The sequence below is a fragment of the Mustela lutreola genome, chromosome 18 (genome assembly GCF_030435805.1).
Source record: "Mustela lutreola isolate mMusLut2 chromosome 18, mMusLut2.pri, whole genome shotgun sequence".
Classification (NCBI taxonomy): domain Eukaryota; kingdom Metazoa; phylum Chordata; class Mammalia; order Carnivora; family Mustelidae; genus Mustela; species Mustela lutreola.
The window spans coordinates 16791383-16863471 of NC_081307.1; the positions used below are offsets into that span (position 1 = coordinate 16791383).

Sequence of the window (72089 nt, forward strand, 5' to 3'; positions counted from 1 at the left end):
GGACCAACTCAAATTTATCTCAGTTTTCTTCTCTATCTATAGAAAGTAGTTGGACTATATAATTCTTGGTTTCCAGCTAGATAAAAGACTGTGATTCTATAAGAATATGTTCCTATATTTTTTTCATTTACAACTTATTTACAAAGAATTTGAGCCCTTGCTATATACAAAGAATTCTTCTAGTTACTGATGAGTAGGATACGTTCATTGTGTTAAGGAGTTTATGAAAAGTTTGCTTGACAGAGGGACATAGGGTGGAACAGATCAGTGTGACTTGAACTTAGAACATCCCAGTTTCCTCATTCCAAATTGGAATATAGGATCTGTGATGCCCCATATTTCTATTGTATTCTAATCCTGGCCAGTGTTAAAGTCTCCTTCTAGGTTTGTAGGGGAATAACACACTGAATGTAGGTGGTAGTTCATAAATCCTTTTTTTCAGTGAAAGTGGTTAGTATTGTTACAGGTTTTTTGGTTTTGTTTGTTTGTTTGTTGCTAGACCCTTACTTAAGACTAACTCCCAAACAATATTGTGAAGCTGTACCTCAGTTACTAGGCTAGAAGGAGTCTAAGGAGTAGAGGCTTAATGACCTCAAACTGGGGCTATCTCTCTTTCTATCTAAATTAGTATAACTTTGTTGCATTTTGCTGCTGTTGTTGGTTTTTGTAAATTCTCATCTCAGTAATTTACAAATGCTACACAAAGGACATATGATTAAAACACTGGGATTAATAACTTCAGAAAGATGAGTTTTGACTAAGAGAAAGGAACATGGAGAAAAAACATTTCAGTCCAGAAAACTTCTTTTTACAAAAGCTCAAGATATGAAAACACCCAACATCCTGTTGGAGATAAGAGGGAAAGAAGAATCAGTGGGACCCATGAAAGTCAAAAAGAAATCAACAAAAAAGTATGAGTGATGGAGACCCATGGGTGGTTGTCAGTGCTGGAGTGTGACAGGCTAAGAACAGAAATAAAGTATGAGGAACTTAGTGGGAGGGTGAAATGGGCTAGACTTCAAGGAAGAGTTTTTGAGTTTTGCACTGTCTGGCAGAGAGTGAGCAGTGGTAGGCCATGACAAGTACTGCCTCAGATCCATATGGCAATGGAAATGTGTAGTAATAATCTCAGTGGTCATTGTAAATAATCTCTATACTATACATTTTTTTCCCTAGGTCTAAAAATATCTGAGCATTGGATTTCTTTTCAGTAAGAATTGATAGGGCGTTTAAGAAGGCCTATTTTCAAAGAGTGAAAATAAGTGAACAAAATTATATTTACACTATAGTACAATTTTTTTTTTTCCATCAACTCCACAGTGTTGTGGACTCTTGAAGTAACTCCCAACAAGAATGATGTTTTACATGCTGCTTATGGTGGTGGAGAGGTGAGTATCATGGTCTGTAGGACAGAGCAATAAATATAACTCTGGTAATCCTTTGTACATTTAAAGTTAGGGAATATTTCAATAGATTCATTCTCATTTTGTTGGGTTGAATAAAATTAAATAAAAGCACACAGTACCTGATTAAGGAGCAAAAAGATTTTAGGCTTTGGTCAAGCACATAAAAAGGGCCTAATGAGAGGAGGAATATATGTTACAATTTTCTGCCTTCAGTTGCTCAACTAGATTCTATTAGTGGAGTTTTCTAAAAGATTTGGATCATATTTCCAATTTAGATATTATTAGAGTTCATCGTAACTTAAATCTCTGTACTGGCTTACACCAAATTACCTAACCTTCCAGCCTAAAATCAATGTACCTAGATGCTTTCCTGGTGCTATATATTTATACACACACATACACACGCTGTAGCCCACTCTTGAAAGCAGAACTTTGTTCAAAGCAAGTACCCTCAGTATCCAGCATAAAGCTTGCACAGTGAAATATTCCTTGAAAATTTGGGGTTGATTATGAACCCAGTGTACAAGGGTTCCACATTAAGTCATAATTGGCTTTGTGTTGGGACAGTATGTGCCAACTGGTGAAATCAGGCACAGAGGAGAGTAAGAGTTTCTTGTATCAACAGCGTAACAACTGATCATCCACCTGTTATTCAAAACAGTAGAACGCCAGGGAGGACTTTTCTAATGCTGGAATAGAGGCGTGCCCTTGCCTTGATGTCTTTATTGGAGAAAATGTCTACAGCAGATCTGATGGAGAATCTGAGGGAAGAACTGACCTGTTTCATCTGCTTGGACTATTTCACCAGCCCCGTGACTACTGAGTGTGGACACAGTTTTTGTCTAGTGTGTCTCTTGAGGAGCTGGGAGGAACACAACACTCCTTTATCCTGTCCTGAATGCTGGAGGTCCTTGGAGAGCCCACACTTCCAGCCCAATGAGCGTTTGGGGAGGTTGGCTGGCATCGGCAAGCAGCTCCGATCCCAAGTGCTGCAGAGTGAGGGTGAACAAGACATCAATGGGAGAATGCTGGCAGGCACTAAGGTGTTCTCTGAGGATGGGCAGTGTGTAAACATTTTCTCAACTCAGTGTCATGGAATAAACAGATCACATCCTTTGAGTGAGGCTGAAGAGCGTCACAAAGTAAGATTGGCTGCTCAGTATACATCTCAGAATACAAATCCTGTTCCATCATTTATTCCCATAATATTCTCTATTGGTGATGATTACGGTGCTGGTCTCCAGGCACCAGACCACAAACTTGGTGTGGATCCTGCCTCACCCTTTGTGCTAGATCCCGCTCATCTTGTGTTCCCTGGTTCTTGAGGTTTCTTCACAAGCTGGTGCTCTGCTCATTTGCCACAGAGAATTTGTTTCTATTGCAGGAGAAACTCCAGGAAATCCTAAATCTTTTGCATAAGAAGAGAAAGGAAACCCAGGTTGTATTAACCCATGAGAAGGAGAGAGTAATACTGTGCAAGGTCAGTATCTGTCTTACTTTTGGGTCTTGCAGATGATTCTATGAGGGAGACTGGAGGGGTACTTAGTGAAATACCAGGGGAAAAAGACACAATTTTCTAATCACAGTCCTACAGTATGCAGTGTCCTTAGTTTGGGCAGTCTGCTTCTGCTTGTCCACCTGGGAATCCCAAGACTCAGTTCAAGCAATTCCCCCATCCCCAGGCCTGCTTATTTATTTATTTTTTCCTTTTTGGTCCACCCATACAACTTGATGGCTACCTCTATTATGGCTCTGATTATAATTACTTAAAATTATAAGTTATAGATAACATAGGATGAAAATCCATGTTATCTCAAATGCTTTTAGGAAAACAAAAGTGCAAATTAAAAAAAAATAATAAAGACAAAGGGAAATAAAGGCCAAATAATAGTTTGGATTAATACACCTGAACAAATGCTTGACTTTGTCACAGATTTGAAGTTGAGGTGTTTAATAAAGACTTAACTGTTTAGTTAAATACTTAAAAAATATGTGTATCTGATTCTCCCAATCACTGAGTTCTTAAATGGGAGTGTTTGTGATGTGCATCTCTATTTCTAGGATGTGATCCAATGTCTACTTTCATTGGATATTTAGTAAATATCCACTAGAATGACAGCCTTCTGGGAATAGAAGATTTGGTTTTGTTTACTACGGTGTATTTTGTACCAAAATATCACGCTATCTACCCCATTACTTAATACTTATGTGTTACTTAATTACTTAATACTTAATATATGTTGTGTGTCGGGCTTCAAAACTTGTCACAGCAGAACTCTAGGACTTTGTAAGGATTGAAAATCTACATAGGCATTTCTGCTGCTAACTTTATTATATCATTCCTGTGTGTGTGTGTTGATGGCAGGAAGAGACAAAGGCCTGTAAACAGGTTGTTGTGTCAGAATATGCAAAAATGCACCAGTTGTTGAAGGAGGAGGAGCAGCTGCAGCTCCAGTTACTGGAAAAGGAGGAAAGAGAGAACATGAAGAAACTAAGGGACAACGAGATCAAGCTGACCCAACAAACAAGAAGCCTGAGCAAAATGATTGAACAGATAGAGTCCACGTGTCTGAACTCCATTATAGAATCTTTTGAGGTAAGAATGTTGGGAAAAATCAATGGAATAACAACAACACTGAAGTAACCCATAATTTTTCAAGCCATGCAAAATAAGTTTTTATTTACCTGAGAAACTAAGTTCTGGCCCCCAAACAGTGTTTCTTGAGAATTAATTTTTTTTTTTTTTTAAGATTTATGTATTTATTTGACAGAGAGAGGGGACAGACAGCGAGAGAGGGAACACAAGCTGGGGGAGTGGGAGAGGGAGAAGCAGGCTTCCCGCTGAGCAGGGAGCCCGATGTGGGGCTCGATCCCCAGACCCCAGGATCATGACCTGAACTGAAGGCAGTCACTTAATGACTTAGCCAGCCAGGCACCCCAAGAATTAATATTCTATAGTATAAATAAAGTCTTGAAGAGAAAGAGAAAAAAACAAAAACAAGACAGTGGAATACCTATCCAAACCAAGTCTGATCAAGAGTCCAATTTCTGCTCTGCTTGCTTGTCTGCAACTTCAGCTTCATCCATTATTTTAAGTTTAATGAACATTTCCTAGGTGCTGCTGGCCCATTAAATTCTATCGTCACAAAGACCTGATGAAGTTAATTATTGTTATATGCACTACAGGTGATTGTTGTCTATGATGTGGGTTTATAGCAGCATGCCTTCATTAATTCAGACCCACAGCAGTTAGGAAATTTGCCCGTCAGATAGCTAATCGGTGATTGAAATGAGGTATTCGGTATGGAGCCTGGATTCTTCATCTTTGCTCGGCGGCCTTCCTGGGCTCCTGCTTTATTCTCCGGGGCCTCTGTAAACACAAGCTGTGGGACGCAGCTGCAACTGTAGTTCTCCTTCCTAGACTCGCTGGTGATTTTCCAGCAACCCACTCCACCTGCACACAGGCTTAGCCTCAGCGCTCAGAGGGCCCCTTGTTTTTGCCCATCTTTGACTCCCTGAGGCAACGGAGACTCCCCCGGGCTCCTACGTCAGCATGTCAGCATCAGGTTCTCTTGACAAAGTGATGGTATGAGGGAAAAAAAGGACAAAGTAGTCTAGTCATTGTGAGAACCATCCCCTGTTCGTAGGAGACCCCTGCCCCCCAGCCCGGGAAGGAGCTGGGGATGTTTTCCTACCACATGCTCGCCCACTCAGGGTGTTCTAAAGCCACGGAAAGTGGTTTCTGTGAGATTACCAAGGATTAGATTCTGTCTCTGGATTCTGGCTTTGCTAGAGATTGAAGTGCACAGATACTAACCCTCTTTCTTTTATTCCCTTAGGATGTGAAAGGCATCCTGGAAAGGTAGGTGTGCATTCCATGTCCAGTGGACCTGTGGGTATAAGTGATAGGGCTGCACTGCTGTGGAGATCAGGTTGTGAGAGTGGGGATGAGAGTGTCCAGCTGTTGGGGCAAAACGAGCGGGACCCTCATGTTGGAGCAGGTCACACGGTCCGTGCAGGGGACATAGAGTGACGGTCTCTGCCCTCTTGCAGGACTGAGCCACTCTTGCTTCAGTGTCCAGAGGCCACCACCACGGAACTGACTCTCTGCCGCATCACTGGAATGAGGGAGATGCTAAAAAAATTCAGCAGTAAGTCTGTCTGATTTGCCAAACCTCCAGGGATTTGTGGAGTTAACTTCAGGGTGTACTAAGGAATGCAAAATCAAGCTTTAAGGCAGTTTCCTCTGACATAGACTGTTCACCATCTGCGTGCCAGGCTCTCTCACAAAGGCACCCTGAGTCAGCAGGAATCATCAGGGAGGGCTGGGGCCATAGACCCTCTCTGTTCTGGAGCAGACAGAAGCACACTCGATTGATGTCTCAACTGCCTTTGTTTTCTGTCTAAGAAGTCCTGGCACTTCCTTTGTTTGTTTTTATGGTTCTGTTTTGTCCATTTCTTCCTCTTGCCTATACACACACACCTCCTCAGGGGTTTCTGCATTTCTACCTCTGTTCTTGTCAGCATAAAAGCTACTTAAACTTGAAAGTTCTCATGAGGCCACATTCAAACAATCCTTTTATTTAACAAAAAAAAAAAAAAAAAAATTAAAGGTTTATTTATTTGAGAGACACAGAGACAGAAGTGAGGTGGAGGGGGCAGAGGGAGAGAGAGAGTCTCAAGCTGCCTCTAGGCCCAGTGCAGAGCCAGACTCGGGGCTTGATCTCAACACCCTTGAGATCATGACCCAAGCCTAAAACAAGAGTCAGACGCTTAGCTGACTATGCCACCCAGGTGTCCCTCAAACTATTCTTTTAGAATGCTCTAGATATTTAGACTGGCTAAGACCAAGAGAGGTTAGCCTTAGTTTTCAACTTTTACCTGCAGAGGTAAGACAATCTGGCCTTCAGGGGAAGGTCTGATGGACTTTGGAATTGGTAGAAATTTGATAAGTGTGTACTATATGCCTCACACCATGCTCTTCAGTTTTCTCACAGTGATGAGTAACAAGCTTGCCTTTGCTTTTATAGAACTTCCAGTGGAACTCAGGAGAGAGATGTTCATCCCAAATAATGAGTGATGAGTAGGATTTGATCTATAAGTAAGAGTATGAAATTGTGTGGTAGGGGCACTTAGTCTTGTCTTGGGGTCAGTGATGGTTGGAGGCCTCTTCTGAGACCTCCTCTCAGAAGATAGGAGAGGGGAGTCTCTCACTGGTTCACAATGTACTTACCGACTGGTCTTGGCGGGGGGAGGGTCTCACTAACTCGGTAGAGCCTGCATTGAAGCCTGACATAATGAAACCTGCCGACTGGAACCTGCTGTGCAAACACTCAGTGATCTTGTAATCTTGGTCAAGTTTCCTAACCTCTGTGAGCTTCAGTTTCCACTTTTATAAAGATGGGAGTGGGAGGAAATGGCATGATTAAGTGAGATACGGTACAGAAAATGCTTGGCAGGTAAGCAGATGTTCAGAGGAGAAGTGTCCCTGTCTCTGTCTCCCCACCCCCCCGCAGGTGGAGAACCACAGCCAACCTTGGCTCAAGTGACTACAAATGACAGAGTGTGCCCCGTGTGGATAAATAGCTCTGAGTTTTAAACCTGTGCTCGGAACAGAACTACTTCCACTCCATTATATCAGAGACCCCTCTCTTCCCTCTCAGACATGCTAAACGTCACCATCCCCACGACTTACATCTGTCTTTTTTTTTTTTAACGATTTTATTTATTTATTTATTTGACACAGAGAGAGAGAGAGAGAAAGAGAGAGAGAGATCACAAGTAGGCAGAGAAGCAGGCAGAGAGAGAGGGGGAAGCAGGCTCCCCACCGAGCTGAGAGCCAGGTGCAGGGCTCGATCCCAGGACCCTGAGATCATGACCTGAGCCGAAGGCAGAGGCTTAACCGACTGAGCCACCCTGGCGCCCCACATCTGTGTCTTTTGAGGAATTTACCGTTGGTGTTCATGAAATCGTGCGAGAAGGCTTCAGAGATTCTGCTCTGAGCAAAACAAAACTCTATACCACGCCCACCTCAATCCTACATATTTTAAAAGTAGGATTGGAAACTAAGAATTTAATTTAAATTCCACATGTATAGGAGGGTTTTCCAGAATGGAAGGGAGCCTTCACTCTCTTCTCCTCTTGCAGCAGATATAACTCTGGATCCAGCCACAGCCAATGCCTATCTGGTCCTGTCTGAGGATCTGAAGAGTGTGAGGCACGGAGGAGTCCGACAGCACTTACCAGACAATCCGGAACGATTTGACCAGTCAGCAACGGTGCTGGGCGCTCAGATCTTCACCTGTGGGAGACATTATTGGGAGGTGGAAGTGGGCAACAAGACTGAATGGGAAGTGGGCATCTGCAAGGACTCAGTGAGCAGAAAGGGCAATCTCCCAAAGCCACCGGGGGACCTCTTCTCACTTATAGGCTTAAAAATTGGAGATGATTATAGTCTTTGGGTCTCATCACCTTTAAAAGGTCAACATGTCAGAGAGCCTGTGCATAAGGTTGGTGTTTTCTTAGACTATGAGTCTGGACATATAGCATTCTACAATGTGACAGATGAGTCCCTTATCTACAGCTTTCCTTCGGCCTCTTTCCAGGAGGCGCTCAGGCCTATCTTCTCCCCTTGCCTCCCAAATGAGGGGACGAACACAGGTCCTCTTACCATCTGCTCACTGAACAGTTATGTCTGAGGAAGATACCCTGGAGCCTTCACTAAGGATGAGGTCTAAGAACAACAGATGATTAGTAATTAAGATGATTAATGCAATGGCACTATTAACATCAGGTGATCTGAAAGGAAAGCCCCACCCCCCCCACCCCACCGAAGAGTTTCCATTAACTTGAGCCACAATCAACAGCCAAATTGGACAGCCAACTTTCAACACCAGAGAAGGCCGATCATATCCCGTCTTTAACCAAACTCATTATTTAGACTGCCCCACATATATGCTGGTCACTAAAACTGTAGAGATAGAACTCGCCCTCATTATCCCCGACCCCACTGTCATAGGCCAGTTTTATAAATATATGTCGTGTTTATGAGTGTATTTATTTATTTGACTCTAAAGGAGAACTCTGCTATTTGACTGTGTCTTTGTTCTATGTGCAGAGCTCTGAGTGCTGGGGCAATCCTAACTCCTCTGGGGCTGGGATGCGGGGGGGCGGACAGAAGCAAGGGTCTTCTCTTCAGGGTTGATGAGAGGGACTCATGACCCAGCCTCCACTAAAAAGTTGCCTTTCTTCCCATCCCATGAGGCCTGGAATATCCGCCCTCAGGAAGGCTTATGTCTTTGGAATGCGGCAAATATAGGCGTGGATATCATATTATTCATGTCTCCATACCCACAAGAGGCTGGAACCTTCTGTGAATATGTTCAAAGATCACTGAGCAAAGTCTCTTTTCAATAAATGTATCAAGGCGGTGGGTGCCAAATGACTTCACTGAATTTTTTATAAGGTTATTTTCTGTGCTTTTGCTACTTGCTAGGAGCAGAAGGCTTTTAATCACTGGAAGGGGAAATCAAGTCTACTCTCCATTCCAACATGCTAGGGTTTGTGAAGAAGTTTTGTGAGCAGATCTTCTTTTGGCTGCTCTCAGATAACCTTTTGCTGGAGGTCTGCCCTTATGTGCCCCATTCTTAAGGCTCTGTCCCTGTAGAGATATTTTTGTTGTTTGTTTTTTTCTCTGTAGGATTGTTAGATTGTTTTTGTTTTAACTTTTTCTTCATGCTTCCCTTGCAGAATGGCACCCATCACAGAGGGTAGCCCTTACTGCCTCTTCCAACTCATAGAACTCACTGTTCATGGTTTCAGTCTCAGACCAGAAAACTGATGGGATTTAACCCACACACAACTGCAAGATTATTAAGAAAAATGTTTATTACAGATTTTGTTCTTTAGATGAGAGACTAAGCTGGGGAAGATTGATAATTGAATCTGTTAATGAGCATAGAAAATAGCAGGGAGGGAGGTAAGTAAGTGGGGGAGGCTGGCTAACCGGCTTTATTTTAGTATTGGTATTCACTCTTCTCATTAATCTAGATCTGCTTTCTCTCTCAAACTTATGCATGTTCATCTTGTGCCCTCACAGGCAGGGGAGCAGACCTGAACTAGACGTCCGGTCCCAAATCATGCCCTCTTTGGTTCTCTCTATTCACTGTTTGCATTTCCCCCGCCCGCTGACATCACATATATTTAGAATCGGAGAACTGTAGAGGGGAGCCAATCACACTTTCCTTGAACAACTTGTAGCTGTTCCCCTATTTTTTAAATCTTATTTTATTAAGTTTTACTCTTGATTTATCACCTCAAAAAGCTAAGAAACAAATCATGAACAGCAAACACCAAATATATTTGGACTGCATCTTTCTCAATTACAAAAAAGCCTCAAAACATTGATTTTTAAAAATTTTAATAAATGAATAGAAAGTTCAGACATTGTAACTTAGTGTGCATTATAATTAAATTAAACATACATATATTGAATTGTGTGGTGTAACTGAGGTGATAGCTCTTTTTTTTTTTCCCCCTTTGTCCTAAAGGGGTTGATGTTATCAAGGAAACCAGCCTATTTTTTTTTCCTCTGGCAAAGTCATCCCATGGAGAGCATTGTCTGTATGGGCCTGCCACTGAATCTATACTATTTTTCTTTTTAAGATTTTATTTATTTGACAGATAGAGATCACAAGTAGGCAGAGACGCAAGCAAGACAGAGGAGGAAGCAGGCTCCCTGCTGAGCAGAGAGCCCGATGTGGGGCTTGATCCCAGGATCCTGGGATCATGACCTGAGCTGAAGGCAGAGGCTTTAACCCACTGAGCCACCCAGGTGCCCCTGAATCTATACTATTTTTACCCTGCTGAGTTTTCATAAGCCACCATGAAAAAGTGGCAAGAAAATTTTCACCCAAGGCTTTGCAACATAAAGTCTAAGCCAAGCAGATGTGGTGGTGGGGTTGGGAGGAAGAGCAGCTGGAATGAACAACTGAGAGTTGCACCCCCTTGAGGGCAAACTCACCCCCTTGCATTTTTCCAGGGCCGCCTCTTTCTGCCCCTGTCTTTGAGCATTTGACAAAGACATTTTCTCAAATACGAATAGTGTCCCACATGGGACCTGCCACCATTACTTAAACTATCCCCTTTCCCTCCTATTAACGCCTTCTCTGCCTCCCAAAGATTTTCCCAGGAGATAGCAAGTCACAAGTAGCCTCTTGTAGTGCCCATTACAAAATGGAATCCAGAATCCGGGCCATTTCCCTCTTTACCTATTGACTCGAGGAAATGGGGTATGTCAACTCCTGAGGGGAGAGGACATCATGAGTTGTCCCCCACACAGGACTGCAATTTGGTTTTTTCATTAAAAAAAAAAGTCTTTGCTTATCCTAGAGTACCTTAAAAATAAAATATTTTGGGGTACCCACGTGGCTCAGTCAGTCGAGGGACTGACTCTTGATCTCAGCTCAGGTCTTGATCTCAGGGTCATGAGTTGAATCCCCACATTGAATGCCACACTGGGTATGGAGCCTAGTTAAAAAATAACAGTAAATATAAAATATACCTCTTTTGCCCCAAAATCTAATTAACTAATAAAACTCTATTAACTCTTCAAATTAGGTCTTTATCTACACTCCTCCCCTAATTACCCCTTGCCCCAACAATGTAACTTAGACCTATTATGCTTCCAGTACTTAGTTTGACACCTCATCTTACTTTGGATTACTTTACAAGGCCCTCTTAGTGATAGAAGTCAGCAGTGTGCCCAATCAACCTTTCTCTACTCTCGAATTTCTCCCTGTGCATATACCCTAAGGGTGTGGGAACAGATTAATAGTAGGCACCAGTAGGAAAATTCAAGAATAATAAGATGCACAAAGGATAAAATTTTAAAACTTGGAAATGGCCTCACGACACAGAGATTACGAATGCTTACAATGAGTGTCTATTTTTTTCTATGCATATGTATTTTAAGCAACATGAAAATTATCTTAATTTTATATTTTGAGCTTCTTGTATCTCTTCAAAAATATGACTTTTTGTCCCAAATATATAAGCATGTATTTTCTAAGAATTAACCCATTTTGTTAATTTACATTTATTTTTACATTCAACATTCAACAAATGATATTTACTTGGTAAATTATCCATATTAAATATTTCCCAATTAGCCCTTTAATGTTCTTTGTAGCTGGGTGGTTTTCTTTCTTTTGTTTTTTTTTTTAAGTCTTCCAGTATCGGGGAATAATATAGGATTGTGCATTAAATGTAATGGTCTCAGAAAATATGATTTTTAATGTCAGTAATATTTCATTATATGAGTGTCCCTAATTTATTGAATCATTCCCCTACTGTGGGACATTTAGATTGTTCTCCATTGGTAGCTGTTATAAATGACACTGTGATGAATGCACACGTACATAAACCTCTGCGTGTATCTCTAATTATTCACCAATATGTCTCCTGCAGGCAGGAAAGCTGCCTGTGGATCTTGGGGGCATGTTTCCAGCTTATACATTCCTCTACAAAAGTTTTATGTGCACTGCAGGTAGTCTGAAAGCTTTGACTCACTGGCACTTCCACACTGAAGATGCAGACACACAGTTTTGAGACAAGTGAGAGAACGTGTTTCCCCTTGCCCTATGGTCTTGCCAGAAGCATTGCATTTATTTAAAAAAAAAAAAAACCATCCTGGGAGGAATTGGGCAGTAGTGCCAGGGCTTTGAAATAAATAGCCCTTAGCTGGAACACTAAACTTCATTGAAAGGTAACTGTTTCCACTTTGACAAATTCTTTTAACTCTCTGAGCCTTCATTTTCTCTTCTCAAAAATGTGGAAAATAGGTATGTGTTGTGATGATTATGGGAAAACACAGAAAAGCAATTAATCCATGGTGCCTGATGAATTTTTTTAGTCCCCTTTCCCTGCCTTCCCTTTTCCCTTAGAGACTCCATTTTGCAATTTATTAGAAAGAAGGGTCCAGAAGAGCCACAGAAACCTTGTGTGGAATATAGAAAACATCGGCACAAAGATTGTTGAAATGTTTCCAAATAGGTGTCCTATTTTAGGGGGAAAAGTTTTAACGGAAAATTCAATTGAAGGAAAAGAAAACCTCTATGCATTGTTTTCTTATCTTTTATGGATGTCCTTTTGACCTTCACACTTGTGAGCATATATTACCTAATTTTAAAGTAAATTAATATTAAAATTATGAAAATAGAACTGCTTATGATCCAGCAATCAAACTGCTAGGGATGTAAGAACACTAATTCAAAGGGATACATGTGCCCCTATGTTTATAGCAGTATTATCTGTAACAGCCAAATTATGGAAGCAGCCCAAATGCCCACGAGTTAATGAGTGGATAAAGAAGAAGTGGTCTCTATATATAATGGAATATTGTTCACCCATAAAAAAAAAGTGAAAACTTGCCATTTGCAAGGACATGAATGGAGCTAGGCAATATAATGCTAAGCAAAGTGAGTCAGAGGAAGACAAACACTATATGACTTTGAAAACTCATTTGTGGAATTCAAGAAACAAAGGAGCAAAGAGGAAACAAGAGAGAGACAAATCAAGAAACAATAGACTGATGGTCCCCAGAGGGGAGGTGGGTGTGGGGATGGGTTAAATATGTGATGGGGATTCAGGAGGGCACTTGTGATGATGAGCACTGAGTGTTGTACGGAAGTGTCGCATCCCTATGTTGTACACCCGAAACGAAGATCACACTACATGTTAACTAGCCGTGGACTTAAAAGTCAATTAATATAATAACCAGGAAATAAGTAAAAATAAAAACTACTTTATGGTCATAATCTCATTTTCATTCCTTGGCAGTCTCACACCCTTTTCTTTGGTCTCTGTAGACCTGGTAAGAACTTTGCTAATCAAGAGCTCTGCCAGCCCTTAAAGCACTTCCCTGGGGAAGCGGGATGCAGCCTTCCTCACTTGCTTCACCTCGCTCAATGGCGCTCCAGGAGATTAGAGGTGTCCTGAGACACTGAGCCCGCCAGCCTGCGGGTGGGACTTGGAATGGCCACCACCAGCTGCGAATATCTTCCTTCTTGTAAAACACGTTAGATGTGTTTTAAAAAAATCATAAAAACATGTTAAGAACATACAAAGCTTTATAAAAACATGTTAGATATGTGCCACAGCATGGAGAGGTTTGGAAAGTATTGTCCCTCCCCCACAGTAGGACCCTATAAATAACAGGAATATGATTTATGACTCATTGACCTGGGATGGCCTGTTAACAGCTTTCTTACTGATAGCTGGCAGGAAGGAACCAACTTGTGTGAGGCCTGAAGCTCATACAAATGAGGGGAGTCATTTTTAAGGTAAAGTGATATAAAGTTACAAAATCTAATATTAGGCCTAGGGTCTTAAAGGATGTCAGACCACAAGGGGCCTGAAGCTACAGTTTACCTATTTTCATGGTGTATCTGCCTCTGGGTTGACTGGATGAGAAGCCAAAGGGCAAAGGCAGGAAAGCCAGACCTCCTCGGTTCACCCACGCCCTAACTGTATAGCCTGGGGCGAGGGGAGTGCCTTCGCCATCGACAAGGGGTCCACGGCCTACCTGCTTCACAGTCCTGTTGCAGCAAATGCCTTAACACTTGCATTTAGAACACTGCCTAATTTAAAGTAGAACTATGAAATAGATGTTAATTGGTCATAGGTCCTTTCTGAGCTTTGGCATCAATACTATCTGAGATCTGTTTGCATTTTTGGATACTGCCTTCTGTGGCTCTATTTCCTACCATTCTGACCTTGAATTTCCTATATCGAAGTTCAGAATAGTGCCTCTTCTCCTACGTACAATCCTGCCCTTGTAGTCCTGGTTTCTACTCTTGATGGAAGCTCAAAGCATATTGCTGGTCCTTTTGCATTCCTAATTTTAGTTCTCCCTCCTTATCCCTTAGGAAGTTTTCCTAAAAATTCCTGAGCATTTCAAATATTGCCTTTTATTTTACATGACTGTTCTAGTTCATGATTCAAATAGTATACTCTTCTGAATTGTAAATCACAATATTCAGAGCTAGCATTTTCTTTCTGGGTTGTGTTTTTATTTTTATTTTTTTATTTTGTATTTTTAAAAAGATTTTATTTATTTGAGAACTAGAGATCATAAGTAGGCAGAGAAGCAGGCAGAGACAGAGGAAGGGAAGCAGACTCCCCACTGAGCAGAGAGCCCTGTGTCAGGCTTGATCCCAGGGTCCTGGGATCATGACCAAGCGGAAGGCAGAGGCTTTCACCCACTGAGCCACCCAGGCGCCCCCTGGGTTGTGTTTTTAACACTGATGATGGATCTACAAGTTCTTGGTTCAAAGGGAAATTCTTCCTCCACCAGTCTGATTTCATTTTGGTGAGGGAGAGCCTCTCTTCACAAAATGTTGGAGTTGCCTGCTCACCATCCGAACAGGAAACAAATGTTCAGGGTGCTCAGGAGAGGCAGATTGCTCCCTGGTTGAGGAATGTGAACAGGGCGTGTTATGTGCAGGGTGTGTGTCTGTGTGTGTGTGTGTGTGTGTGTGTTATGTTGTATGTGGCATGTTAGGTGGTGTGGGGGTGTGTGTGGTATGTGGAATGTGGTGAATATGGTGTGGGATATGTGTTATATGTGTTCTGTGGTATATGTGCTGTGTGATATGTGTCCGTGGCATGTGGTATGGTGTGTGTGTGCGGTGTGTGTGTAGTGTGCCATGTGCGTGTCTGTGGTGTGTATGGAATGTAGTGTGTGTACTATGTGTGTGTGCTGTGTGGTGAGGGGGGTGTGGTAAAGAGAGAGTCCTGGCGGGAGCTTCGCTTCTCTTCAGAGTGTCTCCTCTGCTCCATTTCAAACCGTACCCTCCCTGCCATGTTGCTGCTCTCCCTTCCCTCGATTCTCGTCTTCCAATTCTCCAGTTTCTGGCAAACAAAGAACGGACTCTGTAAATCTGCTTTGAGAAGAGAATCTCCTCAGGGGGTTCTTGGACTCTCTTTCTGCAGTTGGGGTGGTAGAAGGTGAGCAAGAATTGCTGCAGAAGGCACAGAGTGGGGCCAGATGGCCGCTGGTGACATTGCCCCAACGCATACCTGCTTCCCTGCAGAAGTCAGAGACCCTCCCGAGGCTCACCAGGAGGGACTCATGCTGCTTTTACATACATCCTATTTATTTTATAACTAACCCTTTTGTATTAATGAGCATCACTCACAGCTCAGTTTTAAGCCATATAAATATTGAGGACAATATTATACTACATACAATACTCTAAGCTTTGCATTTAAAGTCTAAATCTCTTTTTCCCTTGTTTGAGCTCTGGGCACTATCTTAGGAAATAATGTAAGATTGCCCCTTTTTGTCTTCTCTTTGCTTCCATCTAAAAACTGTTACACTCAGTTAAAATTTTATTAGACATTTTAAAGCGTTACCGTGAAATGTGTTGTCTCTTTTGAGGTGCTGGAAATGGTCTCTGCCTATCTGATTACATCTTGTGTTCAGTTTGTGAAAATATATTGAGCTGGAAATTTATAAGTCTAATTTTTGTATGTAAATTGTATTTTGGTAAAAACTTTAAAAAAGTGGCTGCTTCTTGGGGACCTGGGTGGCTCAGTGGGTTGAGCCTCTACCTTTGGCTCAGGTCATGATCTCAGGGTCCTGGCATCGGGCTCTCTGCTCCTCGGGGAGCCTGCTTCATCCTCTCTCTCGCTCTCTGCCTGCCTCTCTGCCTACTTGTGATCTCTGTCAAATAAATAAATAAAATATTAAAAAAAAAAAAGTGGCTGCTTCTTATCGCAGGTCAGGTCCCCATCCGCAGGAGTAGGTGTCGACTAGGAGTTTAGCATGCACATTCTTCATTTGCTTAGGGAATGCTCTGGAGTTCAAGAATCTTCCTTCTTCCTTCCCTCACTCCTTCCTTTCTTCATTCCTTCCTTGAAACCTGATTTATATTTTCCAAGTGGTTAAACTGTAGGTTTTCAGAGAGTATCCTGTGAAATAGCCCTATTTCCCTGTTCTTCCCTTTCTTTTCTCTTTTCCTTTTATTTTTACTATGGTAAGAACACAACACGAGATCTATGCCTTATAGACTTTTAAGTGTGCGACATAGGGTTGTTAAACATAGGCATGATGTTGGATAGCAGACCTCTAGAATTTAACCATCTTGTATAACTGAAGATTTATACTTGCTGATTAGCAACTCCCCATTTGTCTTTCTCCAAGCTGGTGCAACCGGCATCTTCCTCTCTGCTTCTCTGAGTTTGACCAAGGACTTCTCAGGGGAGGGGAAGGAAGCAGGACTATGGAGAGGGAGAAGTCCAGCTGAGATAGAAGCCCAGCGACAGACTGCCTTGGCTGAGCACAGGAGGAGCTCTGGAGCTCAAATGCCTTTTAGACTAGAGTCATCTAAAACCCGATCGGGTTGGCCCAGGCTGTATTGATGTGCCATCGATGTGAGGTGCCCTTGAGTGAGGTGGCTCTCTGCCATGGAGACATTTCTTCATGGGGCTCACAGCGGCACTCTCTCTGCCCGTGGTCCTTTCAGCAACAAGGACAGCAAGGCCTTCTTTGCTGGAGGATCTGGGAGACACATCAAAATGTCCATCACAACAACGCCAGAGACCAGGACTTGAATAGGAGAGGGGAGGAACAGGGTTCTGTTGGACTGTACTTTAAAGCTTTCTATTATCTAAAAAAACCAAAACAAAACAACAAAAAAAAGTGTGGGTGCCTTCCTTTAACTAAATCAAAGTAATATTTGACATGTCCACACAGCAGAATCATTACTTTAAAATCATATCTACCACATGATTCTGCAACTAATTTAATTTAGAAATTTAAATGAGAGCTTGTTATTCTAAATTGAAATGTAAGTGCCCATGTGTGTATTGCTTTGGTTCAAGAGTCTTTCACAAAGTACTCTTGCCCTGGAAGTTATATTTGTCTTATTTTATTCAGCATTTGCCTTACTTACTACTTTTTACTTTGATTGACTTCCATTCATGAATTTTCATCTTATTTTGGACATCAGTCTGTTTATTTTTAAATTGATGGAACTGACTTGCTCTTCCTTACATGCTTTTAGTCAACTTTTATCAAATTCATTGCTCCCTTGGTTAAACTTTATGAGGTAAGAGCATTCAAATAGGAAACACATTTCAGTGGGAGAAAGAAGTCTGAAAGCTATGGCGGCCGTGAGAATGCATGTGGAAGACCTCTAATTACCGGAGTATCATTGACAAAGGGCCCAGCTTCTGAGTTTTGAAATCCATCAGAGCATCTGAGCATGAACTTTGCTTCCTGCAGGCTTCTCTTGACCCAGAGCAGAAGGGATACTAACACAGACTCATTCCTGGGACAGATAGAATTTGCTCTGATGGCCAAACTTTGGCTGGCCTAAGCAGTCATCCAAATTCCCATTTAACATTTTTTCCCTCTCTCCTTCACTTTGGGGTGCAGCCTTAGCACCTGTTTCACTTATAAAAGGGTATACTGGATTCCACTGGGCTGGGACCAGCTCAAGAGGATTGTGTGTATCTCTTCTTAACTTGGGGCTCAGGGACACCATGTTGATAGCCTGAAATAGGCTACAGTGGGAGTAATTACAACAAGTAATATACAAACATTACAGCAGGTCTTCTGCCTATAGAGACCTATTGGTTGGACAATTATCTGCACACTATTGACCTCATCAGCATTTGCCTTCATAAAATCCCTGTGCATTTAATTCCCTTTGGTGTCTGTTTCTTGGAGTACCCATGTTAACACAAAAGGGTTAAGGAGAAAATATAAAATCAGTTTTGGACATGTTGATCCAGCAGATAGAAATCTTGAGACCCACCAAGACCATCAAAGTAAGGTCGCTTTCTCCAGTAGGAAATTTAGCAGCCAAGACTAAGTTGCTGCCCTCAGGAACTAAAGCTTAGGATATTGGCTTTTAACAAAAGTAACTCCAAAGATTAAGGTAGCCCACCTTTTCTGGTTTTGTGGCCTCTAAAACCTTCCCAAACTGACTTGGCTTCTAGGCTTCTTGTCTACAAATTCTTCACTGGGAATTATTTTTCCTTAAATGTATTTTTTACTTCCCTCATCATAGGGCAACCTTTTCTCAATTGTTCCTCTATTTCCAAATTCTTGCTACCTCTCTTTGCTGCTCTTGAAAATCTCCGGAATCTCTTTTAAAATACAAATCCAGGGGCACCTGGGTGGCTCAGTGGGTTAAAGCCTCTGCCTTCAGCTCAGGTCATGGTCCCAGGGTCCTGGGATGGAGCCCCACATCAGGCTCTCTGCTCAGCGGGGAGCCTGCTTCCTCCTCTCTCTCTGCCTGCCTCTCTGCCTACTTGTGATCTCTCTCTCATTCTGTCAAATAAATAAATAAATAAATAAAATCTTAAAAAAAAAAAAATACAAATCCATTACAAGGCCATTCATGAAATTTGCCTTCCTTTTTCTCAGATGGGCTAGCTCCAAGTCTGCAATTTTTAACCATTATCTTAGTTGCGGAAAAAACCAAAAAACCAAAAACAAAAACCAGAACCAAAAAACCCTTCATATACTAAATGTACAAAGCTATACTTATTAACTCTTCAGGAGGTGGACAAATAATCTGATTTGGTTTTTTCTCATTATCTCCTACAGGGAAGAGTTTAAGTGTAAGTCTTTAGAAAGAGCAAGCCGGGGCAACCCCCTGGGATACCCTCCTTCCTTGGGATCCTTGTACTCTGATTTCACTCAATAAACCTTGCTTTCCTGTCCACCTGGTAAATAAAGAAATAAATAAGATAAAAACAGCAAGTTGTGGAAGACACGAGATCTGCTTAGGAGGGCTTTAGCGTTGTGCTCCTGGAATCAGATTCCATTTTATATATATCTTTACCTTTCACTTCTTGGAGAATATCTTGGTTCTGTGTTTGGGTTCAGATTCTTATCCTTTTCCTGAAAGCTTGGCTTTCTGGGGACTGTGTCCTGGTTTTCTATAACCATGGTTAATCATCACAGCATAGTGCTTAGATCAATAAGCCCACTCAGGTACCCTGAGCCATTGCTTTGAAACTGATTTAGTGTATTTATGAGGTCAGACAAAAAGAACTGCTGGAGATATTTTTATGCATATATATTTTATCTCTAATAAGATAGCTCTTGGCTAATGTGTCCCAGACGAAAATAATTCCTTACATTTGTTAAACACCTACTACAGGCCAACAATCACGCATAGCATTTCCACTGCCTTTAAGAGATTAAAGAATTTGGGGCGCCTGGGTGGCTCAGTGGGTTAAGCCGCTGCCTTCGGCTCAGGTCATGATCTCAGGGTCCTGGGATCGAGTCCCGCATCGGGCTCTCTGCTCAGCAGGGAGCCTGCTTCCTCCTCTCTCTGCCTGCCTCTCTGCCTACTTGTGATCTCTCTCTGTCAAATAAATAAATAAAATCTTAAAAAAAAAGAGAGAGAGATTAAAGAATTTGCCAATGCCACTCATCTGTCAAGTGGAGGAACTAGATATCTAACCAGGTCTACTAACTCCAGAGTCCATTTTTTAACATTGTGTTATGCTATTCCTCAGTAGAAATTAGCTAGGTGAAGGAGCCAGTTTTTTTTAAGATTTTATTTGAGAGAAAGTGAGAAAGCTTGAGTGTGTGTTGGGGGGGCAGAGGGAGAAGCAGACTCCCCACTGAGAAGGGAGCCCTATGTGGGACTTGATCCCAGGACCTGAGCTGAAGGCAGATGCCTAACCAACTAAGTCATGCAGGTTCCCTAAGGAATCAGTTTGTGTAGCTGAGCCCTGCAGTTCAGAGGAGCATGTGATACATTAATATGAAAAGAAGAGTGAATCCTTTGACTTTTTAGGGATAAAAATCAGTTTTGCTAAGGCTTGAGGAAAGATTTTTCCAGAGATTGTCATATACATAACAACTCCTGGCATATACATAATTTACGCTTTGAAATTGTAAGAGTTGTCAAGTATTTTCATGTATTGAGCTTTAGAAGAAATTCTGCATTTAGCTTAAAGAAACAGCAGACCGGGGCGCCTGGGTGGCTCAGCGGGTTAAAGCTTCTGCCTTCAGCTCAGGTCTTGATCTCAGGGTTCTGGGATTGAGCCCAGCATTGGGCTCTCTGTTCAGCAGGGAGCTTGCTTCCCCCCTTCCTTTGCCTGCCTCTCTGCCTACTTGTGATCTCTCTCTGTCAAATAAATAAATAAATAAAATCTTATCCTCTCTCTCTGCCTGCCTCTCTGCCTACTTGTGATCTCTGTCTGTCAAATAAATAGATAAATAAAATCTTAAAAAAAAAAAAAAAGCATCAGCAGCAACAGACCAGGAAGGTGGAAGAATGTCGAATAAGGGTTTGTTGGAAGCTTTGGAATCAAGGCAGTGGTTGCTGGAATACTGGGGACTATTTTAAGGTATATAATTAATTTGTAAATAATTTCTAAGAGAAAAAAGATTGCTAGTGGGAAGGATTAACATGTTATAATTGATTCGTTTTTTTTCCTTCCCAAGTTTGAGTTTCCTTCCTCGTCTTCTCCATTCTCTAGTTGGTTAACCAGCACAGGTGAAAATAATTTTGTTTGTTTATTTGTTTTGGGACACAAAATGTAAGATTTTTAAATGACAATAAAATTTAGTCATAAAACTTGGGATCATTCTAGTAAAATCTTATTTTCTTGGTTATTAAGTAACCAGAAGGTATTAACAATACTTCAAATCAAGTATCAGTATTCTGGATCCTGAAACAATCAATAGTTTTCTCAATAGGACTGAGGACTTGCTGATTGGCAGATGGAGATGTCCATCAGTGTGTTGCAAATGGAGATGTCCATCAGTGTGTTCCTGACAATCTGGGGTAATTGGATAAAGTGTCAACATCTTGGGTAGCATGTTTGCCTTTAGCAAATTAATAATAAATGGTGGCTCAAGACCAGTCTGATTAAGAACTGCTGGGGAATCACAAGGTAAATCAAGAGAAAAAAATAATCCCTGGGATTTATAAGAATGGATTTTGTACATGTTTATTTTTTATCATCTTTTAAAAAGGTCTTTAAAAAAGAGATTCAAGATTATTTTTGCCTTTTCCTTTTATTGAGATCTACACAATGAAAGCTTCAAGGACTGTGAACTCTGTACTTTACCTGAGAGGGAAAAAACAAACAAAACACCCAAATACCAAAAACTGTTTGAGAAAAGTTGGTAGTTAAGAAACTTCCTATTAAATGGCTGGAAACAAAGAAAAGGAAAACAATTTTGTCAATTTGGGTCAAGGCTGACCAGCTAATTGTTTTGCATGCTAATTAAAATTCAATGAGAGAGAGGGGGAAAAAATCAATGAGCTGAAAGGCCATCTTATTTAAATTAAGAAACCTACTCAAAAGTTTGTGGACAAATTCTCTCTTTTAAAAATAATGAAAAGCCTCCTTAAGTCAACTCATGCTAATTTTGAGTTGATGATCTCCTGAGCCTAGGCTCTTGCAGCAGTTCCAAGGAAGGCCAAGTGCTGTAACAAAGGCACCCTCAAAATAGGTCAAACAGCAGAGAGTTTACCCTTTCTCTCATCCAACAGTCCTTAGTAATAAAGTGGCCTCCATCTACAGAGTCATGCAGGGACTCAGCTAGCAGAGTGGTCTCTGCCACACCCAGCCCATGGCTTCTGTGTTAGTTTCAGCCTTTACAGTTTTAAGAGAATGAGAGACCCAGGGTATGAAAAAGTTGAAGCCCAGAGCAAGAGATGTACTTTGGATCATGAGACACAGCAGCTTCATGGTATCCTTCATCTCAGAATCCCTGAGTCATACGTGTCTGCACGGGATGGTGACATTCTGTGTAGCCAAGTGCTCAGAGAGAACAAGTCTGGGGCAACCAGCAGTTTTTTTGGCGGCTACCCTGAAACTTGACTTTTTGCTTCCTGGCTGTAGGAATGTTTTGAAAATCATTCACGTTTTTAATTCCTTATCACCTTGGACTAAATATGTTTTGGAAATCAGGATTTTTGCTTGATAGAAAAGTAATAATTTACACATACTCTGTGTTGTGTAACATGCCAGCGGAGTTTGAGCAGTACCCACTAATCAAATCAAATAATATTTCTGTAGTGTAATGTAAGATTATTCATACTGAGATGATATCTTCCTGGCCATGTTGGGCAGGTTTGGCCTCTGTGTAAGTTTGCACCAAACTTAAGAAAAACACTTTTAGCTTTGAATTTGAAACAGTGGATAAGGAATTGTGGAGCTGAATTAATAGTAAGATTGTGAATTTAAGAAACTTGAAAGCAAAAATTTAAAAGCAAACAATAATGGTAAGAGGCCAAAGAATTCTTATTTAAGTTCTATCCTTTAAAATAATGGTTCTTTTATACACATCTATCTTTGTGACAACTACACCTAAATAATGACAGGATGGCTTGGAAGTTTAGGGAAAAAAATAGCTAAAACAAGTTCCATGTCCAGAGCAACAAGGCCAGGGATGTTGGATATGATGACAGCGAGGGAGACAGGATAGGAGACCAGAAGGGGGAGTCCCTATGCTCCCTAGGAAAAAATGAAATTTGGAACACTGAAAAAAAATTAAATTAAAAAATGAATGAATGAATAAATAAATCTTAAATAAAATAAATTCCTCATGGTAAAAAAATAATAATAGAAAAAAATAAAAGAATATATTGGCATTGCAGTTGTTAAGATGACGAACAAAACACGGAGAAAGCAGCATGCATGCCAGAGAAGGTAGTCAATGAATGGTACCAAAAATACCATTTCTCTCTCATCCAGGATGGACTCTCTTCAGCTTGACTCCAGTATCTCTCCTTATTGGGTTAGAAGCAGATTAGACCTCCTGTCTTCAAGCACTACCCTGCACATTCCTTCTCTTCCCCCCACTTTTTTCCTTTTCTTCCTTCCTTCTTTTCTTCCTTTCTTTCTCGCCCTTCCCTTCTTTCCTTCCCTCTCTTCCTTCCTTCCTTCCTGCCTGCAAAAGAAGCCCACACTGGATGCACTTTCAGAAGCATGGGCATGTTACCTGTCCCTTGTGCACTCACCCTGAGGCGCTCATTTGTTGCTCTGCAGGGTACAGAAACCACCATTTCAAGTTTATTCTCAAGAAGAAACTGGTTCAGGCACAGGAGTCTCCCGTAACAGATGTTTGTGCCTGATCAGTGTAGGAGATACAAATTTGGTGGGAATGCCAGTTGGTGTAACCGCTCTGGAAAACAGTATGGATGTTCCTCAAAAAGTTGAAACTAGAGCTACATTATGACCCCACAATCACACTACTGGTTATTTACCCCAAAGCTACAAACGTAGTGATCTGAAGGGGCGTATGCACCCGAATGTTTATAGCAGCAATGTCCCCAAAGCCAGACTATGGAAAGAACCTAGATGTCCACTGACAGATGAAGGGATAAAGAAGATGTGTTATATATATACATATATATATATATATATATATATATATATATATATATGAGTATTAATCAGCCATAAAAAATGAAATCTTGCCATTTGCAACGATGTGGATAGAACTAGAGGATATTATGCTCAGTGAAATAATTCAATCAGAGAAAGATAATTATCATATGATCTCACCGATATGTGAATTTGAGAAACAAAGCAGAAGATCATAGGGAAAAAGTGGAAAAAATGAATCAAGAAACCAGAGCAGGAGACAAACCATTAGAGACTCTTAATTTCAGGAAACAAACTGAGGGTTGCTGGAGGGGAGGGGGGCGGGAAGGATGGGGTGGCTGCGTGATGGACATTGGGGAGGGTATGCACTATGGTGAGTGCTGTGAATTGTGTAAGACCGATGAGTCACAGACATGTACCCCTGAAACAAATAATACATTGTATGTTAATTTAAAAAAAATAAACAACTGGAAGAAAAAAAAGGAAATACAAATTTGGTACTTCTCCTCTGGATGCTCTCAACTTTTCTCAGGGCACCATGACTGCACAGTGAGGGTTGGAAAACCTCTATGCAAGGAATGAGATCACTTGAGGAAGTCTTAAGGATTTCTTGATGAAAACTAATAGTTGGGGGGCGCCTGGGTGGCTCAGTGGGTTAAAGCCTCTGCCTTCGGCTCAGGTCATGATCTCAGAGTCCTGGGATCGAGCCCCGCATCGGGCTCTCTGCTCAGCGGAGAGCCTGCTTCCTCCTCTCTCTCTCTGCCTGCCTCTCTGCCTACTTGTAATCTCTGCCTTTCAAATGAATAAATAAAATCTTTAAAAAAAAAAAAAAAACTAATAGTTGGGTTGAGCTTGTCCTGAATACATATCTATAATGTCTGCGTTAAATTTCTTATCAAAGAAGGGGTTTAAAAACATAGACTTCAGGGTCACAGCAAAATTGAATGGAATGTACTGAGATTTCCAATATATCCCTTGCTGTCCACACATGTCCAGCTTCCCCCATTATCAGCCCCCCCCAACTAGAGTGTTACATTTCCTACAGTTGATGGAACTACAATGACACATTATCATCACCCAAAGTTCATGGTTTACATTAAGGTTCACTCTTGGTGTTATACAGTCTTAGGGTTTGAACAAAGAGATAATGACATGTATCCACTAATATAGCATCATACAGAATGCTTTCACTGCCCTGAAAATTCTCTGTGCTCTGCTTATTCACCCCTCCCTCCCTAAACACTGGCAACCATGATCTTTTCTCTGGGTCCATAGTTTTGCCATTGCCAGAATTTTAGACAATCGGAATAATTATATGCTATGCAGCTGCAAGTTTTTGGACCAAGAATTCAGTGGAACTTTCCCTTACCTACACTTTCTCCTGTGTCTCTGTGAGACATCTTTACAATCTCTTCTTGATTTTTGCCTTTAATACCAGGGAATGAATCCTAGTTCTCACCATCTGTCTGGTAATACCCCAAGATGCCAGACAACTGAAAACAACTTATGTTTAATACTTTGATAAGCTACTACCCTTTAGCATATCTCCCCCAGGAGGATCTGATCAGAATGCTCACACAAAAATGCAGTCAGTTTCGCTGTAATTCTTGTTTTGAAAATGTAAATTTGTTCCAGCAGAATTGATGTATCAAAGGATAATTTGAGCATAACAGGAATCTCATGTTTGCTTACACATGATTTCATCTATGAGAAACACTAGGTAAGCACAGCATTTAGCTGAATCTAGCCCCCCAGGAATGCACCACAAGTGCGTGCACACACACACACACGCACACACACCCCTCAAACATCTGCCAGCTACCTCAATTCACGGCATGTGTTAGAGCCACACCCATTCACATTTGGCATGACAACCTCGCACCTGACTTTGCTCCTTTCCTTCCTTTTGAATTACCCTCCCTTCTTTCACAGCTTCACAGTAACTCACAATTGTTGTCCTTCTGATGCCTATGTCCCCAAGCAGACTGCAGGTCTTTTTCAAGGTAAAGTGTCATATTTATTGAGCATTTATGTATTTCTTAACTATTTAACAAGTGTGAAACTGTGCTGTGATATTTATTAGGCATATATATATAAAAACATATATACATATGTGTGTATATATATATATATATATATATATATTGTATTGTGTCACTGGAAAAGTTTTTAAGTATTATGCCCACAAACCCAAAACCCCTGTGGTTTTTATTGCATTATTTTGCATAAAGTGGTGATTTGGGAACACATGTGTCACTGAGCAGAACTGACTATAGGACGGGATGTGAAACTGGAACTCCCGCTCTTTACGGTTCCATTGAGGATCAAGATCATCTATGTGCCAAACTCCTCATTTTTTCCCATGTTAAACTTTGCAAAAGCATTGGGAAAATAGTCACTTTTTCACATACTCTGGCTTTAGGTGGGCCAGTGTTAAAGTTTAAGCATCTAGGCATTTCTTTGGAACTTGGAAGCTTTCTTTGGAGAGAGGGACCGAGCACTTGGGACCCTAGATCCACTCTCTACAGGAGAAGGATAGAGCTAACTCTCCCTACCCCCATGCCTGGTAAGAGAGACTTTAAGCCGCCAAGCTAGCTTCCTGTGACCACAGAGCTTGTGATTACACAGTCAGGTGGCACTGGCCTTAGGCCTGAAAAAAACTTACAGCCTGGCTGATGCATTCTGAAATATACCGATTGACACTCAGTTTTGCGTACCATGCTATGACTACTTGAAGTAACCATTCAGTCAGGTGTCACTGGGCAGGAGAAGAAATGGAAGTGATGGCCCAGGAGAAGTGCAGACAAAAAGGAAGGATGTAAGCAGAGAGCAGAGGAAGATAAGATACTAACTGGTCTCCTAGCTCTAAGAATGGAGAAAGGGACAATGAGCCAAGGAATGTAGGGGCCTCTTAGGGCTGAAAGGCAAAAAACCAGATTTCCCCCTAGAACTTCCAGAAGGAACACAGCTGCCTATACTTTGATTCTAATCTAGGTGAAAAACAATTTTAGGCTTTTGATCTTCAGAACTACAAAATAAGAAATTTAAGTCACCAAGTTTTTTTTTTGTTTTTTTTTTTTTTTTTTTTTTTTTTTTTAAAGATTTTTTATTTATTTATTTGAGAGAGAGACAGTGAGAGAGATCATGAGTGAGGAGAAGGTCAGAGAGAGAAGCAGACTCCCGGTGGAGCTGGGAGCCCTATGTGGGACTCGATCCCGGGACTCCAGGATCATGACCTGAGCCGAAGGCAGTCGTCTAACCAACTGAGCCACCCAGGCGTCCCTAAGTCACCAAGTTTTAAGAGGAATAGTATGAGAGGAATAATTTTGGCGAATAATTTGGTCCAAAATATAAAACAAATGCGTATTGAGGGCAGAGGCAGAGGGGAAGAGGGAGGAGAGGGAAAGACCTTCGGTTCCTACTGGAAATTATGGATTACGATCACATGTGTCCACCGAGTGCAAAGTTAGCTTCAGAGGCCAAGGTAGACTTTGCTTAGGACCAGGATGAAGACACGTCCAAGTATTGAGACCATCTGGTAATGCCATAGCCAGTAGCAAGGGGGGCAATCTGGGCAGACACACCCTACTGACTCTATTGATGACATATTTGGTTTGTTATTGGCAAAATCTCTTTTCTTCACGAGTAAAATGATGTTGTTGACAAGCAAAGTTGAAAGTATAATTTTTTAAAAGACTTATTTATTTATTTGAGAGAGAGAAAGAGAGAGAATGTGAGCCAGTGGGGGTTGGGGCAGAGGGAGAGGGAGAAGCAGACTCCTTGCTGAGTGTGGAGCCCTACAAAGGGCTCGAACCCAGGACCCTGATATCATGACCTGAGCTGAAATTGAGAGTCGGATGCTCAAAAAACATACACTGAGGTACCCCAAAATGTAAAAGATTTCAGTAAGCTCCGTGGGGCCCCTTAGATTAGAGATCCATGTTATGCCTTCCGGTTTGAGTAGCATCCTTCTGTGATGAGCCAGAGGACCCCGAGTAGTCCACTGTGCAAAGACAAGAGAGAGCTGCTAGGAGTACTCGTGTGTGGAAAGATCTTCGAATTGTCCCAGCTGAGTGGAAGCCCAGGCTGAAAGAGCTCAAGTGTTTCTTCAGACTGTGAAGGAGTGGAAGTGAGAAGTTATAAGTTTTCTCCTTCTCCTCAACTTGCACTTCTCTCTTTCCCACCTGATTCTGCACTTAGATTCATTGATTTTGACAGAAATAGGATTCATCTTCAGTTGTCTGCTGATCCTTTTACTCTCTAACCTCTTTGCCTTTGTTTTGCTTTCAACTCTTTATGAGACACGGGACGGAAGTCAGGTGAAGCGGAGCTGGATTCCAGGTCCTTCACCTTCTAGCTGGTTGACCAGGCCTAGGGCCTGCTGGCACATATGGACTCTGACACAAATGTTGCTTTTTGTCTGATCCTTCTATGGTAATAGCTGCTGTAGGGGTGGGCACACATCAGAAGTCGAGAATCCAGTCTCAGAAAATCGTGCTGTAAGTTCAAGCCTTGAAGATACGGGGACGACAATTAGTTCTCCAATGTGAAATCTCAGGAACATCTCTGGCCTGAGTGATCCAGAGAGCTCTGGCTCCAGAAACACCTTCTACTGAAGCTATTCAGTTAGGAAAAGGGAATGATAAATACTGCATGCCTTCTATTCTCTGGGTACTGATCAAAGTGCAAGGTGCCTAGAAACATTTCTCTTCTTCTTCTTCTTTTTAACATTTCACTTTACCATTTTTTTAAAAGATTTTATTTATTTATTTGATGCCCACAGAGAGAAATCACAAGTAGGCAGGGAGGCAGGCAGAGAGAGAGGAGGAAGCAGGCTCTCCGCTGAGCAAGAACCTGATGTGGGACTCGATCCCAGGACCCTGAGATCATGACCTGAGCTGAAGGCAGAGGCTTAATCCACTGAGCCACCCAGGTGCCTCACTTTACCATGTTTATATTTATACTGTGGTATAGATTTCTTCATCAGACAGCTAAGTGTTAGGGGCTTAATATATGTTAGGAATTCGGAATCAGAATGAGGTTTGAGTCTTCACTTTGTTTCTTCCAAAGTTTTTGACCTCAAACAGATTTCTTAACCTTTTCAAGGCTCATTTATTCAACTGACCTTTTATGGACTACCTACACTGGGTTCACCATGGAGCTGTCCTAGAGGCATTACAAAGAAAAGACAGAGCCCCTGTCCTGTAGAGAAAACCATTAGCCTTTAGTTTTCCTCAAGTGTCAAAATTTGGATAATAGTACCCATCTTGCAGCATGTTGTGAGGATTAAATGAGATAAATTTTTATGAGAGTGCTTCACATTTAGAAGAAACTCAATAAATGTTAATTTCTTTCTTTCCCTGGTGGCAGCCTAGTGGGAAGGAAATGTTTCAGCTGGGAAATCTTTATTTGTGCTTCTCAAGTAATACTAACTGTGCCTTGGGGATGACTGGCTTAGAATAACAACTCTGAAAACAATATTAGAATGAAGGTAACTCCCTAGATTGGTGAAAATCATACTGAGCTTTTGGTCAACATTCAAATTTGGAAATAATCCTGTGTAAGAATGACTTGGGTATATACATGTGTTCTGTGGTCAGATGTCCTGAAGATAACCCCTTCGCACCACCAGGAATAGGTAGAAAACAGGTGATATTTTTAAAATCAAATTAGTGGAAGTAATAATAATGCTCTTAGGTTTCTGAGAGAGTCTGTGGTATGTTATGTGGTAGTCACTGGAATGTCAGGCCAAAAAAGAGTTAAATATCTTTTAATACAGTGAGGCCATGATTGTTGATCCACAAAGGGAAGACCCAAGTTCTACTAACAGGAAGAATACTATTTTCTCATATGAAATTAGTCTGTCTTTTCCAAGAAAATGTAAGCTCATCTTCGAAGCACACTTGCTCCTTGGGTGAATCATAAGGAGGCTTCCACAGTCCTCAGAGCAGCGGAGAGTCTGAATGACCATCAGTGGTTCCAACCAAAGGTCCCCAGAACACCTTCCCTCAACAAGGGTGGCTATTGGTATTGGTGGCAAGGAGACCACACTGTTGGAGACCCCACGGGTATCTCAGGGAGAGAGTAGTAGAGGGGCTTGTTGTGGATTTTGGGCTTAGGCTTGGTGTTTTGGGGTGAGGAATCCATGACACGTGGTTTTGCTCTGGTGCTGTCAGAAAATGGTGAAGATCCTATGACAAAACATCTTAATTTTTATCAAGGAGGCAGGAGGGGGACACCTGGGTGGCTCAGTTGGTTGGACAACTGCCTTTGCTCAGGTCATGATCCTGGAGTCCCGGGATCGAGTCCCGCATCGGACTCCCAGCTCCATGGGGAGTCTGCTTCTCTCTCTGACCTTCTCCTCGTTCATGCTCTCTCTCACTGTCTCTCTCTCAAGTAAATAAATAAAATCTTAAAAAAAAAAAGAAAAAAAAAAGGAGGCAGGAGGAATGGAGAATACCTTTGGAACTGGAGTCTGTGAAGAATAAGTCATTCCTGTTAGCCGGATGAAGGACATGTTTAAGCATTTTGTGGTTTGCCCAGTGTTCTTGCTTTTTATCTGTGCTCCGACATGTTTATGAAGTGGTCTTGTTTTGTCTCCCTTCATCACAGTCACTGAGTGACCTTGTCTGATGTTCATGTTGTGTGAAATCGCTTCTGTTCCACGGAACACCAGGCCTTGCCGTGAGCTCTGGGCTAACAGCTGTCAGGAGCAGCTTTTTCCTTTCTCGCCTGCCTACTCTCACTGTGGGCGTGATTCCCTCCCAGTGCGACAGCAACGGGCAGTGACAGACCCAGCAGAAGGAGCCATTAGCTGTTGGCATCTGGGGTGGGCCCAAGATTTGTATTGCGGCGAGACAGGAGAAGGAGGTAGTCTGTTAATGGGGGAGGGGAGGGCTGGGAGGGAGGGATGGAAACAGGAGATCACAGAGAAGAGCTGGAGAGAGAGAGATGGATAAGGGGAGGGCCCATGGAGACACTTTCACTTCCCAGTCTATAGGATTCCTCCCCTTGTTTGATACAAGAAAGTGTAGGTTACATAGGATTTGTGCATAGAATGCTCTTTTGAAACTCACCAAGTCTAGTAGCAAATGGCTTCGTACATCTCCCTTGGAGTCTGGTTTATGTTTTGCCTTGGCAAAGCAGGAGGGACTGGGAGAAGGGGCTGAAAGCTCCCTTTCAGTCTTTCATGAATTACACTTGAGTCAGCCCTGTATGGACACCAGTCCCTGATGCCTACAGCTTCAAGGTTCAATTGATTGCCATGCAGTTACCACAGGTAGCTGCAGACTTAAAGAAAAAATGGGGATATAGGTAGGCATTATTCTAGGAGCAGGAGAAAATACTCCTTATGAGATAGAAAGGAAAAGAAAACTTCAACACAAACAAATGAAGTAAGGGCAGCTAACACCGAACAGTCCGCATTTTCACATTGTGTTCTATCCTGACGTCCTCTATTATTGGCTTAGAGCGAGATAATGAAGTTTTCAATTGGGGGCTTTGAAACAGAAAAGTTGTTTCTTTTAAAAATAATTTTAAAATATTTTATTTACTTATCTTTGTGAGACACAGAGCAAGAGAGAGAGAGTGCGCAAGTGGGTGGTGTTGGGGGCACAGAGAGGCAGACGAAGGGGGAGAAACAGGCTCCTTGATGAGCAGGGGGCCCAATGTGAGACTTGATCCCAGGATACTGGGATCGAGATCTAAGCCGAAGGCAGATGCTCAACAACTGCGTCACCCAGGAGCCCCTAAAAATTATTTCTTGAATAAAAATGCATTTATGAATATGAATTACCTAATTTATCAAATACCTCATATTTGAACTTCAAATATTTTTTGTCTCTTAATTTGGTCCAAAAGTGGGGTTTAGAGCAATCTGCGGGGAGATACTGCTGTGACGGAAGGCGCAGGAATACGTTTGCAAGGCTGAGCTGCAGTCCCACATGGGAAATGGTTTTCAGCTGAAGGACCTCAGGTGCCCCCTCTCCAGCCACTGTCGCTGCTACAAATATACAAGGAGGGCTGATAACAGAGAGAAAAGAAGAATGAGTGATCTTGCAGACTAGAGAGTTCAGAGAGAGAAAAGCAAGGGAAGAACAGCTTTGCTAGGGCCGCCACAGAACAGGGGAAGGAAATACGGTTTCCCAGAAATGACGGGTTGATAATGATGGAGAGACTAGAGTCTGAACAAGTGGATAAGCAAATGTTTCAATTCACAGGGATTAGGAATTGCTCTGAAGGAAGAGATGGCAGGCAAGGTGGGAGAACCTTGGGGTGGCACCTAGCCAGCTATGGGCCAGCCAGCGAGGAGATTCTCCCCGTCATCACATATTTGGAGACAAATTGATGTTGAAATTTACTATGTTCCTATGTAGGTTAAAAAAATTCTTTTTGTAAATAAATTTGGAAGATGAATAGTATATCCTTTTCACTACAGAGTGATAATGACTTTAGTTATTCTGTAGAAATCCTTTGTCAACATCAAAACCCCCTAAGTTCTGCTTTCTATGGTAGAATGAGGTTAGACGCCTTACCCCCTACCTCTTTATGAAATGCCATTTTGAAGAGTTATTCTGTCTGGGTGAACTAAATATAAAACTCTTTTTTTTTTTTGGTATTTAAAACTGTAACTACAAGCTGAAGACAAAGACAATATAACTAAATACGCCTTAAAATTATTATCAAATCTAGGAGCGGAATTTTGGTTAAATTATAACCCAATTGTTCATGACCGTAAGAATGTTTATTTTAAGGACACCTGGGTGGCTCAGTTGGTAAGCATCTGACTCTTGCGTTCGGCTCAGGTCATGATCTCAGGATTGTGAGAGCCAGTCCCATGTCTGGACTTTGTGCTCAGTAGGGAGTCTGCTTCTTTTCCTCTCTCTCTTTGCCTTTCCCTCAGCTTACACGCATGTGGTCTCTCTCTCTCTAAAATAAATAATTAAAATTTAAAAAAAAGAATGTTATTTTAAATTTTATTTAAATATTATTTACTTGTACTATATAATGCAGATGAATGGTTAAACTTCAAATTCAAGAAGACATATGACAAGTAAATATTCAGACTCCTTTTTTTGGTACTCTGATGAGCCAGTGATCCTGATATTTTCTGGTTACAAAACAGAAATCAAATGAGGTCAGGAACAAAGACAATTTGAGTCCAAGAAGTGCCTGAAGCACCAGGTGTATTGAGACAGATCTTTGCCTTCCAGAGGCAAAGGCAATGGAATACAAAATGTTTGCTCCTTACGAGGTAGGGAGTTGAGTTGGAAATGCCTTTCATGGAGCCAGAGGAAAAGAGAAATGAACATTTTCTATTTCTGCACTGGTTTGGGTGGAACTGAAAAAAAAAAAAAAAAAAAAAAAAAAAAAAAAAAAAGTCCTTTTGCCAGCTTTTACCTGGGTGGAGAATCTGAATTTCTATTGCTTAGATGGCCTGAAAATTTTAATTTTCAGCAAACGGATAGTTTTAAAGTGCAGAGAGTCTATAGGACTCCCAGGTAATTAAGAAAAGCCAATGTCAAAACTCCTTGGAGGAATAAATTCTCAATCCAGGCCTCAGAACTGCCTCACAGAGAGAGGGGCAGCAACTCTGAACTAATAAAAAGAAGTCATAAAACATATCAGAAGGAGTTGTCATGAGCAACTGCCAAAAGAAACAGACCCATGAAGACATTGGATATTGGAGTTCCTGAAGATGAATATAAAATGGGCTTGCTTAATATGTTTAAATGAATAAAAGCAGAAGTGAGAAATATAAGTAAGGATGAAGAAATTTCCAAGATTACCAGATGGTTTCGGGGAAAAAAATAGAAATAAAACCTAAAACAACTGAAGTAAAAAAAAAAAAAAAAAAAAAAAAAAAAAAACCAAATGGATGGCAAGATTACAACAGCAGGTTTGTTAAATGAGGAAATGGCAATAGCGGTGGAGCTAGCCTGTATTGGCAGACACAGGTTCTTATGCATTTTTCAAACCCCATGGAATGTGCAACACAAAAAAATGAGCCTTAAACTGGGGGGCCGTAGTTCGTAATAACATCTCATTGTTTGCTCCTTGATTGCAGCCACGGTATACTACACTCTTGCAAGATATTAATAACAAAGAAAACTGTGGTTGTTGGTGGTGATGGTGAAAGTATGTGGTACTCTCTGTACTTCCAGTTTTTCTATAAACCCAAGTCAGCCCTCAAAAATAGAGTCTGGGGCACCTAAGTGGCTCAGTGGCTCAGTCGCTTAATCGGCTGATTCTTGGTTTCCACTCAGGTCATGATCTCCGTGTTATGAGATTGAGCCGGAGTAGGGCTCCAGCCTCAGGAGGGAGTCTGCTTGAGATTCTCTTCCTTTGTCTCCTCCCTCCTCCCACGTGCATGCACGGGCTTGCTCTCTCTCTGCCAAATAAATAAATCTTTAAAAAAGTAAAGTCTGGGTGGCTCGGTGGTTAAGCCTCTGCCTTCGGCTCAGGTCTTGATCTCAGGGTCTTGGGATCGAGCCCCGCATGAGGATCTCCGCTCAGCAGGAAGTCTGCTCCTCCCCCCTCTGTTTGCCTCTCTGCCTACGTGAAATCTCACTCTGTCAAATAAATAAATAAAATCTTAAAAAAAAAAAAAGGAAAGTCTAAAAGTAGTAGTAATAATAATAAATCATGAAAGCAGTCAGTTAAAAAGACAGATTGCCTACTAAGGAACAAGAATCAGACTACTAGCTGGCATTCATAATGACAACTGGAGATGGTCAACAGTATAATTATATTTTCAAAGTGTTTAGAGAACACAACTGTAAATTTAAAATTGTATATGTTGTGAAAATCTCAAGAACAAGCATTAAAAAAGGCATTTTTTAGGGGCACCTGGGTGGCTCAGTGGTTAAAGCCTCTGCCTTTGGCTCAGGTCATGATCCCAGGGTCCTGGGATCAAGCCTCACATCGGTCTCTCTGCTCAGCAGGGAGCCTGCCTCCTCCTCTCTCTCTCTGCCTGCCTCTCTGCCTACTTCTGATCTGTCTGTCAAATAAATACAAATCTTTAAAAAAAAAAAAGGCATTTTTTTAAAACATACAAAAAATGTGTTTACACAAAAAATAAAACCTATCACTAATATTGTCTGAAGGATATTTTTTAAAAAATAGATTTGTTTATTTATTTGAGAGAGAGAGCGAGAGAGCGCATGGGGGAGGGGCAGAGGGAGAGGGAGAGAAAGAATCTTAAGCTGGCTCCATGCCACAGCACAGAGCCAGATATGGGGTTTGATCTCACAACCCATGAGATCATGACCTCAGCCTCAATGAGAGTCAGATGTTTAAACAACTGAGCTACCCAGGCACTCCAGGACACATTTACAGATAAAAGAAAGAGAATCCTGAAATGAAGGGCTGAGATTCAAGAAAAAAATAAAATGTACAAGTATTTAGAAATGTGTATAAGTCATAATAAGTACTGATTGGATAACAATAATAAAAATGTCGAAAACATGGAGGAAGCTAAAATATAGGGCAAAAGTAACTTGTCAACCAGGAGGAGCCTGGGAGGGTTAAATCATTTTAAGATTCTTCTGGTTCTTAAAGGTTAGGCTGTGGGCTGGGCTGATTGACCCTAGTTCCTGGAGTTGTGTGACAGGTGGCTCTGAGGTGGAGTGAGGCATAAAGTTTTTATATTCAAAATTGCAAGAGTAACCACGAAAAGGGCAAAGTGCATATCATCTAAGGCAGTAGAAGGAAACTAATAGAATGAGAAAAATCTTGATGATTTCAAAAAGAAGAAAAGAAGGCAGAAAGAAAACTTATAGAAAAGTAAGATAAATAGAAAATGAAAAATATGGTGGTATCAAAGGAAAAAAATACAGCAATGCTAATAATTAATATTGCTCAATTGAACTCTTTCGGTAAAGAATCAAGTTGCCCCAGGAGGTGATTAAACAATTCCAATTCTGTAGAAGACACACTTGAAACATAAGGACAATAAGAGGATGAAAGCAAAGGAACAGAAGAGATTCATTGCACAGATACTAAATAAAGAAATATGTACATTATAACAACAGCAACAAAATGTATTTTATGAACAAAGCATTGTAGGAGGAAAAAAAGAGTCACTCATAGGTTCAATTAAACAGGAAGCTATAGTAATTCTAAATGGTTATGTAACTAATAGAATAGCTTAAAATATATAAAACAAAAACTGGTATAACTATAAGGAGATACTGACAAAACTATCTTCTCAGTGAGAGACTTACAGCATCCTTAGAAACTGAGAGATTAAGCAAGAAAAAAGTCTAAGTAAGAATATAGGAACTTTGAGGAAAAACAATCCTAATATTTATGTAAAGGGTACACATAGATCCCTATAATAATAAGTGAAGTATACTGACTTTTTTCTCCCCCAAACACGTAATTTGTATATATTGACATATATTTAGTCATAAAGCAAGTATTAATACGTTAAAAAATGTCAGTTTCACAGACTCCACATTTCTTCCTATAGTGTAATTCAGTTAGAAGTTAGTAAGAAAACATACAAATTTTCCCTGCATATGTGTTTTTTTAAAAACCACACTTCTAAGTAATTAACACATCTATTTACAATTATATTGCAAATTAGAAAATGTGGCACAACATTAAAATTTGAAGGCTTTAGCTAAAATGATTTTTATAGGAAAATTTATAATTTTAAACCCATGTGTTAGAAGAGAAGGAGATTTGGAAATCGACGATATCAGAATTCACAGTCAAGCCTCCGTGGGATTGCTAGGCATGGAATGAGACTTCCGGCAAATGCAGACATCTGCCTAGACTTCCTGGCTTGCCCTTGGGGCGTGTCCCCACTCAGAATCACAAGGAAGTGCTCAGCAAACACAGTCCTCTCCTTCCAGTCACTCATAATTCTCCTTCAGTTCTTGTTTTCTCACATGGTATGCAATAATTTATGTTCTGCGTGCCACCCTGCTCCCTCTCCATCTTGTGTTCATTTGTTTTCAATGGAAAGTTCTAAGAATGAAGCCTTGATGACTTCCTGGAGACATTATTTGCTGGTTCTCTTTGCTTCTCTTCTATCCTTTGGATTTCGTGTTTGTACATCCAGCAGAAATTGCTGCATTTTATTACAAAGCAAATACATTTCATGGTGTAAGTCTGATGTTGCCATGGCCAGGGATGCCTGGCTTGAAAGCCACTCATGAACAAATGACTTGGACAATGTGAACAGCACATTATTGCCAGATTTAAATAACTGAAATTACCCAAGACTTCTGGTGCCATTGGGAAGGCTGAATCTTGCATTTAGAGGTCTCTTCGACATTGATCCAGGTAGAGGCATCAAGCATTTGACTGTAGGTGATCTCCAGGTGTCTGAAGTATGGAGGACACACTCCATCCAGTAGAACTCTTCCAGTACAGGCAGGCTCAAAGAGCCACCTTTCCAAAACTGAACACCAGATCCCCACCCAATGAAGAAAAATCTGAAGGCTGGGGTGCCTCTTTATTTCAGCTGGAGTCAAGATCTCAGGGTTGTGAGATCAAGCCCCGTGTTGGGCTCTGCCCTGAGCGTGGAGCCTGCTTGTCATTTTCTCTCCTTCTGCCCTTCCCCTCTTCCTATCTTAAAACAAACAAAGAAAAAATATAAATCTGAAGGCTTCTAAAGAAAGCTTAGGGAAGGAAAATCAATAAATTAACCTCTGAACACTTGCAGCTTCTCATACCAAAGTAGGAGTCACATACTGGAATTTATTCTTAACATTCCAGAGAAATATTTGAAACAAAAAAAAAAAAAATGAACAAGCAAGTGGCAACATTGATTGGGAAAAAAAAATTACAAACAAGTATAGATTGACCAGAGATTTAAAAAGAAAAAATGATAAGATAAATAATTCACTGCAAATAAAATTTGAAAGACTAAATGAACTAATACATATATGATATATATATATCATATGTATATATTACACACACACACTTTTTAGAGCTGACTTAAAAGGAAATAAGAAAATTGATTTATCTTATAATCTTTTAAGATAAATATATTTATCTTATAATTATTAAAAATATTTTCTCCACAAAGAAAGCATGAAGACCAGAATCTCAATTTCTTTTTATTTTATTTTATTTTATTTGTTTATTTGACAGAGAGAGAGAGATCACAAGTAGGCAGAGAGGCAGGCAGAGAGAGAAGAGGAAGCAGGCTCCCTGCTGGGCAGAGAGCCCAGGACCCTGGGATCATGACCTGAGCCGAAGGCAGAGGCTTAACCCACTGAGCCATCCAGGCACCCCTAAGAATTCCAATTTCTGATGTAAAATCATCCAGAGATTAGGAAGAGAAAATGTTTCCCCATAAATTCTAAATACCAAAATCAAAGAAGGGTAATCTTGTTCATGAACAAATATTTAAATATTCTAAACACAGTATTAGAAAACCCAGCAGAATATAACAAAAGTTCATTTATTGTGACCATTTGGGGTTTATTGCAATAATGCAATGCTGTTTTAATAATAGAAAATTGATTAATACAATCAATCACATTAAGAAAGAAGAAAAAGCATATGATCATCTCAACAGGAACAGAAACAAGCATTTGGTAAAATTCATAATAATTCATGTTATAATTCTTAGCAAGTTAGGAAATATCTCTAACCTGATAAAAATCTATTTAAAACCTAAATTAAATTTCATTCTCCATAGTCAAATTCTATAGAACCATTCTCTTTAGATTATTGAGAGACAAGATTTCTCGCTAGTATGGTTTCCAGTTCACATCCTAATAGAAAACTAAGCTAGCATAAGAATGAAGATTTAATGGAAAAAATAAAGCTTGTCAGGATTTAGAAATGATGCAGTTGCCAAAACAGAAACCCCCTCCCACACACATACGTACACTCGCACAAAAGTACCCAAAAAGTATTGTAGTGCAGGATAGATACTGAATGTTGATGTTAAAATTACCTGCCCTGGGCACCTGGGTGGTTCAGTGGGTTAATGCCTCTACCTTCGGCTCAGGTCATGATCCCAGGGACCTGGGATGGAGCCCTGCATCAGGCTCTCTGCTCAGCCAGGAGCCTGCTTCCTCCTCTCTCTGCCTGCCTCTCTGCCTACTTGTGATCTCTGTATGTCAAATAAATAAATAAAATCTTAAAAAAAAATTAGCTGCCCTTCTATACATTAGCAATAAAGATTTAGAAAGTGTAATTTAAAAATTATATTTACGAGAGTAACAAATATATATGTGTATGAATAATTACATATTTTATAAAATGATATAATTTTAATTATGTAAAATAGACAATATATACTATAATTATATATGTACTGTTATTATATATATATAAAATAACATATACATGGTGGTATCAAGGAATTAATCTAAAATATTTGTGTAAGATCTCTATGGATTGGAGACAATTAAAATTTTTCTTAAAGTCCTTTAAAGGAAATTTAATGAGGAGGACATCATGATCATGGTTAGGGAGACTTTATACCATAAATATATCAATTCTCCAACTGGTCTATAGCATCAAAGCAACTCCAGTAAAAATCCAACAGAATTTATAATGGAATAGGAAAATATTAATTTAAAAATTTATACGGAAGTACAAAGAGCTAAGAATAGATGAAAGAAACTTTTCAACTAGAGTGAGGTGGGAAAATAAACTCTATCAGGTATCAAGATGTATTATAATCCACAGTAAATCAGTGGTATTTCTACGGGGATACAATAGATGTGAGGAATCTGACGGTCTAGAAAGAGCACAGTGCAAGTACGGAAACATAATAAATGATGAGGTGGGACTCTACATCAGTGGGGAAATGTGCACTGTTCCATAAATACCTCTCTTTTATCTGTATCTACCCATTTATTCATCCATATAAAATTTTTGTATGCACCAATGATTTAAAGTGAAAGGAGCACTTTAAAACTTGGAAGAAACTATAGAATGATTTATTTATTGCCTTCAGATAGAGAAGGATTTCTTAAATAACATATATAAATTGCAAACCATGAGGAAAAAAGCTTGATAAATTTATTTCATTAAAATTAGGAACTTTTTTTCATCAAATGGTACTATAAAATAAACAACAACAACACCAAAATCCGCATATTGGGAATTTTTTTTTTTTTTTTTTGCCATAGGTAAAAGTGAAAAAGGAGTACTATCCAAAAGAAATGAGTTATTTTCATAAATCAGTAAACCAATAAAAATGAGCAACAGATTAAAGATGTGAAAAAATTTCACAGTAGAGGAAATAAAGAAAAAGGACAAAAGATACAAACAAGTATTTTACAGAAAAGTAAATATTAATAATCTAATATATAAAAAGATGCTCAACTTCACAATCAGTGAAAGGCAAATTAATATCCAATGAAGTATCACGATAATACTTAAGACGTTGATCAATATTCAAACTATGACAATAGCTAATTTCAACAAGATATAGAGTAGTGGGGACAGGAAATCAATTGTTAAGAGTGTAAATTTGTGCAACAATTTGCCATTATTGTGTAAATTGAAGAAGAGCATATTCAATCCTAGCATATGCACTAGAGGAATGACTGCCTTTTTGTACAAGGAATCAGGTAGTAGTGTTGTTAATAATAGTAAAAAAAAACCTTACAAACAACCTAAATGTCTATTGATGGGAAAATGGATAAAGAAAACGTGGTATAATCATGAATTGGACACTACATAGCAGTGAAGATAAATGAATTTGAAATTTGTATGTCAAATGGTTGAATCCTAGAAAGCTAATACATAAAGGAAGAAAGTTTAAAAAGACTTGAAAACATGTGTTGAGGGCGCCTGGGTGGCTTAGTCAGTTAAGCATCTGCCTTTGGTTCAGGTTATGATCTCAGGGTCCTGGAACTAAGCCCCACAATGGACTCCTTGCTCAGTGGAGACCTTGCTTCTCCTTCTCCCTCTGCCTCTGCCTCAACCCGTCTTTTATCTCAAATAAATAAAATAAAATAAAAAGTGGGCTTCCTAATACAAAACTCAAAACCCAGCAAAATAAGTGGTTAAACAGCATATACCCTATATATGTTAATAGAAGTATAAAGAAAAACAGGTGGCGGGGACAAGACTGACAGAAGCAGACACAGAGCTTCAAGTTAAGGGAGATGTTTTATTTCTTAAGTTGAGTGATGGGATCATAGGTATTTGTTTCCTTATTTTGTTTCATGAAAATGTATAGTGTACATGTATAGTGTACATGAAAATGTAAGTGTATAGTAATCTGTATCTGTCACAAATACTCTTTTGAGTGTATAAATATTTCCAAATACAGATAAATATAATTTCCTACACTTCCTAGTCCTGCTGTCCCATAATTTCCCTCTTTGTCTTGCCTTTTTTTTTTTTTTAAGATTTTATTCATTTATTTGACAGAGAGAGATCACAAGTAGGCAGAGAGGCAGGCAAAGAGAGAGAGAGGGAAGCAGGCTCCCCGCTGAGCAGAGAGCCCGATGCAGAACTCCATCCCAGGACTCTGAGATCATGACCCGAGCCAAAGGCAGCGGCCCAACCCACTGAGCCACCCAGGTGCCCTTGTCTTACTTTTTAAACATAATATGTAGATATTTTTCCTTCACAGTATATGTAGAGCTGTCTCCTTATCTGTAATTTCTGTGTAGACTTCTGTAACTTGGGTATGGTGTAATTTAACCAGTTTCCCTGAGGGACACTTGTGTTTTTTTCTGTTATGATGAATCATTTCATACGTTGATAGTTTTTTCCTCTTTATGTGGTGTAATTCAGTTTACATATCCATGTAATCCCCAGCTTTTTATAAAGAACACATCCATCAATTCAGGAAGGTCCCTTAAAAAGAAACAAAACAACAAAACAAAACACCTGGCTGGCTCAATTAGTACAGTTTGTAACTCTTGATCTCAGGGTTGTGAGTTCGAGCCCCACTCTGGGCATAGAAATTATTTAAGTTCAAAACAAATAAATAAAATAAGCTCTCAAAGCCCTTAAAAAATAAAACAAAACAAAACAAAAACCAAAAACAAAAATAAAACAAAACAAAAAAACCAAACCCCACCCCTCCCAAAAAAAACCCAAAACAAAAACCCAACAGCATCAACAAAAAAGAGTTCCCTTGTGCCACTTTCCAGTCAGTCCACATCCACTTACCCCAGCCCTACCTCAGGCATAGGAGATCTGACTGCTTTCAGCATAGATTAGTTTCACCTGTTCTAGAATGTTGTAAAAGTGGAAACACATCACCTATGCCCTGGTTTACAGCTTGTTTGAGCATGTTTTGAAATTGGTCTATAATGTTGTGTATATGAGAAGATTTTGTTTAGTTTTATTTTGTCGCTCTAAGTAGTATTCCACTGTACAGATAAACTACAATTTTGGGCGTCTGGGTGTCTGCCTCTTAATCTCAGCTCCAGTCTTGATCTCAGTGTTGTGAGTTCAAGCCCTGTGTTGGGTTTCATGCTGGGAATGGAGCCTACTTAAAACAACAACAACAACAACAACAACAACAACAAAACATAAATATACCACAATTTGTTTATCGTGCTTTCTATTTATGAACGTTTTGCTCTGTTCTAGTTTTGTGCTATTATGAATAAAGTTGCCTGGATTTTTTTGTGTAAGCCTTTTTAATGAATGTGCATTTTTTTTCTTTTTTTCAAATGTAAGACTATGTGGGAAATTATTGAATCACAGGGTAGAAAAATGTTTAACTTTATATGATCCACCAAACCACTTTCTAATGTTGTTACTTTCAATATTTCCTCCATATTCTTTCTCATCAATATTTGGCATAGCCAATCTACTTAATTTCAGCTCTTTTGTGTGCCTGTAGTGGTGTCTCATTGTTGTGTAAATGTTTACTTCCCCATTGTCTATGATTTTTAGAACTTTTCCATGTTTTTAGGCCTGTATATCTTCCTCTGAAAATGTTTTTCTAAATGTTTAGCTCCTTTGATTGCATTGTTTTTACTGAATTGTGTGAGTTTATTCTATATTCTGGATGTAAGTCTTTTGTCAGATAAATGCATTACAAATATTTTCTCTTAAATCTATGGCTTATACATTACTCATTTTTTACATGTTCCTTTCAGATGAGCAGAAGTTTTAATTTTTATTTGCACATGGAAAATTCTAAGGTATCCTTAAAAATTTTCAATACTTATGAGTGTATTTAGCAAAATCACATATAAAAACAAAAAAATCAGGGATACATTTAAGAAATGATTGTCAAAATCTCTACACTTAAAAATATAAAACAGTATTGAGAGAAAATTTTTTTAGATCTTCTTTAATTAATCCAAGGTGTATCGTAAACTTAAATGTAAACACACTACAAGCTTCTAAAAGAAAACATAGGTAAATATCTTTGTTATTGTGTGATGGGCAAAGATTGCTTAGATAGGACTCATAGAACACTAATCATAAAAGGGGGAGGAATTAAATAAAATGACCTTATTTTGTCTTTATTTGTTTTGGAAAATATTATATTTGCATAATTCAAAATTAAAAAATATTGTTTCTGGAGTACCAAGCTCCCTTTTTCTTAAGCAGCCAAGTATATTAGTGCATCCTATATTTTACTAGAGATATGTTAAGTCTTTATATTTGCTTATGACCACCCCAGCCCATCTTTTTCTTTGCACCTATTTTTTCAATTAATATATCCGTATTAATACATAAAATCTAGGTGCACCTAGATGGCTCAGTTGGTTAAGTGGCCAGCTGTTGATTTTGGCTCAGGTTATAATCTTCAGGGTCCTGGAATCGAACCCTGCACTGGGGCTCAGTGTGGAGTGCTCAGTGAGGAGTCATCTTCAGGATTCCCTCTTTCCCTTTCCTTCTGGCCCTCGCCCTGCTCACATGTGCTCTCTCTTTCTCTAAAATAAATAAGTAAATCTTAAAAAAAATGCATAAAATCTACTTATTTTTTATTTGCAAATGTGTGTATTCCAAAGACACAGATTTTCTATAAGCCTTGGTGTATATAGGTACATCTCTCTGGTTCTCATTCTTCAGAGATAACTGTTAAAGTTTTGGTACTTTCCTTTGGCATCTAATTCCATCTTTCTAATAATTGTACTTTTTTAAAAAAGATTATTTATTTATTTATTTATTTGACAGAGAGGTAGAGAGTACAAGTAGACAGAGTGGCAGGCAGAAGGAGAGGGAGAAACAGGCTCACCACCGAGCAGGGAGTACTATGCAGGGCTCAATCCCAGGACCATGGGAGCCGAAGGCAATCCCAGGACCTTCGGCTGAGCCAAAGGCAGCCACTCAACCGACTGAGCCATCCAAGCGCCCCTAATAACTGTACTTCTTATTCTTGATTCTTTTTGTCTTACACTTCACCACTGGCTTCCCACTAGATGAGATTCATTTCTCTTTCATCCTAGTTCACATACATATTTTCATAAACATTCTACTAATTTACTTATGTCATGACATTTGTAAGTATTCAGCATTTTGATTATGACTATATAGACATTATTCATAATAGAGACATGGAAAATACTATAAATGTCTCAAAAGAGAGCTGCCAGCAATTTCTCCCACCCTTGTATGTGCACGTTGTGCTTCCAACCAACAGATCGAGTTTATTTTCCCCTTACTTAATCTGGACCAAACTTGGGTCTAGCTTTTGCCCAAAACAATGTGGTAATGCTGAGGCTGTGCCAGTTTTCAGCTTTGCCCTTCACAGGTAAGGGAGCTCCCATATTCACTCACTTGGAGCCCTGAGTCATCATGTAAGACGTAGAATTATTCTGCTGAACAGAGAAGTCTTAACAGTCCCAGCCATTTAGCTGCCTTTCTGGTGGGAGCACCAGGTATATAAGCAAAATGACCTTGTGCCAAGCTCCCAGCCCTGTGCGGCTATAGGAGGGACCTTATCTGACCATGTGGCTTTGGGGGACACAACTATCCCATGGAAAATTAAGAAATAATAAGTTATTTAACTATTAAGTTTTATGGTGTGTTTATTAAATAGCATAGATTACTTCTATGTGCATTATGATAGATTTTTAACCTTTTTATATTTTTTTGGTACTTTCTAGAATTTTCTTCTATTGTTTGCTTAATTTCTATACAGTGAATTATCAATTGGTTCCCAAAACCAGCTCATTAACTAATTGTTTAAATTTCTTACTATATATTAAAAATAATCAGGTATCCTTCTACTTTCATCATCTTAAATGTAAGTTTTTTTTTTTTTTTTAGATGTAAGTTCTTGTAGAACTTTTTGATTTGCTTCTGTCCTCACTACAGGCCTGATTTGTGGGGGCATAACTTATGTCATGTCCAAATGTCCTATTTGGGTATGTCAGATTTCTCAGAGACGTAGTTTATGATCTGGTTGGAGGACTAAATCCTGAGTATCAGTTCAGCATTCTGCATCCTTGCTCTTAACAGTTTCTTTTCTTATCAGGTTTTATCTTTTAAAAAATTCTTTTGCTTTCTGTCAGTGGCATCCTTAGAAGTATTAGATATTTAGATTATTATTATAAAATGAAGTCTTTCATGGCTTCATGAAATATTACACTGTAATATATGAGGATTTATTTGTCAATGATATATATATATATATTTTTAAAGATTTTATTTATTTATTTGACAGAGAGAGAGATCACAAATAGGCAGAGAGACAGACAGAGAGAGAGATGAGGAGAAGCAGGCTCCCTGCCGAGCAGAGAGCCCCATGCGGGACTCGATCCCAGGCCCCCGGGATCATGACCCAAGCCGAAGGCAGAGGCTTAACCCACTGAGCCACCCAGGCGCCCCTGATATATTTTGTTTTTAAGTATGTTGGTAAACACTTAAAAATTTTTCCCAGCTGAGAGTTAAAAGATAGTATTTCCAAGTAGCTTAAATTTGCATTTATTTTTCTATGAGGAATGTCTTCATTAGAGACAATATTTGTTTTTCTTATACTGTGAAATATCTTTCATGTTCTTTGCTCATTTTTCTATTGAAATTTTCTTCTGAATCTTTATATTATGTGTTACTAGTGGCAAACATTTTTATCCAATTTGATATTGGTCTTTGACTTTGCTTATATGTTTGTGTGCATTTTGTATGTTTCCCAAGTGGAACTTTTAAAAGTTTACCTTTAGCTATAAAAATATTAACATTTATTCAATAGAAAATAGTAATATTTAAAAAATTTGTAATATTTTGTTTCATTTTGAAACAGTATTAATAGTTGGTTTTTTTTTTTTTTTAAGATTTTACTTCTTTAACAGAGAAAGACACAGCGAGAGAGGGAACACAAGCAGGGGGAGTGGGAGAGGGAGAAGCAGGCTTCCCGCTGAGCAGAGAGCCCCATGCAGGACTCAATCCTAGGATCCTGGGATCATGACTTGAGCTGAAGGCAGATGCTTAACGACTGAGCCACTCAGGTATCCCAATAGTTTTTAAAATAAAGACTCAAAAGTCTATTTTTAAATTTTCTCTAAAACAAGAACATATTAACAAGTAATGGATTATTGTTATGACTAATAATAATGTTGTATGCCATCCCACTCTCTGTCTTCTACTCATCTCCTCTTGCTGCTTTTCCATCTCCCCCACACACCTTTCATAGTTTCCTCTCTTTCCACCTAGAAGTTCCCTTTGGCTTTCCCAAAGATCAAGAGTCATACTAGAAATGGAAACTTAGGTGAGGTAGTCATAGTGTAAAGTGTTTTATTTGAAGCTAAAACTGGGTAGGTGCGGAGAAAAGGCCAAGAACACATTCCTGGAGATCAGCAGGAACTGGAGCCCGGTGGAACAAGAAGAGTCCATGGGAGAGACTGAAAACAGAGAATCAGAGAAATCTGGCAACATGGCATCATAGAAATTAAAAGGAAGAGAGTTTTTAGGAGAGTAGTCAAATTATGAAAAAATTTTGAGATACTAAATAATAATAGCATTGACAATAATATTGGAAAAAAATCTCTTGGCCTTTTTCAGAGTAACTTGTATGAGATGGTTCAGGAAACTCTAAGCTTTTTAATGGGATGAGTAGAGAATAGAAGGAGAAATGAATACAATAAATGAAAATTATTGCTCATGAAATGAGCTTGGCTACAGAAGGAAGGAAGACATTATTGTGGGGGAAGTCTTGTTTTGTTTTAAAGATGAATGAGATATAACTATGTTTTATACCAGGGAGATTCAGTAGATGGGATAAAAAGTAGAAAGAGTGTATATTCAGGCAGGTTTCCATTGTCATAGTATCTACTATCACTCGGATCTTAAATGTTAGCAGATTCCACCAGTAGTTCTGGTGCTGATTCATGAAGTTCTGCTCACTACATCTACTGGAGACTTCCATCACTTCGTATGCAATGTAGCAATGCTTCCTTTTTTCACTTTTCCCTCATCTACACCCTCCCCTAATTCTGTTCTCCCCATACCTACCAGTGACAGAAGTACATGCCCATATATTTATAATCTATTTGGAAAATTAACAAACAAATATGAAATCATTCCTTTTAAAGGATTCTGTATCGCTGATTCCATATACTCAGGGAAAACTTTTAAACATTATTTTATTATCATTATTTTTTTTTCATGACAAGGATTTGAAGTAGCAGATCTTTTCTTCTCATCATACTATTGATACATCATGAAAGCCATCAGGTATCTTCACGCAAGAATGTTTTGGCAAAACTTTGTCCTTAGGTTTTCTAGAGGGAAATGGTGTTCACAGTTCTTGTAGGTTGTTTGGAGACATGATGTGTGCGTCGCTGGCTGGTTCAGACAGTAGGGCATGTGACTCTTGATCTTGGGGTTGTGAGTTTGAACCTCATGTTGAGCATAGAGATTACTTTTAAAAAAAGAAGTGAAGTGAGAGCCTTAACATTCTGTGTGATCTCCTTTGTTGATTCTCAAGAGTATCTCTGCCCACCTTTTTCTACTTGAATTCATCATCGAGAAAACCATCCTGGTTCTTATGATTTGTCTAATAAGATTAATTAGAGACTTCTTAAAACTCCAGGAGCTTTAGGATCAATATGTACAGATTGCATTTCATATAAAACCAAGACTTACAAGCTGAGAACATAAAAACCCTTTTATAATAAGAAGAACCCTGAGTTCAACTAGCTCTCTGAATCTCTTCAGGGTAGATGGGTGACCATACAAGTAAGTTAAACTGAATTCTCCAATATCTGAAATTTAGTGATCGTGGTATTTAATTATGCTCTATTTGAACACTGGAGAATATGAAGCTATTATAAAACATGATGTACATCTGTATATATTGTTATAGAAAATTCTGTAATATCCATTATTATGTGAAAAATACACAAAGCAGAGGTATAATAATATACCATATGTGTATGGAAAAATGTTTATCCATGCAAAGGTTATTTCTGAATGGGTACCTCGGCAACTAGCAGAGGGTTTGTCTCAAAGCAGGGAATTAGGTGGCTGGGAGATGGAGAAGGGGAGAAAACGAACTTTTCACCAATGCAAGTTGAAGTTTTTGAATTTTATACTGTGTCGATTTAATGTCTACTAAAAAAGAAGAAAAAACTTTTATTTTTAGCTCTGGGGGAAAAAAGCAAAGAAGAAGCAGAGGCATTGGAGCAAGAATACATAGTAGTTTGGGGAAGGGTGGGAATGTGAAGTCAAGGGGAGTCAGCCTTCATTATCTGAAATGGTCTGTGACTGAAGAATAAAACAGGCCTGGTCTGGGTGCTGAGCTAGAAGCAAAGGCTGAGAACTCAGCCAAATAATATAGAGGCTATTCAAGTTTCCCCTTAGTTAGTGGTAAAATCTGTGAGATATTACTTGTACTCTATGTATGTCATTTTCACCTAATGACTACATTGACGAACACTCCCATGACTTTCTAGAACAGTCTACGGTTTACCATGGTCTGAAACCCTGGCTGTGCACCAGATTCTCCTATGAGGTCTTAAAAATGTAGTACCCTGTGGTCTCTCCCTGGAATTAAGAATTAGAATTTCCAGTGCCGAGGTCCAAAAAGCCACTGGATCGCAGTTTTTAAAGGCAGGTAGCAGGCAGAGAAAAGAGACTGGCTCAGGACCAGGAAAATTCAGTGAAGAGAGCGAGACACCTATTCTAAAATTGGATCCTTCTCTCTCCATACCACCTTTCAGGCTAGGCACTGTGAGCACAGTCTCTGAAAAGCTCTCTGTGTTTCTTGCCAGAACATTATTCTGGAAAAAAAAATAATAATAATCGCTACCAGTTACTGAACACGTATTTTATTCCAACCCTGTGCTAGGTGTTTTAGATTTATTTACTTTAATCCTGACGACAACTCAATGAGGAAGGCACATCTGTTTTACAGATAAGCATCTCAAGCTGAGAGCAGCAAGATAAGGGCCTGAAGTCAGGAAAGCAGTAAGTACACCCACATCTTCATTACTCTGCTCACTTGCCTTGAAGTCTTGAATACTGGGGATCAAAGTCAATAGCAGACTCTGGGAGACTGCCGGAGGTAAATCTGGAGGGTTTAGGACCACCTATTCAAGAAATCTTTGTGTCCTGGGGGACTGAATTCTTGAGTTTCAGTTCACACTAATGTGTAGCCTCAGACTTCAGATCCATGCATATTTCTGCAGAACACCTCTATTTTCATGTCTGTGCTTTTCTCTCCTAGCGGACTGCTAGCAGAGAGGTGAGGGGATTTATTTTGTGCAGAAGCATGTGCTCCTAGTTAAGAGATCTGATGACCACCTCGTGACCCCGGCTCTAGCACTAGGAAAGTTCTAGGACTAGGCAGTTTGAAAAACTGGGGCCATATATACTCAACATACCTGAAATCCCTGGCCCTTCTTGGTGACCTCTCGAGAGTGGTCCTTCTGGTCTTCCATCCTCTTTAGTCTTCGCTTCCTGATACGGTCTACTCATCTCTCCTGACATGGCTTTTTCTTTCCAAAATCCCTCATGGTGACCCCAGACAATCCATTACTTGGTCCACAATTTACCTTAGATTTTTAAAATCTTGACTGAGTACTTTTTCCCTCCCTCTTTATTTTAACTGAAATTTGGGTTTCCATGGAACACAGCATCTGCCTCCTCTCCTCCAGATAGAGGCCACTCATTTCCTACAGATGAGAAACTTCAGAATGGCCACTCCCATAGGAATTGTTCCCCCACCTGTGGGTGAGTCATTGTTAGTTTTGAGGGTCAGGGCCTCGAGCTACACATCCTATAACTCATTCCGTCACTGTCATCATTGTGCTCCTTGCCATACTCCATTTTTCACTGTAGATTCAAAAACCAGCGTCATTTTTTCCCCATCCTGAATTCTGCCACATCATCCAACATGACTTCAGCATTCATATGGTTGACACATTCAGCACCCTTACTTCGAAGTCCCTTTGTTTCCTAATCTAGAGAGACCATGGTTTTCATTTCATTTTAGTCATTGTTTCCAACTAGAATCTGTCATAAGGGAATCTTAAATTTAAATAATCCTCTTCATGGGGCACTGAGTGGCTCAGTCAGTTGAATGAGGCCTCTTCATTTAGGCTCCTGTCTTTATCTCGGGGTCATGAGAGTGAACTTTGAATCAAGCTCTGTGCTCAGTGTGGTTTCTACTTGGGATGCCTCCTATCCCTTTGCCTTTTCCCCTCCCCACCCCATGCTCGTGTGGTCTCTCTATCCCAAATAAATAAACAAATCTTTAAAAAATAATCCTCTTTATGATATATCACTCCAAAGAATTTTTTTTTTTTTTTTTTAAAGAGAGGGGGGTTTGGGGGAGGCAGAGGGAGAGGTAGGGAGAGAATTTTAAGTAGGCTCCACACCCATAGTGGAGCCTGACAGTGGGCTTGCTCTCATGACCCTGAGATCATGACCTGAGCTGAAATCAAGAGTCACAATAACTTAACACACATAACTTAACTGACACAATCCTAATGACTTCGAATGATTCCAGAACTGTAGACATTAGAGTCACTCTAAATTTATGATTTCCAACCTCAAAAATCAAGAGTCTCTGACTTTTCATTAGGCACATTTATTTTGTTCTCTTTATGAGATATTTTGGACATTTGGACATTTTCCACTACCCTCAAACCCTGACCCCCAATTTCTGTCCCATTTCACTTCCTGTAGAAAACCCTGCAGAAATAGAAAAAGATTGTCCGTCATTTTCTAAGTCCTACAACCCCCAACAGAAGGGTCTGAATCTACATTCATCCTTTTGTTTTTCTCTTCTTACAATGAAAATGTAGAAGGCTATGCTTTCTACCTTATTTTTTTCTTCTAATCTGCATTTCTGGACTGCCCACTAGCTCGGGAACCATAGATTCATTATCCTCCCCTGCTATATTTTCAACCATTGTCTCTACTTATCATCAGCATTTAAACACATGTATTTTTTCCCAACTTCAGTAAAAACTAGACCAAACTAAACACCAAATTCCTCTTCCTTGACTTTTTGTACCTTTTTCACGTACTATTTAATCTATCCCAATATAAACACTGTCTCTATCTTACCACTAAAACTACTTTCTCCAAGAACAAGAAACACTTGTTGCAGAGTGCAACACTAAAAGCTTTGCTTTTATTTTACTTTAAAAGCTCACATTTTTTGAATTCATAGATGACACTTGTGATCATTTTTCCAGTCTCCCAGGCCATACTTTTAACTTTCTTTCTAGGCATCTTCCTCTGACTATTCTTTAAAAGCTGTTCATCAGGTTTCTTTCTCTTTTAGCCATTCATTTCTTCCTTTTATTGATTTAATTCTAGGACTCCAAGTCAATGATTTCCAAATCTATTGCCTGCAACTCAGCCCCCCTTCTTGAAGTCAGAACAGCTAACAATCTCTTGGACATCTTCCCTAGGAACCTCCAACTAAGTGTATCAAAATATAAATTTCTAGTCTCTTTCACTACCCTTTCTAAAATTCCCTTTTCTCATCTATTTCAACAGTAATGAAGAACATCAACAATCCAGTTTCCAAAGCCAGCAATCCTTCCCCTCTCACATTATATTGAATTCATTCTCATGTTTGTGAAAGTCTGTTTCTGAAATTGCCCTTAAAATATTCCATCTCTGGGGCACCTGGGTGGCTCAATAGGTTTAGCTTCTGACCTGGGCTCAGGTCATGATCTCAAGGTTCTGGAATCAAGCCCTGAGTTAGGTTATCTACTTAGTAGGGAGTCTGTTTGTCCCTCCCCCCTGCTCATGCTCTCTCTCTCTCTTTCTCTCAAGTAAATAAATGAAATCTTTAAAAAAATACCTCCTCCCTGTTTCTCAGCACTGCCACTTCTCTGATCTAACCATCTGGATAATTCCGGTAGTTTCCTAATTAGGCTTCTTGCTTACAATCTCTCACGAGTTCATTTCTGGATTTTTCCTAAAAAATTCAGTCTTGTACATGAATTTCTTTCACAATATTTCTCAACGGTCCCCAGAAAGGTCACAAATCCTCCATGCTCAATCGATCTTTAGGTTTAGATACTATACCTCATTGCTTTATCACTTCTATCTAAACACACACACACACACACACACACACACACTTGCTCCATGTTCCATCCACATTGAACTACCCACTGTTTTATGTTCTATTTTGACATCAGTTGTTTTGTTCATGTACCATTTGTTCAGAAAACTTCCTCATTCAGCCCAGTGCTTCTTCTTTTGCCTCCTATACTTTTTTTGTGTGTGTGACTAAATTGTGTCACTTCCTGTTTGTCCTTTAGTCCCAGTGTCTCATTTCAGGCACAACTTTCCCAGAAACCTTCCCAGAATCTATGGCAAGTACTTTAACTTCAAATAGAGTCCATAGAGTCCAATAGAGTCTTTCTCATAATCACTAGTCACCCCATCACTGTGACCATTCCAAAGGTACTCTGAGTTGGAGTGGTGGAATGAGAAATGAGTTTAATTTGGGGTGTGGAGTGTTTAAGATAACCTGGTTTTATCTATGAAGGAATGGATAGCAGAAAGATGAATATAAAGGCCTGAAGTTGGAGGAAGAGGTCTGAGGTTGAGATACAGATTTGGGAATTTCCAGAATGTGGGTGATAACTGAGACCATGGATGGGATGAGATTTCCAGAGACTGTGTGTAGAATGAGAACGTACAGAAGAGAGGAGGAGAGAAGCAGCAAGGAGAGGACAGGAGGGAGGGCCCAAAGCATGGAGTGGGATGGAAGTTGGTTGGCCCCACCAGTATACAGTTTTGGTTCTTTTGATAAACCGACTCCTAATTTCCTCTTGGAGAATTACATCCTTCCCCATTGTATTCATTCTTGGAATGTTGAAAATCAATTTTTTTGTCCTGTTCTAACTAAGGAATGAGATTAAAATCTATGTTACTACATCTTGAATACAATAACACAAGGACAGGAAAAGAAAAGATAATATTTGGAGAATATTTATTTTAGATCATGCAGTCTAATGAAACTCTTAATTTTTTCATGAAGCTCAGATCCCCAAGACGTCCTTTGCATTCCATCCATTTATAAATAAATCTGGTCCTTAAGCCTTTACTTTGAGCCAGGGATTTACAGATAACATTTCTACATATTCCATTATGGTTTAAAAAGGCCAGAGAAGGATTTCTTTTTGCCTTTTCCTCTTGCCATCCACTAACTAGTTACTCTAAAGAAAAGAACATTCATGGGATTTGCATTTTTAAGTGGGATACTGAGAAATTCCAAATGAGATAGAATGACATGTAAGAGTATCATTCAAGATGTTTTAAAAGCCAAGGAATTGTTTAAAAAAGGGAAACAAGTATTTCAAGATGAAAGTCATTGCTAATATTGGGCAATTAAACTATTTTATTGGTTTTATTAAGTGAAGGAATAAATGAAAAGCATATGAATGAATAAATTTTTAAAAAAGTTATTGTTGTATCATTTTTATGATTTTAATTATTTGCCAATTTTTGTTTATTAATTCTTTTCTTCTTGTAGGCTGTTTTGTTTCTCCCCTTATAATTTTTGTTTTGAAGGTGTAATTTTTTTTTTTTAAAGATTTCCTTTATTTAAGAGGGAGAAAGAGCATGGGGTGTGGTTGGGGGCACAGGGAGAGGGAGAAGCAGACTCCCTGGTGAGCAGGAAGCCTGATGCAGGGCTTGATCCCAGGACCCTGAGATCTTGATCTGAGCCAAAGTCAGATGTATAACTGACTGAGCCACCCAGGTGTCCCAGAATGTGTAACTATTTTACACTCATTTTTCCTTGACTGGAAATCAAAGGGTTTAAGATGTACATTTGTCTGTGAGTAAAGCTTTATTATCCCATTGTTTTTATATTTTTGCCATTGCTACTCTAAGAATATCCCCCTTTTTTAACTTTGACTGATAAAGTGCGTTTTAAAAATATTAAAGTATTTGTAATATTTTATTTTATTTTTATAGAAATAGTACTTCTAACTTTTTTTTTTGTATTAAGGTTATAGAATGTGGCATTATTTCTATTTTGGGGGGGTTATTGCAAGTCATGTATTTTGTGTGATATAAAATACATTTTATTTTATTATTTAAAAAAATAGGGTGCCTGGGTGGCTCAGTGGGTTAAGCCCCTGCCTTCGGCTCAGGTCATGGTCCCGGGGTCCTGGGATCAAGTCCCGCATCAGGCTCTCAGGAAGCCTGTTTCCTCCTCTCTCTCTCTGCCTGCCTCTCTGCCTACTTGTGGTCTCCCTCTGTGAAATAAATAAATAAAATCTTAAAAAAAAAAAAAAAAAGAAACTTCACTTTTAAAAAAATAATAAAAAAATACATTTTAGGGCACCTGGGTCACTCAGTGGATTAAAACCTCTGCCTTTGGTTCGGGTTATGATCCCAGGGTCCTGGGATTGAGCCCCATATTGGGCTCTCTGCTCAGCAGGGAGCCTGCTTCCTCCTCTCTCTCTGTCTGCCTCTCTGCCGACTTGTGATCTCTGTCAAATAAATAAATAAAACCTTTAAAAAAACATTTTAAAATAAATATTCTATGGACACTTATTTTCAGCTTATGGATTTTGACACATACTAATATAAACAAAGTCTTTTTCACTGTAACATTCAGTTAGTTATATCCATTATTTCTGGTCTTCTTGATCTGCTCTGGGGCTGGCTGAGTGAGGGAAAATCTCTCATTATGGTAATATTTCCACTATTCCTGCTGTTTTAGCTTAATATGTGAGACTAGAACACAATGATTCATGAGAGTTATCTTCTCCACTGTGAATTATATTTTTATAATTACAAAGTGCCTTTCCCTTTTCACTTGCTTTGAATCCAAGGTAGTCTGATATTAACAGCTGAGTTCGTGCGTGTTTTCCATGTCACAGTCTGCTCCGTATCATTGTCTGTTCCTTTACATGCAATGCAGTCTTGCTCAGGCATTCCCAGTTAGACAGTCATGTCTTGCACACAGTTTCTGTTTTTTTGTTTACTAGGTTTTTGTTCGCTCGTTTGTTTAATGAGCTGAAACTGTTTGTTGTTGTTGTTTCCTTTTTGGAAATAGGTGAATTGATCCATTTCCCCTTATAGTTATGTTTGGGTTTAATTTTGCTATTAGTATTAGATTTCCTATTTTTACTGGCTTCTTTCTTGAAATTGCCTGTTCCCTGATTTCCAAGGCATCACTGAGGTCATTCTTTAACCCTTCTCATTATCAGTAATGTTTTTTAGTTATAGTCATAACTACTGTTGTAAAGAATAAATAACATGATAATTTCTCTGTTTGTGTGTACAACAGACATATTGGTATACCTGAACACATGGTATTTATATGTGTGTGTATAGATGTATTGTATATATATACACATGTCTGTCTGTATGTATATTTCATCTTTACAATGAATGACCCAACATGGCACAGACTTTTTACTACGATACATATTTTATTTTATTATTTTATTTTAAATTTTTATTTATTTGAGAGAGAGAGAGCACACAAGCAGGGGGAGCAGCAGAGGGAGAGGGAGAAGAAGGCTCTCCACTGAGCAGAGAGCCTGATATGGGACTTGATTTCAGGACGCTGGGATCATGACCTGACCCGAAGGCAGACGCTTAACAGCTGAGCCACCCACATGCCCACTGAGGCACATATTTTCATATAGTTTTAGAGATGAGAATCTGAGGTTCAGTGAGATTAAGCAATTTACCCCACGTGAACTGGCAAGGTGACAGCCCTGGCACTTTAGCTCATTGCACAATACTACTTCTGGGGTCTTTCTTACGACTTTTGCACTACTCTGATTTTCCCTTCTTGATTTGGTCTCTGTATTAATTCCTTTGTTCATTCATTCATTGACTCAACAAACATATTTTAAGCACTTAACTATAGTATTCTAGGCTCTGGGGACAGGCAGTGAACAAAATGAACCTCATGAACCATAAATAAAATCAACATTTTAAGAGTATTTATTATTCCAGAACAGGGGATTAAATGGTGAAAGGAAATGATGACTTTAAGGAGAATCTCTGCCTACTGAGTTAGTTTTAGGATGCCTTCTGGTTGGAAGTGGGGCTTTCTTCTACTCAGGGGTTTGTTTCTCCTGACTTTTCATAAGAGGATAAAAACTCAATTCCTGTATTAGGATAAAAATTCAATTCCTGATCAATTATAAAAGCATATATTTTTCTTATGGAAACTTATAATGCAATAATAATAATGGAAATGATAATTAATAGTCAATAATAATTATTTTTGCTTATGCTGGCTTCTAGATGTATACAATCAACTTTAATCTCCCCCCCAGTGAGAATATTCCTCCATTCTAGGTGCTGTACATCCTGGTTTGCTGACCACGGTTCTAATTTCATCTCTTGTTTGAACATAATCATTAGTAATCCTTTCACTTTTTTTTAAAGATTTTATTTATTTATTTGACAGAGATCACAAGTAGGCAGAGAGACAGGCAGAGAAAGAGGGGGAAGCAGGTTCCCCGCTGAGCAGAGAGCCAGATGCAGGGCTGGATCCCAGGACCCTGAGATCATGACCTGAACTGAAGGCAGAGGCTTAACCCCCTGAGCCACCCAGGCGCCCCTCACTTTTTAAAAAATAAGAAAGCTTTCAAATTACTCACATGAAAAAATCTCCAAGATCTATGCTAAATAAAAAAAGCAAAGTGCAGAGCAGCATATGTGATACGTAAGTATTTGTCTAAAAATGAAAGAAAGGAAAAGTAGACACATATATTTTCTTGACAGACTTGTACAATTTCTCTGGTTGGATACACAAGCAGGTGATAACAACCAGTTTTCTGAGTCTGGGAGGTAGGCTTTTGCTCTGCATACTTTTTATACTTTTGAATTGTGTGATTATATTAGCTTGGGGGAAAAATTTAAATTTAAAGGAAACAAAAATAATGGTTAACTATTGAACACAAAATTCTACAAAAATCATGGATGGTTAAGGTCAAATGATGCATATTTGTGTAAGATTATGAATATTGGCTAAGAAAATCATGCTCATGAAGGCTTTCTGATCCTTCAGTGAAATTTTATTTCTTTTTCTTTCTTTGCCTGGGTGATCATATCCTTGCACTTTTCATAATAAATTATACTTTCCGAACAGTTTTAAATTTACAGAAAAATTGAGAGGATATTACAGAGAGTTCTTGCATACTCTACACCCAGGTTCCCCTGTTATTAACATATTATTAGTAGGTACATTTGTTAGAACTAAGGAACCAATATGGCATGTTAACTGAAGTCCATATTTTATTCAGATATCCTTAGTTTTACCTAATTTTTTTTTTCTGCTTCAAGATCTCACTCAAGAACCCATATGACATTTAATTGTCCTGTCCATTTAGGGTCCTCTTGGCTATGACCATGTATCAGACTTTCCTTGATTTTGATGACCTTGACTATTTTGAGGAGTATACTCAATTATTTTGCATTTATCTGATGGATAATTGGAATTTATCTGATGTTCTTCTCATGATTAGTCTGGGATTATAGGTTCGGGGGTAGAAGACAATAGAGACAAAAATGTCAAGATGATCACATCATAAAGGGTACTTACTATCAATGTAATTTATCATCATAGATACTAACCTTAATCACCTGACTGAGGAAGTGTGGATTAGGTCTCTTTATTATAAAATTACATCTCCCTCTCCTTTTTCTGAAGGAAGTCACTATGGCAGCCCATAGTTCTGGAATAGCAATTTACGGCTCTACCCCTGCCAAGAGTGAAGTATCTCCATAAATTACTTGGAATTCTTCTGTAGAGATTTGTCTCTTTTCCCTTATTTATTTACTTATCTAGTCATCTGTTTATATGGGCATGGACTCCCTTGTTTTAAAAAGTGTTCTCTGTTTAGATGATAAGTAATGTATTTATTGTCTGTGCCCATGAATCCCAACCCCATTTTGTTTTGCGTTGGTCTCATATCTGTCACTTATTTTACACTTCAATTGTCGTGCTCTGTTGCACATTCTGTGTTGCACATGTGTTATTCTGGCCACTGGTGGAGGATAAATAATTTCATATGCTATACAAATGTACAGAGGAAAACAAACACACAGGAGAGGTTTTTGGTGGGCTGCTGCTGCAGAAGCGTCAGCAATAGGCTGTGTCTGTGTGAATCAGAATGAATACACGGAACAGCATAAATTTGAACCACATGAGCAGATTTATTTAAGAACCCATGTACTTGCAACGTGGCTATCAGTCATCTCACCCTTGAGAAGACAGAGTAAGTTACTCTGGGCAGTTTCAAGGAAGATTTAATTTGAGATTGATGTTTTCTCCTCAGAGAGTCTACTCTTCCATTCTTCCAGGCAGCCTCACTGACATCACCCCCAAAACCCAACAACCCTGTTTACAGTGTATCTCCTAGGCAAAACCTGTTTAGGAGCACAAAGGCACACAGAGGGCACAGAGACACAGCATACATCATGTGTGTAGTATTACTCACTACACCTGTTAGGGTGCCCGCCCTGAGTAAGATCTATCTATATTCCTCAGTCCCTGGAACCAGAACATAGCTCTCCCTGGTTTTAACTCACTTAGAGCTAAAAGCAAGAGGCTTTATGTAGAAAGTTATCCTATTGACTTTTCGGGTTTCTTCTTCCTCCTCATGTTCCTTCTCTACAAATGAACATTTGTGTATCTACCTGAAGTTAATGTAACATTACGTGTCAACCATACTTCAATTAAAAAAATTGAGTGTAAGTTTTTGTGTGGGCCTACAGGCTTTTATTTTCTTTGGATATTCTCCCAAAGCTTGTTGGGTCATATCGTAGATATATGTTTAATGTTAAAAGAGATTGCCAAACTGTTTTCTAAAGTTCTGTAAAAGTTTGCATTCCCAGCGCCAGCCTATGAGAGTTCTAGTTCCTTCACATACTTGGCAACACTTGGTTTAGTCAGTTGTTTTATCTTTAGACATTCTAGTGGGTATGTAGCTCTGTCCCATGGTTTTACCAAATAGCTTTCATTGGTGATACGTAATATAGTCTGGCAGAACTCTCCATTTCCTTGTTTTAAGAAATGTTATTATGGTCAAGAATATTTTGTTTACCAAAATGTCTGAATGGGAAGTCATTAGAGAGGAAGAGAAACGATGAGAGGGATATCTGGGGGGCTCAGTCAGTTAAGCATCTGCCTTTGGCTCAGGTCTTGATCCCAGGGTCCTGGGGTCAAGTCCTGCATGCGGCTCCTTGCTCAGTGGGGAGACTGTTCTCCCTCTGCCTGCTGCTCCCCCTACTTGTGCTCTCTCTCTCTGACAAATAAATAAGAAAAATCTTAAAAAAAAAAAAAAAAGTAAAGAAACCATGAGAGACTCGTAACTATAGGAAAAAAACTGAGGGTTGCTGGAAGGAAGGGCTGGGAGAAGACAGGGTAATTGAGTAACGAGCATTAAGAAGGCCACTTGATGGAATGAGTACTGGATATATGCAACTGACAAATTACTGAACACTACTCTGAAACTAATGATACTACATGTTGGCTAATTGAATTTAAGTTAAAAAAAGTGAACATTGAAATAAAAACTTTGAAAATCTTTTCCAAAATTTTATGTAGAATTATTTTACAAGTTAGCATAAAATATATTCACGTTTATTAGTTCATTTACTTAAACAAACATCTATTAAATATCTATTATATGCTAAGCTCTGTGTTAATAATGTACTGGCCATGCAAAGATGGATTAGATGTTTTTCTTGTTCTGGGGATGAGGAGAGTGGGCATGTTAGACAAAATATTAAAGTCAGATCATAGTATATGATTCTATATTTTGGTTCTGATGTTAAGTGATAATAAGGAAGGGAAAAAAACACGGAAGGAGTCCAATATTTAAGAGAGATAAATAAAAAAATACATAGAGATTATAGGTCAAGGAAAGCAAATGAAAAGTTGAAATTAGACATTGAAGGGAACTGAAAGAGAGAAATTTGAAGATTTTAAGTGAAGAAAAATTCAAGTAGAGCACAAATCTTGAGGAGAGGTACGCTATTGAGATTTTCTTTGTACCCCTTTTTTTCTAAAGTCGTTTAAAAAAATGCAAATCGCATTTAGTAATTTAGTAAATTATTTAGTAATTTATAAGCAAACCATACTGTTTCCTTTCTTTTTCAATATTTATTCCTATTATTTCTGTTCATACCTTCATGTATGATCTAAACTTCAAAGACACTAGCTTAGCCCTTGCGCTAGTAGTGATCACCCCGATTTTGTCCTAATTTTAAAGAGGATGACCAGGATTTTGGATTGACTTTAATATTAATCCTCAGTTTTGAAGAATTTTGTTTTATTTTATTAAGATAAAAACTATTTCTTCCTGTTCCCAAATATTTAACTAGAAGTACAAGTTGAACTTTTATTGAAAAATTTTCTGCCACTAACTGAAATACAGATGCATACAATATGCATAACATACAATATTTATATATATAAATATTTTAACCTATGATAATGATGCTCCTCTTTGGTCCACCCTATTTTCACACAGCTGCAGACAGGTAAGACTTTCAAGGACTATAATTTGGCCCTGTCCTGGTAGCAGTATTTGAGTGAATTTGGACCATGCTGTGTGTTAGAAATTGGTGTTATTCTCCCAAGCCTAGAATCCAGTGTGTCTTTAGTGAGCTTTCATTATGGATGTCAGCTCTCTGGCCCCTCTGCTTCTTTTTCGGACTCTCGTGTGACTTACCCATCTCCTTCGGCTTATCATGAGATATCCTTCAGTTTGGTGGGAAGTTCTTCCTTCCTCAGCCACCAATACCTCTCAAAAATAAGAGTGTGATGCTTCCTGAAATCTCTGTCCCAATGTATCTGAAAAGCTACCAAATAAATGATTGAATCCAATCCTTGTCTCAGAGTTTCCAACTGCGGAACACAAAGACTCGAGGCTATGGATTAGCTTTCCTCCATCGCATAATGATATGTTTTACAAGGACCTAGCCCCTGCCTGGAGTCGTATATATGTGGCTCAAGTCTGAAGACACTTTCTCTTTTATATTGACTACTTTGGTTATTTTTACTCCTCATTAACTATCCACCCCCTTCCCCCACAAGAGAGTCAAACCTACAAAGCTGGATCCTCTCTGTTGAATATGGCTACAACATGAACAGACTACTTTTTAATTCCACATCTCAGTGACTAGACTGTAGTCATTTGGATATGAGATAGAGTTGAACTTTGCTGCAGTTCTTCATATATTGGTTTTTTAATTTTTAATTTTTTATAAACACATAATATATTTTTTATCCCCAGGGCATATATTGGTTTTTAACATTGGATAACCTCTAAGGAACATAAACATTCTAAACATTATATTTTAAATTATATCTTACTTTCTATCTGATGCTAGATTTAGATATTACTTTCTATAAACTTTGCCAGAAATACAGTACAATTGACCCTTCAACAATGTGAGGTTAGGGGGATCAAGCCCCCTGCAGTTGAAAACCTACTTAGAACTTTTAGCTCCCCACAAATTTAACTACTAATAGCTTACTATGGACCAGAAGCCTTACCAATAGTGTAAACAGTTAACACATATTTTGAATGACATATGTGTTGTATGCTGTATTTTTATAATACAGTAAACTAGGAGAAAAGAAAATGTTATTAAAAAATCATAAGGAAGAGGGGGCCCTGGCTGGCTCAGTCTGTTGAGTGTCCAATCTTTGGTTTTAGCTTAGGTTGTGATCTCAGGGTCATGAGACTGGCCCCTGTGTTGGGTATTCTCTCTCTCTCTCTTTCTCCTTCCCACCCCAGCTTGTGCAATCTCTCCCTGTCTCTCTTTCTAAAATAAATAAACTTTCAAAAAATCATAAGGAAGAGAAAACACATTTACAATACTATATTTATAAAAAAAAATTGCCTGTAAGTGGAAAAAATTTCAGTTCAAACCCATATAAGGTTTAAGGTCAATCTTAAATACATGAACCGCATCTCTTTTTTGCTTTCTCACTCCCTTGCTCCCTTCTTTCCTACTTCGGGTGTGTGTTTAAAACATTCTTTAGATAGCTTACTCAACTTATTTTTACATTTTCTTATAAAAAGCATTTAAGTTTAGGGCTTTAATTTTAAGCACGGTTTTGATTAGATCTCATGGGAACAATATGAAATGTTTTGATTTTCACTGTTTTTTAAACAATGTTATTATGTATTCAATTTTCTTTTTCTTTCTTTTTTTTTTTTTAAGATTTTATTTATTCATTTGACAGAAAGAAATCACAAGTAGGCAGAGAGGCAGGCAGAGAGAGAGGACGGGAAGCAGGCTCCCCGCTGAGCAGAGAGCCAGATGCGGGGCTCGAGCCCAGGACCCTGAGATCATGACCTGAGCAGAAGGCAGAGGTTTTTGACCCACTGAGCCACCCAAGCGCCCCTGTATTCAATTTTCTCTTGACCAAGTTGTTATTTAGAAAAGTCTTTCTAAAATTTTAAGTATATAGTATTTGATGTTTATTTAAATTCATATATTTAATTTAAAAAGTCTATATACTATATTTTAAAAATAACATAATTATATCAAAAACTGTGCATAAAGATAAAAAAAGCAAATCCATCATCCTAAAACAATTATTTAGGTCCATTTGCTAAACTTCTATTCTTTTTCCCCAAATGCATACTTTTGTTTTTTTTGGAATTGTTCAAATAAGTGTTTTAAAAATTATATTGTCTTAATTTATTTCTACCAGTTGCTCCAAAAACATGGCAGTTTGTTATTTACCATTATGCTGTAAGCATTTCTCATATTGCTGCATAAGTGTTCATAATTATTAAATGTATTAAAATGCAAGATATTCTATTGACTGAATATGCTATAATTTGATCATTTCTTTATCATTGGGCATTTATTTGTATTTGGGGGCTAGAATAAATAATGTTGAATTAAATTTATAACTTCTTTTGTGTTTTGGGTTGTTTCCCTAAGACAGATTTAGATAAAAGGGGTTCTGGCACAGAAAGTATAAATTTTTTATGGCTCCTAATAAAATGCCAAATTGCTTTCCTAAAGCTTTGGAGCATTTAAAAATGCAATCAGATATGTGAGAGAGTAGCCATTTCTTTATTCCCTTGCCAGCATGAGATATTATCATTTAAAACTATTTTTCCCTAATTTAAGAGATTTAAAAGGGAAATGTGTTTTCATTGCATTTCCTTTTATTTTTCAGAAATGTGCTCATATGTTGGATTTCCTAATTTTTGAATGATCTGTTCATGTCATTTGGCCATTTTTCATGTTTCATGTTTATCTGGCATAACGTGTCTTTCTAGTTGACCTTAATATTTTTATTAAGAAAACATCAATGTACTTTGTTTATCATATACTGTACTTAAATGGGAGACAACCTTAGTGATCATAATGGTGAGAACAATATTTGGTACTCAACAGACTTCAGGAAATTCACTCTAAGTGCCTTACTCATATTCTATTTGTTTCTTTGTTTTCTTGTTTTTTATTGAAATATAATTAACTCACAGCGTTATATTAGTTTCGGGTACACAAGGTAAGGACTAAACACATGGACACAATACCCAGTGCTAATCAAGATATATGTATTCTTAATCCCCTTTATTTCTTGCACCCCTCTCCCCAGCCACCTCATCTCTGGCAACCATCAGTTTGTTCTATGTATTTAAGAGTCTGATTTTTTGTTTGTCTTTTTTCTTTGTTCTTTTGTTTTCTTCCTAGAGTTCCACAAATGAGTGAAGTCATACAGTGTTTGTCTTTCCCTGACTTATTTGAGTTAGTATTATACTCTCTAGATCTATCTATGTTGTAGCAATTGGTAAGACCTCATTCTTTTTTATGGCTGAGTAATGGTCCTGGGTGTGTGTGAGTGTGTATGTGTGTGTGTATGACCTTTTTTATCCAATAATCTATTGGGTAGTTTAATCAAATAATCACATATCTTGGTTATTATATGGCTATTATAAATAATACAGCAATGTACATAGGGCTGCTTATACCTTCTTCAATTAGTGTTTTCATTTTCTGGTATGGGGGGTAAAATCTGGTAGTAGAACTATTGCATCATATGGTAGTTCTATTTTTAATTTTTTAAAGGATTTTATTTATTTATTTATTTGACAGAGAGATCACAAGTAGGCAGAGAGGCAGGCAGAGAGAGAGTGGGGAGGGGGTGGGAAACGGGGCTTGATCCCAGGACCCTGAGATCATGACCTAAGCCAATGGCAGTGACTTAACCCACTGAGCCACCCAGGTGCCCCTATTTTTAATTTTTTGAGGAACCTCCATACTGTTTTCCACAGTGACTATACCCATTTGCATTTCTACCATCAGCGCATGAGGGTCTCATTTTCTCTATACCCTAGCAAACACCCGTTTCTTGCCTTTTCTATTCTAGCCATTCTGACAGGTGTAAAAATGATATTTCATTGCAGTTTGATTTGCGTTTCCCTAATGTTTAGCAATGTTGAGCAACTTTGTATGTGTCTGTTCGCCATTTATGTATCTATTTGGAAAAATGTCTATTCAGGTCCTCTACTCATTTTTATTCAGATTATTTTGGTTTTTTTTGGTGTTTAGTTGTGTATGTTCTTATATATTTTGGATATTAATGCCTTAATGGATATATCATGTGCAAATATCTTCCCCTGTTCTGCAGACTGCCTCTTCATTTTTTTGGTAGCTTCATTCACTATGTGAAAGCTTTTTATTTTGATGTAATCCCAATAGCTTAATTTTGCCTTTTTTTTTTTTTTTTTTTTTTTTTTTGCTTGAGGAGATATATCTAGAAAAAAGAAGTTTCTACAGTCAATGTCAAAAAAAATTACTGTCTAGGTTTTTTTCTAGGACTTTTATGGTTTTCGGTCTCACATTTGTCTTTAATGCATTTTAGTTTATTTTTGTGGATAGTATAAAACAGTGGCCCAGATTCATTCTTTTGCATGCAGCTGTCCAGTTTTTTCCAACATTTTTTTGGAGATGCTGTCTTTTACTCATGGTATATTCTTGCCACTTTTAATGTAGATTCATTGACCATAAAAATGTGGATTTACTTCCAAGTTCTCTATTCTGGCCCATTATCTATGTATCTATTTTTTCACTAGCACCATATTGTTTTGATTAGTATAGCTTTGAAATCTGGGACTGTGATACCTCCAGCTTTGCTGTTCTTTATTAAGATTGCTTTGGGCATTCGGGGTCTTTTGTGGTTCCATATAAATTTTAGGATTATTCATTCTGTGTTCTGTGTTCTAATTCATTTAGTATTATTCATTCTAATACTGGTGGCATTTCAAAGAGATTGCATTAAATCTAGATTGTATTGGGTAGTATGGACACTTTAACAATATTGGCTTTTCTAATCCATGAGCATGGAATATCTTTCCATTTGTTTGTGCCATCTTCCATTTCTCTTATCAATGTTTTAAATTTTCAGAGTACAGGTCTTTTGTCTCCTTGGTTAAGTTTATTCCTAAGTATTTTCTTCTTTCTCACAAAATTATAAATGAGATTCTTTTCTTAATTTCCTTTTCCACTAGTTTATTATTAGTGAATAGAGATGAAATGGATTTCTGTATATTAATTTTGTTTGTTTAAAGATTTTATTTGTTTGACAGAGAGAGACATACACACACAATTAGGCAGAGCAGTAGGCAAAGGGAGATGGAGAAGCAGACTCCCCACTGAGCAGAGAAAGCCTGAGTGGGGCTCAAACCCAGGGTTTGATATACTTTTGTATCCTGTGATTTAACTGAATTCACTTATCAGTTGTAGTAGCTTTTTGGTGGAATCTTTAAGGTTTTCTGTATACTATATCTAGAAATTATGTCAGATTTCTTCTTCCTGACTAATTTGGATGGCTTTTCTCTTTCTAGGACTTTTTTTTTTCCCCTCTGTGACTAGGACTTCTAGTATTATATTGAATAAAAGTGGTGAGAGTGGACATCCTTGTATTATTCCCAATCTTAGAGGAGAAGCTTCTAAGTTTTTCACCATGAATATGCTTTTAGTTGTGGGTTTTTCATATATGACCTTTATTATGTTGATGTTTGTTCTCTCTACACCTACTTTGTTGACAGTTTTTATCATGAATAGATGTGGTACTTTTTCAAATGCTGTTTCTGTGTCTATTGAGATAATCATATGGTTTTTATTCTTTCTCTCATCACTTAATTTGTGAATATTGAGCCACCCTTGCATCTCTGGAATAAGTCCCATTTGGTTGTGGTGAATTTTTTTTAATGTATTGCTGGATTTGGTTTGCTAGTATTTTCTGGAGGATATTTGCATCTATGTTCATCACTGGCCCATAGTTTTCTTTTTTTGTAGTGTTTTTACCTGGTTTTGGTATCAGAATAACGCTGACTAAATAATATACTATTAAAAAGTGAATATGTCACCCAAGAAATTGAAGATGAAATTTCAAAAAAAAATGCATGGAGACAAATGAAAAGGAAAACACAATGGCCCAAAATCTTGGGGATGCAGGAAAAGCTGTTCTAAGTGGGAAAATTATAGCAATACAGGACCTACCTCAAGAAATAAGAAAAATATCAAATAAACAACCTAACCTTACACCTAAAGGATCTAGAAAAAGAAGAAAAAGCATGGCAGGATTTCAGTCCAAATCAGAATAGAAGGAAGGGAATAATAATGATTAGAACAGAAATAAATGAAATGGGAAAGAAAAAAAAAAAAAAAAAAAAAAAAAAAAAGAACATATCAATGTAGCCATGAACTGGTTCTTTGAAATGATCAATAAAATTGATCAACTTTTAGTCAGGATCAATCAGAAAAAAAAGAGATGACTCAAATAAATAAAATCAGAAGTGAAGGAGGAGAAATAATAGCTGAAACAACATAAATTCAAAGTATTATAAAAGAATATTATAAAAATTATATGCCAAGAAATTGGACAATGTAGAAGAAATGGATACATTTCCAGAATCATATAAACTTCTAAAACTAAGTTAGAAAGAAATAGAACATTTTAACAGACCAATTACTGGCAATGAATTGTACTAGTAACCAAAAAATTCCCCCCATACAAAAGTTCAGGACCAGATGGCTTCCCAGGTGAATTCTACTAAGCAATTAAAGAAGAGTTAATACCGATTCTTCTCAAACTATTCCAAAAAGTAGAGGAGGAAGGAAAGCTTCCAAAATCATACTGATTAAATATATTCATAACTATATTTAAGTAACAAAATATGTGTAAATATTATAAAGTTAAATTCCAAAAGAGTCAGAAAAACATAAAGTCTCATAAATAGCCACCATCCAACTGTCACCTGTCATTGTCAACATCCATGAATTAATCCGTGGTTTTTATGTGATCATCAGTTGTTTTGCTGGATTGATTGCAAGAAAATCACATCTATTTGAAAATATATAAATTTAAAAAAAATTCACAGAAAGAAATGAGAAAATGACCCACTGTTGATTTTAAGGAATCTCTACCCAGACTTCTTCCTCCTGCATAGGTAGTTTGGGTACAGAAGGGGTCCGTGGGAGGAGTGAGGACAGCTGGAACCAGGGGTGGTTTATCAAAGATTGGTGAGTCCTGCATGGTCTTTTGACCATGACAACTAGCAGAATGTGAACGATGGTCTAAGACAATTCTCAGTGAGTCCAGATGGGACCGTTAACATATTCAGCCCAGTAGGCCTCATCATTGTGCCTGGAGTGGAGTCCATTGCAACCATCAAGGTGTCTAGGTGGTCCATCCTAAACTGAACAGAATTGCTCCCCCTTTGCACTCTTGTATTTCTCTTTGTGTCCAAGATAAGGTCCTGCTCTTTCGACAGAAGTAAAATCTAAGAGTGGGTGTGGTTGTGGAGGTGTTATGAGTGGAGGTGTTCTTTTCTTTTGGAATTTTGTCTCCTACCACCCTAAAAGTTTCACCTTCTCCCCTGCCTCCCTGTCACCCCAACAGCACCCATCCCCTGTGGTTGTTCAGCTACTCAGAGAAAAACAAAAATGAAAACAAAGCAAGTACGGGAAACAGAATCTGCCCTCAGCTCTTTGCTCCACATTCAGTTTGTCCTGTGGATTACTGAAGGTAGTAAAGCCAGGGATTTCCACCTGGAGTGTAACCCAACCTGCAAGAGATGTCTTGCAGTTTTGTGAATGAATTAGGTTCACAAAGTGCTTAGAACAGAGCCTGGCACAAAGTTAGCTCTTTTTATGTTATTATTTTTTTTAACAAAGTCAACTCTTAATAAATGAAAGCTATTATCTTCCATATATTGATGAGCTCTATTTCTCAGGTTCTCCATGGATAAAGTTGTCACATGATTACCAAAGGTTCCTTGTTAGAAATTATAATATTGGAATACAAAACACATCCTGTGTATTTAATGTTAAACAGTGTGTTTAATGTGTACAATTTTAAAAAGTTTTCCTATGAATTTTTTGGAATCTTTTTGAATTCTTTTTACTTTGTTTTAGTAAAAGAAGAGGAAAATGCAACACTTTCCCCCCCAATGGTTGTGAATACTATAATCAAGAATTAGAATTCTATTAAAATAGAAGGCTATGGATGTTTTAATTTAAATCCTGTAGAATATCTAGCATATAATCAGTACTTCATAAACAATAATATCTAAAACTTATATAGCACTTGTTCCAAGTACAGTTCTAAGTGCTTTCCCTATATTAATTCAACAGCCTTTTAATCTACTTCTATAAGGTTGGCAGCAATATTTTCTTCATTTTATAGGTGAGGAACTCAGACACAGAAACTTGCCCAATATAATTAAGCTGGTATAGCACATGTGGAATTCAAAGCAAAATTTAATATATATATAAATACATATGCATATATAAATATATATATTTATATGTATATATAAATGTGAATATATATTGATATGTACTTATATTTATTAGGGAGATACAAATCAAGATACATATATGTAAGTATATATAAATTAACCATATATATTTATAGGTACATATAAAATATGTGTGTAAATATATTATGTATGAATAAAAATAGGTATGTATATGTATAAACACATGTCTATATATATACTTACAGCCCATAGTGTTAATCACTACATTCTACTGTCTCTAAAAACATCTAGTGGAAACATGGGTGAACTTCAAAAATGACTTTTATCACTAATTCATACTGATGGGCAATGGCATAGTCTTATAGTAATGGAAGATGTAAGTAATTAGTTTAAAAAAGGTTAGGCATGAAATCGCATCTATAATAGAGTATATGTAGCTTATATGTGTGTATGGGTGCTTGGTTATATAGGTTATAAAACATGTATAATTAAGGATATAAAAAATTAAGAATGGGTTGGATTATGAATGTTTTCCTTTTATATGTGTTCTAATGATATATACACATGTGCATACATACTTTAACATTGTAGATGCAGTCTAATAAGAAGATACACCTTCACCTAAACAGAAAACAAGTGATAACCCTGGGTAATCCTTTTTTTTTTTTTATTTAAGATTGGAGACTATGGACATATATATTACATAACCATGTTTAAATCTTTCTGGTTTCTTCATACTTTACTACTAGAATGATGAGCATGATGATATTTTAATCATCCAAATAAAGAAAATTTTTGAAAGTGAAAGAGGCCACTAAAAATAATTATTTGAAATGATTACCTATTACATGAAAATTGGTTCTGTTATACTGTGGAATCTACATAATGGTTGTCTACAAAACAGTCATTTTTGTGTGAAATAAAAACAAAACTTCTTTAAGGATAACTTCTTTATCACGATAATTAGAACATTAAATTTTAACACAAACAGGATATTCGTATTGATATATTATCATACTATTTAATCAGTTGCCTAGCCAGAACTATTTCTAATGCTGTCACTGCTTATTTTCTGGATCTCTTTCCAACATGACTTAATTGTTTTTGATTTTTTATAACAATCATGTTCAGTATTTTTTAATTTGCATTCTACATTAACTCTTGAGAGTTTTTTCTTTTTTTATTTCTTTAAAAAATTTGAGTTGTAATTGACATATACTGGTTTCAGGTGGAGAACATGATTCAATTTTTGTAATGAGATTTTAAATTAACTCTTTTTTTAAAAATCAAAATACATTTTCTAAAGATTTATTTATTTATTTGAAAGAGAGAGAGAGAGAGAGAGGATGTGTGTGTACAGCGAGGGTAAGGGCAGAGGGAGAGAGAGAGAGAGAGAGAGAATCTCCAGCAGACTTCTTCAGAAGATGACTTCTGGAGACTGGTGCCTGATGCAGGGCTCAATCCCACAACCCTGAGATCATGACCCAAGCTGAAATCAAGAATCAGGTGCTTAACTGACTGGGCCACCAAGATGGCCTTAAACCAAAATATTTCTTTAAATGAATATTTTATTTATTTATCTGTCAGAGAGAGAGAGAGAGAGAGAACAGAGGCAGGGGCCTCAGCAGAGGGAGAGGGAGAAGCAGGCTCTTCACCGAGCAGGGAGCCTGATGCGCGGCTTGACCCCAGGACCCCGTGATCATGACCCAAGCCGAAGGCAGTTGCTCAACTGACAGAGCCAAACAGACATCCTGAAACCAAAATATTTTTAACTAAGAAAAAACTCTCACTATAGATGTTGAGATACTGTAGAGTAGAACAACTTCTGCTATAGAGGAAGCTAAATCTAGGGTTAGAAAAAATACTGAAATATGTAAACATTTTAGGCCAATATTTTATAAGCAAAGTCTTTGTAACTTGATGGAACTTTGTTTGATATGTTGAAAATATTTTATGAAACAAATCTCATTACTTAAACTTTCTTTTGATTCTTCAGAATGTTTTATCAAATTTAGGTTTTAAAAAATCACACATCCCAATTTCATTTCACTCTTTTGGCAGGGAAAAATCTATGTAATTAAAAATAGGAGAGGGACCCCTGGGTGGCTCAGTTGGTTGGACGACTGCCTTCGGCTCAGGTCATGATCCCGGAGTCCCGGGATCGAGTCCCACATCGGGCTCTCAGCTCCATGGGGAGTCTGTTTCTCCCTCTGACTTTCTCCTCTCTCATGTTCTCTCTCACTGTCTCTCTTTCAAATAAATAAATAAAATCTTAAAAAAAAAAAAAAAGTAGGAGAGCGGTGGGGTACTTGGGTGGCTCAGTTGGTTCCCTTCTCAGTGAGGAGTTTGCTTCTCCTTCTTCCCATGTTCTCTATCTCCCTCTCACTTGCTTACTCTTTCTTAAGTAAATAAATAAAATATTTTTAAAAATGGCAGAGGGTGCCTAAGTGGCACAGTCAGTTAGGCATCTGACTCTTGTTTCCTCTCTGGTCATGATTTTGGAGTCATGAGATCGAGCTCCATGCTGAGCTCCACACTTGGAGTGGAAGATGAAAAAAATTAACAATCTAAGTCTTGCAATAGAACTTTCTGCAATAATGAAAATGTTCTAGATCTGTACTGTTCAAATGGTAGCCATAAGCCATAAGTCATAGTGCCTATTGAGCCTTTCAAATGTGGCTGGTGTGACTAAGACATCAAATTTTTAATTGTATTTAATCAGAATTAATATTAATTTTAATCTAAATAACCATGCAAGCTAATGGCTACTTTATTGGACAACACAGATCTAAACAATTTTGGTATCAACGAGAAGTCATGATTCACAGGGATGATATTAGAACGTGCTTTCTGCAATTGGTTGTATTACAACATTGTGCTTAGGTAAAGTCTTTTGTTTGTTTGTTTCCTTCAAGTTTTTATTTAAATTCAAGTTAGTTAAACTACAATGTAATATTAGTTTCAGGTGGAGAATTTAGTGATTCATCACTTAGACACAACACCCAATGCTCATCACAAGTGCTCTCCTTAACACCCATCACCCATTTAACCCACCCCAACCCACCTCCCCTCTAGCAATCCTTAGTTTACAAAGTCTGAAATACTAATTGTTGAAGTAGTTTCTGATATTCTGGTTTTCCCAACACACGTCAGCCTTCAGTTTTGCAATGGTATTACTACAAGACTAATAACATATGGAAAA

General features: G+C 38.4%; 1 protein-coding gene across 2 annotated transcripts; it reads left to right on the plus strand.

Moving 5' to 3' along the window:
* The first annotated feature begins 1324 nt into the window (after positions 1-1324).
* Positions 1325-8832, plus strand: TRIML1 (tripartite motif family like 1). 2 transcript variants are annotated; one of them, XM_059156195.1, is made up of 6 exons: positions 1325-1388; positions 2791-2886; positions 3772-4002; positions 5246-5268; positions 5460-5557; positions 7554-8832. In XM_059156195.1, the coding sequence occupies exons 3-6, from the start codon at positions 3820-3822 to the stop codon at positions 8102-8104; spliced, it is 855 nt and encodes a 284-aa protein (XP_059012178.1). In that variant the 5' UTR covers positions 1325-1388; positions 2791-2886; positions 3772-3819; the 3' UTR covers positions 8105-8832. The 2 variants fall into 2 exon arrangements, with proteins under 2 accessions (XP_059012178.1, XP_059012177.1); XM_059156194.1 differs by lacking the exon at positions 1325-1388 and adding an exon at positions 1993-2548.
* Positions 8833-72089: the final 63257 nt, after the last annotated feature.

What these genes read in the sequence shown, in the direction of transcription:
- TRIML1 (XM_059156194.1), top strand. Translation starts at nt 2,123, where the DNA reads ATGTCTTTATTGGAGAAAATGTCTACAGCAGATCTGATGGAGAATCTG. An exon ending in AGAGAGTAATACTGTGCAAG is followed by an intron (nt 2,887 to 3,771) that starts GTCAGTATCTGT and finishes TGTTGATGGCAG; the next exon opens with GAAGAGACAAAGGCCTGTAA. An exon ending in GTGAAAGGCATCCTGGAAAG is followed by an intron (nt 5,269 to 5,459) that starts GTAGGTGTGCAT and finishes GCCCTCTTGCAG; the next exon opens with GACTGAGCCACTCTTGCTTC.